The sequence below is a fragment of the Magnolia sinica genome, chromosome 18 (assembly GCF_029962835.1).
Source record: "Magnolia sinica isolate HGM2019 chromosome 18, MsV1, whole genome shotgun sequence".
Taxonomy (NCBI): Eukaryota; Viridiplantae; Streptophyta; class Magnoliopsida; order Magnoliales; family Magnoliaceae; genus Magnolia; species Magnolia sinica.
In genome coordinates this window covers 51,704,698-51,776,786 of record NC_080590.1, presented here as the reverse complement: position 1 = coordinate 51,776,786, position 72,089 = coordinate 51,704,698, and the positions used below count along the sequence as shown (strand labels likewise).

The 72,089-nt window shown below is 39.9% G+C and overlaps 2 protein-coding genes across 2 annotated transcripts; one reads left to right on the top strand and one right to left on the bottom strand.

Annotated features, from left to right (window-relative positions):
* Positions 1-31,971: 31,971 nt before the first annotated feature.
* Positions 31,972-32,484, bottom strand: LOC131232397 (uncharacterized). The gene has a single exon (XM_058228622.1). The coding sequence runs from the start codon at positions 32,482-32,484 to the stop codon at positions 31,972-31,974; it is 513 nt and encodes a 170-aa protein (XP_058084605.1).
* A 7,862-nt stretch (positions 32,485-40,346) lies between these two features.
* Positions 40,347-68,788, top strand: LOC131234040 (sucrose-phosphatase 2-like). The gene is made up of 9 exons (XM_058231003.1): positions 40,347-40,835; positions 61,474-61,559; positions 61,648-61,947; positions 62,508-62,609; positions 62,803-62,997; positions 63,475-63,765; positions 64,700-64,886; positions 68,333-68,379; positions 68,472-68,788. Exons 2-9 carry the CDS (start codon positions 61,500-61,502, stop codon positions 68,562-68,564), a joined length of 1,275 nt encoding a protein of 424 aa, XP_058086986.1. The 5' UTR covers positions 40,347-40,835; positions 61,474-61,499; the 3' UTR covers positions 68,565-68,788.
* Positions 68,789-72,089: the final 3,301 nt, after the last annotated feature.

Sequence of the window (72,089 nt, the reverse complement as noted above, 5' to 3'; positions counted from 1 at the left end):
CAGTGGGAGACACAGCCTCCTGGTATTCGGCTCTCATGCGCTCATGTATCCACTTGGTCTGACGTTGGAGCATCTTCTGATACCGTCAGGTTTAGGGATTTTCACTCAGGAACATTTATGACGCCCCGATGCTAATAACAGTATTTTCAGTGTCCAATCCTGCCATCCAGGATATGCCTGTGGAGGTTACGATCCTGATGTCGCTAGGGCGTATAGTAATTATAACACACAATGCAAGATGCATGAGTCATACAATCTAATCATGCATCAATCCTGCGCATATCGTGCGCTCATGTGAGACAATCTCCGCCTATTAGGGAGTCCCATAACAACCTGCCCAATGGCATATGCAATGGTCAACCACATCTCATATCAAGCATACAGATGATGCATATGGCATGTATCATGATGATATGCTAAGCATACTCGATAACCGGCATCGATAATCAGCCTATATGCAAGGAGGGGTCCATAGATGAACAGCCGATCTAAACCATAATATGAAGATTGACCCTCGGCCGTGGGTACATCAATTCTCGTAGCACAGAGTCTACGACGATGATGAACCATGCAACATCAATGGGGTCCAATAATTTAGGTTAACCCACTAAAAGAATGGTGAGAATGGCCCTATCAAGGCCTAAAGGAAGGTCACAATGTGGACATTTAACCATCATTGCCCATCAATGTGGACATTTAACCAACATTGCTCCCAAGGAGTGGCACTCATAGAGCCACACATATAGTGGGCCCATGGCCTCATACACATATAGTGGGCCCTAATATACATCGCCATGAGCCTCACTCATGGGCCTAATACACATCACGATGGGCTTCACTCATGGGCCACATATGCATCACATTGGGCCTCATCATATTGGGCCACAATACATGAGCCTCATATACATTAAATAAGCCACAATACATGGGCCCCGAATACAGCACAATGGGCCTCTCATACAGGTCCAATATGCATCACATCAAGATAGGCCTTAATGGATGGGCCATAAATACGTCAAAGTGGGCCTCATGGATGGGCCGCACCATTTATACCATTCATCTATTTAACAGATCATTTTAGAGCATTACCCAAAAAATGAATCATATCGGAAGATCATTTGGACAATACCACAAATGACAGCAGAAATGATGATTGAACGATCATCTGGACCATACCACAAATGATAGTGGTGATAATGATTTTCACTGTCAAACTTCACAGGCCCACCATCACGTTTACTTTCCATCTAATCTGTTCATACAGTCAAAAAGACCTGAATCGAGAGGAAAAATAAATATCATATTGATCCAGAATTCCTGTGATCCCTAAAGGATTTCAATGGTATCCATTAAATCTTCCACCGCTTTCTACAGTGTGGTCCAACTAATATACGAATCTGCCTCATTTTTTTGTCTCAAGCCTTAAGTCAAGCTCATCATTTGGATGGACAGTTTGGATGTAACACACACACCAAGGTGGCCCATGCAGCGCCGTCCAGTGAAGGACAGTGTTGATATACAATACTCACATTAAGGTGGGCTCCCACCGTGGATGGACGGTGTGCAGATACAACCCATACATCTAATGGGGTCCACAAATAGATGGTGCAGATGAAGCACTACATCATGGTGGGCCAGTGCACGACCAGTGCAGATATAACACTGCATCATGGTGGGCCACGACACTTGCTGATGTTACTGCAATAGCAGCAGCAACTGCTGGTCCCAGCAGATGAATGACTTGGATTCAAGGGACCCATGCTAACATTGCAGTAGCTAAATAGCTGGGTCCCACAGGACCTACTGACGTCAATACACAGCTATATGGCTGGTGAGGTGGCCAGGCCCATCGTCCAGATGGACAGTCTGGACTACACCAGAGGTGGGTCTCACCAGATGGATGGACGGTGTGGATTTACCCCACCTATGGCCACCATATAGCTGACATGCAGTATGCCAGCCAATCTACTTTCTACAAAGGTGGGTCCCACGTGGGGCCCACCATAATATATTATATATATATATATTATTTTATTTGTTTTCTTTCTTTCTTTTTTTTTTTGAATCATGCCAGCATCCAAGCCCTGGACGGCCTGGACAGCGTACACAGATGGACGGCTTGGATAGAAATCCATCCGTCTGGTGGGTCCACACATGTGGCCCACCTCAACTCCAAAATGAGGCTGATATTTGTATTTTCCCTTCATCAGGGGGGGGGGGGGGGGTGTCCAAAATGGACGGCCACTGGACGTTGGCAAGGTGGGTCGCACGAGTGGCCAGCATGGATATAGAAGACACACATCACGTGGTGTCCACAACACAAGGGAAAGAGAGAGAAAGAGAGAAAAACGGCGTAGTGGAGGGACCCCGCCACTATGGGCCCCTCTTAGATCACAACACATACATCAAAGTGGGTCCCATCATAAGTGGCCCTTAATTGGAAATCAACAGTGGATCACCCACCTATTGGCCTTCTTCTTTAGCTCCAAGGAATGCTAATCTCCTAAGCTTCTTCTTCGATGGAGGATGATGAAGTTTGGATGGTTGGATGGTGAGATGTGGAGGGGTAAGAAGTGGGCCACACCTAACTCTTAAAATAGTTTGGACATTGGTCTCTCTTGGGTTGTTTGAGAAATGGTTTGAGAAAGAGAGAGAAAGATGGTGTAAGAGTAAGTGATGGGTGAAAAGGTGGAGTGATGGGTGATAGATGTAAGGAAGGGATGGGTGGAGAGAGAGAGAGAGAGTTGACTTTGGGAATGGGAGAGATATGGGTAGGGTATGGGTGTTGTAAGGGGAGTGATGGGATGTGTACTTGACTTGAGGTAATTGATTGATGTGATGGGTTGTAGAGATTCTCTCAAAATTCACAACGCGCAACGTTTTCTTTGAAATAAATGCGGGCCCACAACTACTAGCCAGGGTATCGCATCGGTGCATGAGACGCGGCATTGGAACTCTAGCGATGGCGCGGTCGCTAGGGTACAAGTTTCGAGTCGAGCCGAGTCAGATATTCAGGATGTGACTTAGGGTCACACGCAAAAGCTGATTATAGGTCGCGGGTTGCCGGAATTCGACCGGGAGGACCGCGGAAGCATACGAAATGGTACAATATAGGGTACAGGTCTAACAACCGCCATAGGGAAGATCCCTGTAGATGAGATAACTTTTCCAGGCGAGAAGCATTCGAGATATTGTTTGTTCATCATTTTTTTCAAAATCACCTGTAAACCAAGCTAGACCAAATTCCTTGAGGATGAAATGGGTAAAAGTTCGGTAATGTTTACCTTTATTGAGATAAAAGAATAAGGATTCCATATATACAGAGAATGTATGGTTCACATGAGGAAGATGAATAGTGTGGTAACCATAAGGATTATAGATGATATCAGAAGGGATATGAGAATGTATAAGAGTAAAGCGGAAATATTCGTATATTCACATCTAAAGAATCCATAGTGGGCCTCCATTATGGAATAAACCTTTAGTGGTTACTTCATAAATGACTCTATATAGGTGAACGAGTATGAAAGGTGCAAGAATAAGTTTTCAACCTTGTGGGAGCGCCTCAGCCAATTGGACATACTCGTTAGTGATCTAGAGAGCATTCATACAGAGTAAATGATGCCAGATCCAGAGTAATAAGAAGGTTGTGTGTTCTTCTTACTTTACTCGGCCCTCATATTTATGGTACGTTTGCATGAAGTGGGAATAGGCTTTGCCAGCCTTATTGGTAAAATATCTTCGTACCTTCTAAGCGAACCATGGGAAGATTGCCTTGTCGAAAGGAAGAAGTTGAGTAAGAGAAGAGATGTCCAAGATTGTTGGACTCATAAGACCACATCCGAAGAAGAATATATTGGTGGATGGGCTCCAAAATGTCAACGCTCAGATAAGTAGAGGAGGATTCGATGCATAGTCAAATAGTGACAATTTAATGCATTCATAGATGCCGGATTCTCTTAAAGAAGTTTCATGCTGGGCAACGATGCGGTTTAACCAATTGTTCCATCCTAGTAGGGGTTTCGACCAGGATCATGATTTTTTTGAGTGTTGGAAGGTTCTGGAACTGATTCAAATTGGATTAGCATTGTTTCACCAAGACAATTTGGGAAGAACAAATCCAATGAACGAATTTCATTAGATTCGACTTTAGGAAGGAAGGCTGGCCCCACGCAGTGGTAGTCTCCAACTGGTGATTCAAATATAATTTTGTCAATAAAATTTTTGGAAAGGTCATCTAAAACGTTTATCAGATAGTCTTTTTGGAAGATTAGATAAATAGAAGATAAGGAAACGGCCATTGCAAAAATGAGAGGGTTAACTTGGGTTTTGGAGATGAAGTAGGGAAAAAGGCATGAGAAGTAGAAGAATGTGTTGAAATGAGGTATATATTGACTGAAATCTAGCGCATTAATTAAGGCATCATTATTTTCTCATTTGGTATGATGCTTGTACATGCATTGCCATAGGAATAACTCTTTATTCTAAAAAGGAAAATTAAAATCGTCATTCGAAATTACTTGGTCGGAAATGGCCACATGTGTGAAGAGGGACCACATTTATAAGGAGTCACACGTCACTTTCACCTTGTCCCAAAGACGAAGTGACGTAGGGGCAATGTTCACCCATATTTCTGTCAATTCCTACAAAAGCCAATTAGGAAAGGTTGTGTGTAATCAGGAGGGAGTTACGTAGTGTATTTGAAGATTTTTAGAGATATTCGGAGAGGCTTTTACGGTAAAAGAACTGGTGTGTAAGTAGTGCCACGTCATCCACTAAGAGAAAGTGGTCAAGTGCAAAGTAGTTGTGTTAAAGCGATTATCAGGACAGATGAGAAGTTTAGAAGCAACAAAAGTAAGTAGTGCTGAAGCGGTTATAGCAATCGTCAGAACATGGGAAGATTCTAGATGTTTGATCTAATTCTATAAATAATGAAGGAAGAACGTAGAAAAATTCGTCTCATATTAAGCCAAACCAAATATATCTTTTAACTATCATTTCAATTATCTATATTCCTTAGTGTAATCCTTATATTTATCAATCATTTACATTCCTTAGAGCAATCTTTACCTTTACCTGCCATTTATATTCATTAGTGTAATAAATAGCCATATTTAAGTAGTTGTTAACTTTAGCTATAATTCGAATCTATGCTCATACGCTAAATTTAGTTTGAGTATCAAGCGAAATTCTCTATTCAAATGGGCGTTTTGCAACTGTTCTATATATCCAAGTGTAAAAATTTCATTTTGTTTTGTTTGTACTTAAGAGAAAAAGTTCTTTTATAGGAAAGACATAGGTGTTACTAGATGTGTACACGAGTCAATTCGAGTCAAGCTTTGCCCAATTCGGCTCGACTCGGCCAACAAGATACCCCAGCTCGAACTCGACTCGGCTCGATTCGGTAAGCAACTCGGTCCAGTGCTAGCTGAGTTCGAGTTTGAGTTTTCGAGCCGAGTTCGAGTTTGAGTTTGAGTTCGAGTTATATATTGAGTTTGATTCGATTTCATATTCGAGTTTGAAGTTGAACAAAATAATAAAATATATAAAATGCATAAATTACAATTATAAACTTTCGATAATTACATTGTTCTCAAATTACAACTAATAACCTCCGTATGAGGAGTGCCTTCCTGTTCCTGGCACATAATTATAAGTTCCTGCATCGTCATCCAATCCATCCGAACTACTATCTAATTCTTCATATACATATTGGTTCACTTCTTCTGAGTCAAAAGATGAAGAGATGTTTCTTTCATGCTCTTTTATAGTTTGAACTAAAATTTTTAAACTTTCTTTATGTGAAGATTTGTACGTAGTACCCAACGCCTTATAAAATTCACCCAGACGGGTAAGGAACTTGAATTTATTACTCTTCTTCTTTTTGTTGCCCATGCTCGATCCTGCTTCAATATCATGTTGTCTTGGAGGATATCGTTGAAGTCTAGAAACCTCTTCCATACTACATTTTAAGGCGAGTTGGAGTTGTTCTTCCTCCAAAGCTTTTAATCTGGCTTCCTCATTTGCCTCTTCCGTAAAAGTTATTCGTGTACCAAAACTATAAGGTTTGGATGGAGTGGAAGGTTTCCTATTTGAATCTAAAATGACCTGAAAAAAAATTTGAACATCTTTTGGGGTATTGGGGTGCGGTTTTGCATCACCACCTCGACATGACAAGTGTAACCGAAACCGATTAGTATTGTTCACAAACTTTGCCCCACATAAACCACACATAATCTTTGTTCTTTCGAACCTTAGTGGCAATTCGACTAGGGAAGCGTAGTCCCAAATGTTGGTCGATGGATCAATTGACAATATATCTACACTCAATTTTTTATATAAAAATAATTAGAATATTGATGAATAATTTGAACTTGATATAAGAAATAAATGTAATATGAATATATAAAAAAACAAAACAAAATAAAAAATAATGAGTAAATAAATATCACAAAGTCTCACAAACTCACATTGCACTACTTTCAAGTTTCAAGTTAAGTAATATTACATACCATTCAAGTTTCAACAAAAAAGAAAATAATTGATAAACACATTCATGTAGTTGTCGTTGCAGGTAAAGTCTCATCATGAATCTTGATCTTTTTGTCTTCCTCATCATTAATATCATCTCCTCCCCATATCGGATACAGCCAATCTTTTATATAAATTAATGCTTCAACTGTTTTTTTATGAAAGTGAGTTTCAATACTTGCTCACAACCCTACTCCCCATGCTAAATGCGGATTCTGATGCCACTATTGAAATTGATATTGATAATATGTCTCGTGGCATCATAGATAATGTAGGGTATTTTGATTCACTGACCCTCATTTTCCACAATTCCAAAACATCAAAGTCGGATCGCTTTACGATTGGCTCTTTTAGGTACAATTCTAGCTTTGATTCATTAGTCTGAACTCCTATTTGTTCTTGTGTTAAGTAAAACATGTATTCATTTAGTACATCGTCATCATCAATTATAGAAATATCTGTATCTCTACATTCTTTAACACCTGCTGCAGGTAAAATAGTAGCATACGAACTGTATAAATCTTCCAGTGCTTGACGAACCTTGAAAGTTCCGTTATCGCTCTTTCAGTAGAATAAATCTTTATAAAAATAAACATGATTAAGCCCATATTACAATGAGGATCAAGAGAAATTGCTAAGGACATCAACAAATGACATTTGTCCCATTATTTTTCAAAATTCATCTGCATACCAATTATCATCTGTCATATAAAATCTGGACCCTCATTGACATTTTTTTCATAGAGCATCCTTAATCTTCCAAAGAGATGGAAGAAACAGATTCGTAGTTGGATACTTATTTCCAGAAAAAATCTTCGTGCAGTCGTAAAAAACTTTGAGAAAGTTATGAACTTGTTTTGCTTTGGTCCAATTATCTGCACTCGGCAACCAAGAATACATTCTGTCATGCACCGCGTATTCAGAAAATGCAAGCTGTAATTCCATTGTCGTATCTAATATTTTATAAGTTGAGTTCCAACGTGTACACATATTTAACTTCAACATTTTTTAGATGGCACATTCAAACGTTGGATGATGTCGTTCTCTACACTCAGTCTCGACGGTGACCCCCTTATATATTTTATACTTTCTCTTATGTTCTCTACAGTGTGGTCAATTATTTTTAATCCTTCTTATACAATCAAATTTAGAATATTGGCACAATATTTGACCTATAATATTTTTTCATCAAAAAATAAATTTTCGGTTGTCCTGAACTGGTTATGTAAACATGAAATTACACTGTCATTTGTTAAAGCATTATCTAACGTTACTGTTAAAATTTTCTTCTCAATGCCCCAGTCTTGTAAATAACTGTAGATGCAATATGAAATTAGTAACGCAATATGAAGAGGAGAAAGATGGCGGAAGTTCAAAATTCTCTTGCATAGTTTTCAATCTTTATCTACATAGTATGCGGTTAATGAAATGTATCTTTTTCTTTAATTGGACGTCGTCCATAAATCAAACGTCAAACTCATTCTAGATACCGAAGCCAAAACTTCTTTCAATTTCATCTTCTCATTTATGTTCATCTTCATGCACTCTCTCTATACAGTGATGCGAGAGACATTCTTAGCTCGAGGGTTAAAGAATTGACAGAAAGACTTAAACGCTTTACTTTCTATCATTCTGAAAGGTTTTTCTTCGAGGATCACTAATCTAGAATACCACTCTTTCAGCTTTTCTTTATCAAACTTATGAGTGGATACTACACCTTGTAAGTAGTCTCCTTCTGACTTGGTAAATGACAACAACTGTTGGTTTATAGGTGGAAGTCTTGGTCTCTTAGAATAATTTTGCTTATATCTGTTAAAATGTGTTGTTGATCCCCCTGAATTCTTATTGTATAGTGATTAGCAATGAATACACTTGATCTTCAACACACCATTAACTGTGACTTCTTCAAAGTCATCCCATACTGCTGATATTTTTATTCCTTTGCCTACAGTTGAAGACATGTCTCCCTCTACGAGAAGAGGAGATGTGGTTGATGCATCCACACCGAGGATATTCGGGGCTTCCTCTTTACTAGTTATCTATAAAACAAAGTTCTTAATATGTTATAATATTCACTACATCGCTCTATAGAATTGTACAATGTAATGCTTACCTATGCCTAAACTAGATGGGCAAACTTGCCTAACTATCTAAATCAGTCACCCATTCAAAGTTAGATAGATTGTAATGCTTTCATTTTCTAATTTAAATGTCACACCAAAATTTTGGCAGCATCTCTCATTATCTCTCCAGAATATATTCATCTTGTATTTAATTCCCATGTCAAGCATCAACACAAAGTATAGACATTTGACAATAGAAATAAATGCAGGAAATATACCCAGAAAGAAAAAGGAGAGACGAAATCAGAACATGCATATACATTCAAATTGAATAAATGAAGACATTATAATCTATCTAACCCTGAACTATCTAAAAATGGGACAATTTGAGAGTTTATATCTCAAAAAACAAACTATATCTATGTCTGGCAACATAGAAATCCTCATATGTGTAATTGATTATCTATCTTTATTCCTTACAATATTTTTAAAAGAAATACAACAAAACCAATCTTGTAATAGCAATCTAACAATAACAGATAAAAAATAACTTAACTAATTAACAAATCAACACTTATATCTATCTAACAAAAATAATATCACAATTCTCACAATTTAATAAATTAAAAATAATTTAACTAAAAAACAACTTAACAATTATAAATTAACAAATTAACACTTACAGTTTCATAAACTATGACCTATCTAACAAACAAAATCTCATAATTTAACAAATTAAAAATAATGTAACTAAAAAACAACTTAACTAATTAACAAATTAACACTTACATCTATCTAACAAAAACAATATTACAATTCTCACAATTTAACAAATTAAAAACAATCTAACTAAAAATAACTTAGCAATTATAAATTAACACTTACATCTAACCATCTAACCTCCAAACCAAATTTTTCACACACCATACTACATGATACATCCATCCATAAATCCAACCATCTAACTTCCCAATCATCCCATACATCCATCCATTAAATATATATATATATATATATCGTGTAGGCCGCAGGACTTTCTCGTTATTGTACTGGAGTTACATAATATTTGAATTTCTCATACATTCTACGTTCCCGAAACGGATCCTATCAAATATTTCACATTTTCGATGATCATCTCTATTTCAGGTATTCAGGGAATCCTCCTTAATAGACGAAATATTCATATTATGTCAATGCCAATTAAATCAATGTTTCTCCTCGTCTGTATTAGGTCTCTCCTCATCTGTATTAGGTATCTTCTCGTTTGTCTGAGTTTTCTCGTCTAATGTAGGGTTAGTCACTGGTTCTTCTTCTTCTTTATCTAATAGCGTTCTGTCTTCAGTCAGACGAGTCTGTATCTCTGTAGTGGATTGAGTGTGCATCCTTTTCTCTATATTCTTCTGAGCATTATCTATATATATATATATAATATACTGTCTGACTCAGTCCGACCATTCGAGTGGGCCACAACCATCGGGCTAGTGGTCGGGTCACGGGTAGCGTTCGACCGTCTGAGTGGACCAAAGCCACATAGCTAGCGATTGGGTGAGGTCTGACTGTCCGATTGGGCCATAGCCATTGGGCCAATGGTCGGGTGGGGTCTGCCAATCGGATGGACACTACTCGCCACTCGCCACATCCTAGCCAGAGGCAATGTTATGAGATGAAGAGAGGAGTAGAGGAGAGTACCTTTCAGTTGCCGGTCGTCCGGACGATGCTGGAGAATGGAGAGAGAGAAGAGGAGAGGAGAGGAAAGTAGTCGCCGGTCAGGCGTTGGAGAACGGCGAGAAAGAGAGGAGAGTGGTCATCGGTTGCCGTTCAGGCGCGGGAGAACAACGAGAGAGAGATGAGAGGAGAGAGATGAATAGATGATAAGGTTGGGCGCTGGAGAGGCTGAGAGTGGGTTAGGGTTTTTAGGGTCGGGCGCTAGAGAACGTCCGAGAGTGGGTTAGGGTTTTTAGGGTCGGGTGCTGGAGAATGGCCAAGAGTGGGTTAAGATTTTTTTTTAAAACATGTTTTAGGCAAATGGGTATATTATATATACCCAGTCAAAATATCTATTTGAGCCGAACCGAGTCAATTTTAAGCTCGAGACTGAGTCGAGCTCGGACTCGACTCAAATTTTTTCGAGCTAAAAAAAACAGCTCAACTCGAATCGAACATAGTTTTGATTTGAGTTGAGTCAAGCTTTTTCGAGTCGAGTTGATCAAGCTAACCGACCTAACTCAGTTCTATACAGCTCTATGTGTTACCCATTTTAAGAAGACATGTCGTACCCTCTCACTACAAATTGATCATTGTAAGTAATGTTGCGTTCTTAGCTGAATACGAGACTGATATTATTAGAATACGTGAATTTTTGATATATCTGCCTATTTTGAGAAATTTACCACTGTAGACGCCACCTTTTATCCAGTGTTTTTTTAAAGCATACAAAACTTAACTTACCAACTTAGACCTTGCACGTACGGATAACGAATTTGAGGATGAAAATACCCCTCCTTTTCACTGCCATTCTCTTCCTTTCCCTTTAACGAAAAACACATGCGCGCATTTTCAAAACACATGCCTTTCATTTCATTGCAACGAAAAATCGATGCACGCACGTTTTTCTTATCATTTTCATTTTCCTTAATAAAATTTGAACTTTATCATCTACATATTATCATTCTACATTTGCCATTTTCCATCTTGGTTAGGGTTATGTGGAATCCTCCAAACTGGTTGCATCTGCAATCTTTGAAAAGGTTCAAATTATTCCCTCAGTCTAAAGCACCCTTCCTCAACTTGCATTTGACCAGTACTATGGTTGCTGGAGGTTAAGATATTTAAAAAAACCCCAGTGTGGTTTATAGTTACTTTCCTTTCTAGTATTGAACCAAAATTAACTGACTACACCGAGGGTGCTTGGTCAAACTTAGCCATTGCACGCTTGTGTTTGAAGAAGAACTCACGGAAATTGAGATGAGCCCAAGTCGATGACAATTGATCGACTACTTGTTCAATTTCATGTGAAGTTTGGTCAATTCTATGTTAGGAATGGTGAATTTAATGTCAGTCTCTTACAATTTCATTTGTTAGGCTTAGTCAATTTTATGCGTTGATCGTTCAAATTCATGTGAAACTCATTCAATTCCATTTGAAGCTCACTCAATTTCATGTTAAGGCTCACTCAATTTCATGATAGGCTCACTCAATTTAATGTTTGCCCAACTTAATTTCATGCTAAGCTCGCTCAATTTAATGTTTGCATCGACAAATTTCATGTTTGCCTCGATAATTTTCATTTTTGTCGCACTCAATTTCATGTTTGAGTTGCTCAATTTCTAGCTTGCCATGCTCAATTTCAACTTTCCTCGCTTAATTTTCAGTTTGCCTCACTCAATTTCTAGTTTGCCTCGCTCAGTTTCTAGTTTGCCTCCCTCAATATTCGCTCTTCTCTCGCTGAATTTCTAGTTTGCCTTGTTCAATTTCTAGGTTGTGTCGCTGAATTTTCATGCTTCCCTCGCTCGATTTCATTTTTCCCTCGCTCAATTTCTAGTTTGCCTCGCCTAATTTCTAGTTTGCCTCATTAAATTTTTGCTCTTCCTTCACTGACTTTTTAGTTTGCCTCGTTCAATTTATAGGTTGCATCGCTAAATTTTTACACTTCCCTCGCTCGATTATTTATTTTCTCTCACTCAAATTCGAACTTCCCTCGCTCGATTTCATGTTTCCCTCGCTCAATTTCTAGTTTGCCTCGTTGAAGTGCATGTTTGCCTCATTGAATTGGATGTTCGCCTTAATCAATTTCATGTTTGCCTCACTTAATTTTAGTTAAGGTTTATTCCATTTTATCTAAAGCTCGATCAAATTTATCAAGTGCTTGATTGTTTACGGTTTATGTGTTTATGTCTTATTTCATCTGAATTTTGTGTTTGCCTCGCTCAATTTCATGTTTGCCTAGCTTATTTTCATATTTGCCTTGCTCATTTTCATGTTTGCCTAGCTCATTTTCATGCTTGCCTCCCTGAATTTCATGTTTGCCTCGCTCAATTTCCTGTTTGCTTGCATAGCCAAATTTCATGTTTGCCTTGTCGAATTTCCAATTTGCCTCGCTGAATTTCTATTTTTCCTCGCTCAATTTCTAGTTTACCTTGCTCAATTTCTAGTTTGCGTTGCTGAATTTTCATGCTTCCCTTGCTCCTTTTCATGAGTTCCTCGCTCAATTTCTAGTTTGCCTCGCTCAATTTTAAACATTACTTCGCTCAATTCCATGATAGATAGCGTCGCTGAATTTAACGAGCACCACATGAAATCATTCATATCTCTGAAGCCATAATCCATACAAACTCTAGTTGTTTATTTAAAAATTTAATGCATTACTTACTCTTTATTTCCTTAAGCTCTGTATCATCCTCATCTATTATGGAACGTGAGTACTCAGTCCTCTATTATTTAATTGAGTTTTGTCTTATGGCAAGCTTCCATTGCTTAACGATTCACTAATATAATGTCATTGTATCAGTTTTCAGATAATGTCTACGAGAATCATCTGCTGTTATGGCGGAGAGGTGGAATGTGAAAATAAGTGATACTCGTACACTAGTAGAAATTTGAAAACTTTTACGCTACGTGTCGAGACTACGTACGAGGAGCTTTTATCTAGAATTTACAGGATTATTAAGAGTCAACTAATAGATTGTGATATTAGGATGAAAGTAATGTATCCTTGCACAAACAAATTAATCCCTCCAACCTTCTTGAAGACGACGATGATGTGAGAGAGTTCCTAGCAACATAGTTGGAACATTTGGATAAATTCATCCCTTTAGTTATTGAGACAACGCAACATATTAATAGGACAACACGTATGGACAGTGTGCCTGAGGAGCATGATGTGGAATTTGAATATATGGCATCGCCATTACAAGTGGGAGTAAGCAACGATCAACTGCCTGAGTCGGCTCAAATATCAAACTTTGTGACTAGCCAAGTCAACGGGGCATGTGACCTTAACCTCATTTATGAATACATGACACCACTTTCAGCAACAACAATAGATCTGCCATCATCGTCCACCACCCGAGTTGTACGTGTAAGTAACATTCTGCTTCCAGACCTTGCCGAAACATCAAACTTCATCACTCATCAAGTTCTCAGGCCATTTGATGATGCTACATTCACCAATGTAGAACTGCTAGAATATATGGATTCGTTGGGTGAACCGATCGATATAGCCATTGGGCATACGTTTAAGGACAAGAGTCGGTGCCAGTATGTTTTGAGCCAATTTGCAATTCCTAATAAATTCCAGTATAGGGTATTGTACTCAAGTTCTAGGAGATTTATCGTGTGGTGTGCTTCGAAGATACATGCGAATTAAGGGTTCATGCATCTCAGGTGAATGATATGGGGATATTCAAGATACGGAATTATATGTCAAAACACACGTGCGGCATGTCATGGATGAAGATCGATCACCGGCAAGTAAGCATTAAGTTAGCGTGTGATCTGATTGTTAGCCGCATTGAGTAAGCCTAGGTTTGAGGCCACGTGATATTATCTTCGCTATGCAAGAGAAATATAATATTCTTATCAGTTATAGGAAGGCATGGAAAGTTAAGGAGCTTGCAATTAATCACGTGATGGGGTCTTATGAAGACTCTTACACTCAACTCCCCTTGTATTTGCATGAGTTAAGGATGGTCAACCCGGGGACGGTGACTGTTGTGGTCGTTAGCCAAGAGACTTTCAGGTTAGAGAGGTGTTTTGTAGCGCTCGGATAATGCGTTCGATGTTTTCAGAATTCTATGTGGAGGGTATTGGCCATTGACGGGACACACTTAAAGGGCAAATATAAGGGTGTTCTATTCATTGCCACGGCCTTAGATGGGGACAATCATATTTTTCCAGTTGCTCATATTTTTCCAGTTGCGTTTGACATCGGGGAATCAGAGAACAACAACAGTTGGAATTGGTTCCTTACATACCTTAACGATGCGTTAGGGTCTCTTTCGGGTCTTATGATTATATCCGATTGACATAAAGGTTTAATGAAAGAGGTTCCCCAAGTCTTCCCACATGCAATCCATGGCTACTATGCATACCATATATATAGAAACTTGGTGGACACTTTTAAAGATAAGTCCTTGGAGATGTACTACTGGTGGGCTGTAAAGACATGCAGGAAGGCTGAATTCAAAAAGTTAATGCATGATATCGAAATGGCCAACCCTCTAGTGCATGCATGGGTGAGAGAAATCTGGTACTAAAGATGAGCATCTTCATACTTTCCCGGAAGAAGATTCAACTTGGTCACTACAAACATATCCGAGTGTGTTAATGCCCTCTTCAAAGAAGCACGTGAATACCCTGTTACTAAATTGATAGAGGCGGTAAGATTTAAGATACAAGAATTTATTTACAAGAGAAGAGAATCTGCAGCATCATTTGTAGGTCCGTTAACACCATGAGCGGAGGAACAGTTAAAAGATCTTGTATAGAAGGCGCGAGATGTTCGCTGTCATACAATTTCTCGAGATGAGTACTATGTTATGGGAGATTATAATGATACAATTAAGCTCAGCTCGCTTTGGTGTACATGTCGCGAGTTTGACGTGAAGGAGTACCCTTGTACGCATGTCCTGTCAACATGTATAAACTACAATCTTCCTCATTACTCATACTGCTCCCCATTCTACACTGCGCAAACTTACTTGATTACGTATAACGAATCAGTATACCTAGTACGTGATAAGAGCGAATGGAAAATTACAAATGACTTCAAGGAGTATTGTGTGAATATTAAACCTCCAGGACAAAAGAGGTCATCTGGAAGACCAAAAAAGCTAAGAATTCTCTCGTGTGGAGAAGAACCGAAAACAGTAAAGTGTGGGCGATGCAAACAAATAGAGCATAATCGCCGGAAGTGCAAGTTTCTTATACCTGATGTTTCACATACTTTGTAATTTATTTAGAGTTTTGTAAGATATATGTTGTAGTATATTTTATGTATTGATGTCGCTGCTCAATTTCCTCTCATGCAATAATCTTTTGGTTGCCTCGCTCGATTTCTACTTAACCGATGTACTAGTAGAAATCAATAGTCTAATGATGCGTGGGAAACACACGGAAGTGCAACTGACGGTTCTAAAACTTCTTATGAACAAGGAGACTCATAAGATTACATGAAAAAGAACTGTTTATGAGATGTTAGATAGCTCCTATTACTCAGGAATCAGGATGATATTACATAGGCCCTGCGTGGGCATTGTAACATGAAATAATCAGTTGTTTGGGACGACAAACAATGTAGTGCGCAGTACTTAGATGACATCCTAGTTCATAGTTGCAGTTATGATTCTTCAAGAGTTGGCACAATCAGTTTGTCGAAACTGGTTAGCCAAATCGACCGTCTAGTAGTTCAAATTCTCATCCATTTTTTATGGATTATTTACGATTTGCATGACTCGAACATTGTATGGATTTATAGTTTTCCTCACTGGATTCCTAGTTTGCCTCACTCAATTTCAGTTTCTTTGCTAAATTTCCAGTTTGCTGAATTTCAAGGTTGCCTCGTTGAATTTCATGTTTGCTCCGCTCAATTTCATGTTTGCCCCCCTCCCCGCTGAATTTTATGTTTGTCCCGATGAATTTCTAGTTTGCCTCACTGAATTCGAGTTTGCCCCGCTGAATTTCTATTTTGACCCGCTCAATTTCATGTTTGCCCTACTCAATTTCCAGTTTGCCCCACTGAATTTATAGTTTTCCTTGCTCAATTTCCAGTTTGCCCTGCTAAATTATTGAAGAGAGCCCAAAACTAAGGAATGCACTTTGTTATACTAGCATGCCTGATAGGTCGTTTTAGTAAGGGCAACAACTATATAACCAGAAGTAGCCCATTACAATTGAGATGGACTTGCCACAGTTCAATGAACAAAACCTATCCTTCCATCCATGGAGATATAGGAGCCAATCTTTTATGCAATTTTTGACCTATCATTCCTTCGTGGAACCAGGACATTTGTTACACCATTTGTGTTAAATGGTTGGACATCTTTAACATCATGAGAATTCTGTCGGGTCTTGATCATATTACAACATTCCTTGGATGTCAAGAATACTGAGGAGTGACTTCAATAAGAATCATTGGTCAGGTCCTCTGGTCAGGTCTGGGTTGGAGAATGCCAACCCGATTGGGTTCCAGTTTGAGCAAATGCAGGTCAGGTTAGGTCAAGTTGGTACAATCACATGTACTTAAGTCAGGTTGGATTAATGTTATTTGTTTGGATTGCAACAACATGAATTCCTACATTATAACCATTAAGTTGATTCAAGTAGCATTTTTCTAATGCAAGATGAAAAGTGGCAGTTGTGACTTGAATAGCATTTTTCTAATGCAAGATGAAAATAAGATGAATTCCCACATCTTTTCTTTCAAAAATCATGTAGTCCGGTGCATTCTTCTTGCATTTGGGCATCAAATACAATGGGGCAAATTTCACATGCACCATTTATCGAATAACCTATGAATCTAAACATGTATTGAACAATCATTCCTGGAGAAGAAATAAATTAGAGAGAGTAAGAGCAAGAAGCAATAAATTTCTTAGAGAAGAAAATAAAAAATGATCCAACATTCTCGTATGAAGAGACAGTACATGTAAATCCAATTTCTTGTAAATGGATATTGGTCTTCTTCTTCTTCTTCTTCTTCTTTCGAAAGCCAAAAAAAAGCTTGCATAAGGTTGGACATCTAGATCAACCATCTATATTAAGTCCAGGCTAGAGTACCTTGTGCATTGGCTACAACTCGCCTGGTTGCAGCTACTCATCCATTGTATACATGGCGTAAATGCATGTTGATCTGAATTTAGAACCTGCTCAACATTGGACCCACTGTGAACAGAACATAGTTGAATCAAATTGATGGATCAAAAGGGGAAAGAACTTCAGAGGATTTTGACTCCTCTAGGATTGTGTGATTGGCTAACTTGTGATAGAACCCATAAATCATCCCCAGAGACCTATGCATGAAAATTTTGGGTTGTTTTTGGATTCCAACTCCTTCATTGATTGGTTTTCAAATCCTGTATCATCGACTTAAGCCATAAGAATATAAAAGAAAAGTTCACAATCTGATAAACATGTTGTAAATTAGGAAGTGGTGGGAAGAAATGCATAAGATGAATGACCAATAGAGAATAGTGATAAAACTTATGTCTGAGAACAAACAACTCTAAGAAATGAGATCCATAAAAAAAATAAAAATGAAAAGAAAATATCGTAGGGCCAAGTGAACTTACATCATGAAACTCCCAAGATGGAGAATTGTTTCCTAAACAAAACCACATTCACCGGTAGGAGAAAAGCTGAAGAGAGAAAACCTATATGGTTAGAGAAAGGCTTTACAAGGTGTCATTTGGATGTACAATGCCAATATTTGTCGAAATGCATATTGCTAATATCAATGCAAAAGTAAATAAATTCTAGAGGTTACATTGGCATGAACCTTCATTATAAATTTCAAAATTGAATAATCTCCTAATGCTTACAATTTTTTCAAATTTAAAGGTTGGGACTGTTAAGAACATCACAAACTGTAATACCATTTCATGACACCATGTGAAACTTCTAGGATCAAGGCAACTGTTACAAACAAATTTTTATCAAAGTTTCTTTAAATATGTTTTGTTTCTTAAGTTTCTCAAATTAGATTTATTTTTCTGTGCTTATAAAATTGCAAACCAGAAAACTCTTGCCTAACTCACATAGGTACCTAATGTGGGTAACTTTCTCCAACATGGTTGAATGATTTAACATGCATAAAATCCATCCCATCACTCAGGTAGGCCATTCCTTGTTTGGCCTTGATCCAAAAATCAACTTATTCAACAATCGCCCTATTTAAAATTATACAGAAAGTCAGAAACCACTAAATTCTCATGGCATGGCCAATACTGGGAATCAAAAAAGAATATGAAGAAGAAGAAGAAGAAGAAGAGACTTCTTTATCCATAACACTCTCATTCTATGAACTCAGATTCCATGGAACTTAAGTAGGGAGTTCCACACAGCCAAACAACCCCTAAGGCACTTCCTCGAAACCAACTAACCATGTGAGACACCGAAGAAAGGAATTGATGGCAGGCCAGGCATACTCATTCAACTAAACAAATAGAATAAGAAAACCCAGCTGATCATGGATATAGATTTTTAAAATGAAAATTAAAGCATAAGGAAACATAAGATTTACTAATAATGACAACAACAACATGCAAAGTATGTATTTTAGTACTAGTTAAAGTATGTATTTTAATTAGTGCTAGTTAAAAGCCATGTCTCTGCCTAAAGTTAGAATAACCAGTAGTTGGGCATAAGCAACCATCCACCTGTGAGATAACTCAGATTCCAAGATAACCAGCTAAAAGTCGGTGCAACCAGAACCAGCATGGTGGAAGCAGCCTTCCAACAAAAGGTTAGCTTCAAATTGGCGGGGCAACTTAACCCATTCGATTAGTTTGCAATAGCCTTAAAAATTTACTAAAATAACAATACTCCAAGCATGTTAGAATGCCAAAATGCCATGTGGCATATTGACTATTATCTTAAAGCTTAAAAAGTCCAAAAGGGTCATATCCCAGCTAAAGGTGCATATAAAATTTGATCCAAATTGAATGTATGATTACAACAATTTGAAAATGAATAAATGATTCAGAATGGGTCAAATCCAAAATAGACCCAGATTGAATATAGAATCAAAAGTTCTAAGTTTTTATCTGGTTGCATCTAATGTACTCAACATTCCAAATTGAAATCGCATTACTAACTAGCTGGTCCAGATATAACTGTAACAGCAATTTGAGGATGAAACTTCAAGATTGATTTAAACTAAAATTTTGCAATTCAGCTCAATTGAAGTGCACATCATATACTAAAAGGAACATTGTCACTAGTCAAAATGGAAATTGAAACATGGGTGGTTACAATACTTTCATATGAAATGCTGGGGTTACTAGTCACTTACAGTCAAGCTCAGTGAGCTTTTGTGTACTAGGCACTTACCAATGCGAAAACTACAACCTAATCAAAGATGAAACTGGTCTTTACGTGCCAAAATGGAAAGCAAATCCTAACTACTTGAATATCAAGTTAGTAACTGTCACTGTTACTAACTACTGGTCATCTGAGTCAGGCGAAGGAGGGGGCGCTCCCTCCTTCTGGACACAACACAATATTGTTTTGATGGCGCAATACATCTTCTTACCCCTCCCTTCCAATTTCCTTTGATTTTCTTCTATCTTGTCTGTAAGACCCGTATCCTAGCCCGTACTGTTTCGTCGACTGCCGCGATCCTTCTCGTCGAATTTCGGCAACCTGCGACGTATAATTAATGTTTGCGCGTGACTCTAAGCCGTATCCTGTAGAATTGAGTCGGCTTAATCCGAGACTTGTACCATTGCGACCGCACCGTCGCCACGGTTCTAATGCCACGTCTTGCATACCGATCCGATACCCTGGCAAGGAAATGTGGGCAGACATTTATTTCGAAGAAAACGTCGCGCATTTGCAATCCCAAGAGAATCTCTACAATATGTCCCATCAATCAATCAATCACTTCATGTCAAGTACACATCACCTTTCACCCCATCCCCAGGCAACCACCAAGTCAACTCTTTCTCACCCTCTCTCTTAAACAACCATACATGTCAAGTACACATCGCACATCACTCACCCTTTCACCCATCACACCCATCCCTCACTTCTCTTACAACCCTTTCTCTCTCTCTCATTTCTCAATACAACTCCCAAGCTAGCAAAAAATGCACATCCATGCATTCCAAGAGAGAAAAATGACTTTGTGTGGCCCGCCTTTTCCATCCCCAAAACCTTCATCCTAGCCATTCAACTTTCATCACCCTCCATCAAAGTGAAGCACAAGGAGACCGGTGTTCTAACAGACCGAAAGGATCGAACAGTGGGTGCTTCTATAGGTTAGATTGTCATGTTCTTATGATGGGCCAAGTGAGGCATACCGATCGATGGTATGGATCTCTCTTGGGACCCTAGATGTGGCGGATGGCCCACCTTGATTTTATTATCATTCCATGATGGGGCCATTCTCCATTAACCCCATCATGATGTTTACTTTCTAGTCTAAAAAGGGATCATCTAGACCTTACATCTTGATGGAGGAGGGATCTCCCCTATTGATCTTTGATTTGGTGGGCCCACATGCAATGGGACCCACTTGATGTATGATTAGATGCTTGAAACGGAGGGCCCATAGTGTCGGGGTCCCTCCATCACTCGTGTCCCTCTATCTTTCTCTCTCTCTCCCTCTCTTTTTATTTATTTATTTATTTTTGTGTGTGATGAGGTGGCCGTGTGGCCCACTTGAATGGACCCCACTATAAAGCATGTATTTTATCCAAGCCATCTAGAGGTGGGGCCCACTTTATATGTGTTGTTCCACACCACCCAGTCATGTGGTGGCCCACCTAAGCAGGGCCCACCTTACATGCATTTATGAATCCCAGAACCGTCAAGCGTTTGGACGTTAACTGGGGAAAACAAAAATATTAACTTAGTTCTCAAGCCTTGGAGAGGGTGGTCCATGTTGGCACCACCTTGATGTATGTTTTTAATCCAAGCCATCCATTCCATTCCTTATATCATTTTAGGCGTTGAGCCAAAAAATGGGGCCAATCCGACTTTCTGGCGGGCCATAGCATAGAAAATAGTGGTTTCTACCGTTGAAAAACCATCCTTCCATTTTTATACACCAAAAAATATCAGATATTGGGCTTGTTTGGCTTGTCTCGAGCTATGGGAATCAGTGGGTGGGGTGGATTCGCCTGATGCCGGCCCCACACGTGAAAAACCTCAGAAAAACCGGTTTTAAAAAAAACAAATATATATATATATATATACATGCAGCAGCTGACGCTGTTGCTGTCAGAGGCACAGGCAGCGCCTGCTGCGTTGGCAGGAGGACGGACAGGGACCCATGGTCCTAGCCATGGGCCCCACTATGATGTGTGTTTATGATCCACACCGTCCATTTTGTGGGCCCCTTAGGGCTGAGGGCCATCCCCAAAAATCAGCCACATCCAAACCTTAGGTGGCCCACGTCGTAGGAAACAGTGGGGTTGAGCCGTCTGCCATTGAAACCCATTTTTGGGTTCACAGAAGTTTTAAATCAATATGAAATTTGTTTTTCCTATTCAGTCAGGTCCGTGCGACCTTATCAACGGGTTGGATTGCAAATAAGCATTATGGTGGGCCCCACGTGGGATCCACAGTGATGTATGTGTTTCATTCACACCGTCCACTGACTGTGGACGGTGGAACCCACCATGATTTATGTGTTTTATCCACAACGTCCACACTGGACAGTGGGACCCACCTCACGTGTGGGATTGCTTTGTGTGTGTGTGTATATATATATTATATTATATATATATTATATATATATATATTATATTATATATAATATATACATGATGATGGGCCTTCATGTGGACCCCCACCATGATGCATGTGTTGCATCCAATCTATTCATCCATTTTGAAAGCTTGTCTTAGGGCTTGAGGCTAAAAATAAGACGGATCTATAGTTCAAGTGGACCCCACCTTGATATACACATATGGCCTATGTGATGTGGCCCACTTGTCATATTTATGGCCCGTTGTTGAGGCCCACCTTGTTATGAATATAATGCCCATGTGATTAGGCCCACTTTGATGTATTATAAGGCCCATGGGTTATGGCCCATTGCAATGTACATAAGGCCCATTGGTGCGGCCCATTGATGTGGCCCACTTGATGAATATAAGGCCCATGTGATATGGCCCATTTGATGTATTTAAGGCCCAATGGGGCGTACCTAAGGTCCATTGCAATGTGTGATTCCACCTTGGTTTATGTAATAATATTTATGGCGGGTCGTGCCTAGGGAATAATGATGGTTTGACGCCCACATTATGAGTACAATGCTGGTTAAATGTCCGCATTGTAATTCTCCTTAAGGCCCATTGATAGGCCCATACTTGTTGATAATTCATCACTTTATAACATGCTTAGTATAACTCCATGATTTATGCCCATACGCATCATATATATGCTTGATATGAGGAATGTTTGATCATAGCATAAGCCGTTGGGCTGAAACATTTACGGGACTCCTTATGAGACGGAGTGCCTCACATGATCGCGTGGTATGCACAGGATTGCTGCATGATTGTACAGTATGACTCATGCATCTCGCATATGTGTGATTTGATCACTGCACGCCCTAGCGACATCAAGGTTGTGACCTCCACAGACACATCGTGGATGGTCGTATCGGATACCGAAAATATTGGCTCTAGCATTGTGGACACTTAGGATGTCCTTGGGTGAAAATCTCAGAACCTTTTTGGTACGAGGATATGCTCCAACGTCTAGACCAAGTGGATACACGAGTGCCCAAGTGCCGAATACCAGTACGCCGCGTCTCCCACTGTGTCGTGGTCGGTTGGAAGGGGGTGTGGCCTTATCCGCCCGAGTGAGGGGGCTATAAGCTACGCTGAGTTTGACTAGCTTGCAAATGAGTCCGCTATCTATAAGCTGGGTAGGTATTGGCAGACTACTGGTTAGGCGGATAGTGTGGTCTCTTCCACTTGTTTAACTGTGCAATTAGGGAGGAGGCAGTCAGTGTGAGGTGTATTAGACTCCAGTGATATCCAGAGAGGAACTATACTCTATGTGTACTTGATAAGGACTGGTATGCTTGCTTTGCATCTCGCATATGACATTTGGCTATTAGGCCTCGCATCGCATAGCCTCGGTATGACCGATAGCATTCATGCCTTACATCACATAGCTTTGGTACAATTGATAGCATTCATGGACTTACCGCGTATTTCTGCATTACTCTGATATTGTATACTTGGCACTTGCCTTGTGCACACACTTACACCACCCTCTAAGCTTTTGTAAGCTTATGAACGACCGTTGCGTGCAGGTGTCGTTGGATAGCAGCAGCGTTGAGGTAGGAGCGCGTATCTGATCATTTTGGAGCTTTTTGATCACCTTGTATTTCCCTTTCCGCATTGTACTTAAGGTTTTTGATATAGTGGATATGTGGTGATATTGTTTTGTGACTTGGTTATGCTTGTGGTTATGCTCCATTACAAAAAAAAAATTATACTAAAAATCCTCCTTGTATGATCCTAGGATCGGAATCAGGCACGTGAGTGCCGGGATCCAAGAATGGGGCACTACAGAGGCTGTCGACACCAGATTCGGCGATCGAGAATTTTGTGAGCCCATTTTTTGAGTTTGGGGCGTGACATTGTCCATCCTAGCATTGAGTGCGACCAGGCCCTCATGCACACTTGTAGTGGTGAATGGCTCCTCACCAGTCTCTTGGATCTCTTCCTCGGCTCCTTGTTCATTCCGTTCTTCTTCATCCTCTTCTTCTTCTTCTTCTTCATCTTCCTCTTCTTCTTCATCCCCAGATTCTTCAATACGAGCCCGGGGCTGTTTAGAGCTTATTTCCATACGATTTATGGTATCCTAGTTGATCACCTTAATCGGGTATGGGACCGCGTCCCGATGGTTGAATCTGTATTGACATGCCAACTTACAAATTAGACAGCCAAAAGGAAGTGATAAATTTTCACAGTGTCCTAGTGTGGCCTTCACAATTTGTCTCAGCACAAGAGTAGGGATACACACCTTTTCTCCTTGCCCCACCTAGTAGAGGAATTCTACCATAAACCAAGAACACTCAGAACGGATGCTGGATCTCAGGTACACGTTATACGTGCATATGTAGTGGAGTAGGCGGTAGTCATGTGTCAATTTCATGGATTTGATGCTGCTACCCCTTCTCCATTTGATGAGTTTGCCGCATAACTCGCGTGCACGCTCATCCCGTGCCCCCTTATCCCTTAGGCTACCTTCCTTAATGTGCACATTGCCGAGCTCCATACCGAGTAGGGTAGCGATGGATTTCACATTAACGTGGGTCATTTGTCTGCGAAGGCTAACTTCAAATCCAAGAGGTTTGACCTTGGCATCTCGAATTTGTGCGCAGAATGCTCGCTCTAGATTCTCACTCGTGATATGGGTTGCTTCAAACATCAGTCCCCAACCATTGTCTAGGAGGCGGTCGAGCAAATCATACGTGCCGAACATTTTATTATCCACATTTGCCTTGAACACGACCTTTTGATGCTTGAATCTCCCATATTCAATGCCGGGTGACACGACTCGCTCGGGGGAAGCTAAAGGGTCGAAATCACTCTTCGACCTCTTCTCGAGGATCAGTCCCACATGATCATCGTCGTATCTCGTCAACCTTGTTTCACGGCTTGGCCTCGCTTGCTCGCTATGTTTTCCCTTCGATCTTCTCCCATGGCTTGGCCCTGCTTGATCGGGGGCCACTCTTTTCTTTCCCATAAAGGAAAGCACCAAGGAAACGACGAAAAAGGAAGAGAGGGTTGCAAGGAGGCTCATCCTTCTTCCTTAGTAGGTGGTGGTTTAAGAAGAAAGTATGGGTGTAGGTAGGATGGGTTTTAGGTGTGCAAGGGAGGGATATTTGAGAAAATCCGAATTTGGGGGAGAATTGGGAGAAATAGGGGTTGGAAGAGCTTAAAAGGGCTATCAAATGGGGCCCCACACGTGTTAGAGGGCCCCACAGTCGTTTGGCCCTAACGTGGGCTCACCAAATTGGCGGGCAGCCCGCCACTTGTTGGACTGGTCGGCGGGGGCGCGCCGATCTGGCGGCCCCCCACGACTCTCTATACTGACCGGCGCAGTTGCACCGGACTGGTGCCCCCCCCCCCCCCCCCAAACAGTGCTGCCTCCCTTGGCATGGGCTCACCAAAACAACCCACCCCCCGCCACTCCCTGTATTGTCCGGAGGGCGCACGCCAATCTAATGGGGGCCCACCACTTGTTTTGTGTTTTTTTTTCTTTTTTATTTTTATTTTTTACACACACTCACCCGCACGCACTCACGCCTTGATCATTTGGTGTTACCCCTTCTCCAGTCCTCTTGTTTTTTTTGGTGCCCCCCCCTAAGGATTCATTAGAGGATAATTATAAGAAGAAAAATGGATCTTAAGACTAGGTAGAATGATCAAAAGAGTTCTAACCCCAGCCCATAAAAATAAGAAAAATGGATCTTGTGAGAGTACAATTTTAACTTGGAATAAGATGGTGGAAACTCAGATTCCAAGGTAAGCATGATATAATTATAAGATTCAGTTGTTTGATACTATAACAGATCATCAATTCCTTCTAGTTGCAAGGTAGACCTAAACAAGCATGTAAACGAGTTTTGATTTACTTCGAGGCTGGGCTGATTTACGTTTCCATGGCTGGCGGGTTTGCTTCTATGGCAACCGGGTTGTTGAGCTCCTTCTCAGTCTCCACTCTCTTCTCTCTCATCAAGCCTTGTAGAAATTTCGTATAGATGCAAAGGGGAGAGTTTTTATCCATTTGGCCTCAGGGAGACTTTTTCTACATATATAGCCCTATTTGGATTGAACAGCTTAGTTTCTTTACATCGTACGTTCTTTATCTATGATAAGGGGCCACTTTATGATTGCACTGACCAGGCCAAGTTTTGGTGCCTAAGGTGGGCCATGACCTGAATGTGGGGCCCACCATGATGTATGTGTTTTACATCCAGCATGTCCATTTATTTTGATGGCTCATTTTAAGGCATTAAGATCGAAAAATAAAGTAGACCCAAACCTTAGGTGGACCACACCACAGAAAGACCTGGATGGAAAGACAACATAAATAATACCTTATGGGTGGACTTTTTTAATTTTTTTTAGAAGGATTTCTTTGAAGGATTTGTTTTGTTTTCTTTGAACTTACCCAAAATCCAACCTTGCTTGACCAGAATTTTCTCAACCCAATTGAAACTCGATTAGAAATAGGGTTGGATTTTTTCCAACCCTAACCCAACCCAAGGACCATGATCACCCGACTTACAACGAACCCAGACTTGGTTGGATGAGTTGGGTTGGGGTTGAACCCAGGTTGTAACCCTATACAAAAATGGTTGTTGCCTATTATTTTCTATGTGGTTGCATGATCCTTGCTTGAAAAAAATGGGATGCATTTGGATGCCCTCACAAGGATGATAGCATAAGAATACCATAGGTTTGTCCTAAAACCAACTAGGCAGCCATGGATGAACAAGTACAACAGAAACTCCTATTGCAGAAGCTATTGTATCACTCAATTGAACGGGGTAAAGCAAACATGCAAACTTCCCTCAAATAAGTCGCATATCTACTTATGTAAATAGAAAAAGTAACTCATTTGGTGGCATACAAACTTGTCCTAAGGGATTGTCTTTGCCAGGGGATTTGTAGCACCCCGAAATTCAAGGACCGAGTAGCTCCTTGACTCCCGAATTCCCGAGTGCCACGTGTGCAATAAAGAGTCACAAATGCATATAGTTAATCCGGTATTAGCAAGCAATGATGAATTAATCTAAGCATATTCAATTTCTAATCAGATAGTTTAGAATTCAAATGCCACTAACCAACAGAGTACCATAGAAGGTTCGTATCCACCACATTGACTTAATAAAATTAGTTTAACAGTTATCCATAGTTTTACTCTCAACATTCATCAATCCTCAAAATGACCTGGGCTCTGGCCCAGTCTCGCCGACATCCATCTTGCTAATATGCTCCGCCAAACTCCTGGTAGTACGCTCGTCCTTGTCGTCATCGGCACCGACATCGTCCAATGCGTGTTGCTCCAGGGTACCTGCATATATATCGGGTTCTGGCTAGTGTTTTAGAACACCATCCCAAAGTGGGAGTAAGTGATCAACTCAGTGGTACCATTAGCAATAAGCATCGAATTATTATGCATAAGGTAATCGGCCCATCCATAAGGGTTTATGCAATAATACATAACATGTATTGTCAAACTCAGAGATAGTTCACTCATGGCAAGCATAAATCAGCAATTTAAGTACATAGACAACAATATATCAAGTTCTGCTAACCCATGCGAGTCATGTTCACCAGGTTCCAACATATACAACTATAAGGGCAGCCATGAATCAATATACAACAACTAGCCTTCCATGAGTTAACATAATTCACATAATTTAGTTATAAATCGAGGAAATCAAGCAAGTAGTTTAGAAAATCAGTAATGTGACAACATTTCATGCCTTTACTCCTAGCACAATTTGACATGCAGCAACATCTCAACCGAAAATCAACAATTTACAGCAATACATGTCATTGTTAAGGCATAGTTAGCACTAAATCAAGAAATCAACAATCAACTAGCATAGGTTTTGGGGAAAGTTAGCTATTTGTACCCTACATGAGCATGTAAATGCATAAGTCACAGATTTGGGGTATTAAGGTCTAATCCCCTTCATTAATTTCAGCAATTTCTAGTTCATTAATCTAATTATGCAGCTCAAATGAACATTCAGCAACATGTACTAACAATGCACCACACACATTCACTAAACCTATATTGGGTGCGATAATCGACTACCTAAAGGTAATGGTCCTCACCTAAACTTAGCTGGAGATTGCTGAGATGATTTTAGCGACGCCGGGTCCATAAGCTCCAGGTGCCGGGGCCCTAATTGCATTGGATGGACATGGATCACATGCATGTTGCAGAAATTATAAAAATAGTGTGAGAATCCCTATATCACCTTAGATGGGTTAGAATTTCTTTTCCAACGGCGGAGAACAACGAAGTTCGTCAGTAGAGGAGAGGTGAGGGTGCCGAGATCTTCGAATTTCAAGCACCAAGCTCACATGCACATCAAAGTGTGCAAAGTGGGGCTTTCTTTCTCTCCTCTCTCTCTCTCTCAGCTGAGAAATGGGATTTTGAGAGAGGGGAGGCTGGACTTTTATATGTCTAGATTTATTTCATTTGACCCTTAGGTTTAAGGAAATTCCCCAAATAGCCATTTGGGGCCCATTTCAGGTTATTAGAGCTGCTCTAATGGACCCCTAGCCCATCAGACATGTGGGATAGATGCACCATGGCCCGATGAAGGGTTGGGCAAAGTTTGATTACAAATAGATGTGGGGTTTTGCCATAGCGGCCCGATTTACGATCAATAGTCACCGTTCCACGATCAACGACTAGATTTTGTAGTTGTGAGTATGAACTTGTTTCCAACTTTCAGTGTGAATTTAGAAAAGATCCGATGGCTAGAACTCCCAGATTTGCATACTCAAGCAGCAGGGTTATAAGGGAAAATTTCAGAATTTTATTTCTTTAGGCCAGGCGACTTGCAATTTGTAAGTGCCAACAGGGCAACGCTGCTTGATGGTTTCTGGGTATTTTCAGGGCCTGGCATCCGTGTGGGACCATGAGCCCAACGAGCCCAAAGGTCTAACAAAGTTTCGAGATTTTTGAATCTTCCTCGGGCGATACACGGCCCGTACGGACAGTCGCCAAATATAAAGGGACTACCTAGCTCTACGACCTGAGCACGACTTGATTTGATCTCATTAGTGGTTAAGCTTGACATTAATTAGTCCATAGCAGGCCCACACTTGCGACCGAATTATCTGATCCTGCGTTAGTTTGCATGTGTGCCTCAGGACACTGTTCCCTTTTTAGATGGGGCGTTACAATCTACCCCCTTACAAAAAAAATTTCATTCTCAAAATTTGTACCTACTCGTATTGTTTAAGAGGTTGGGGTAGTGTTTGTGAACTTTGGCTCCCGTTTTCCAAGTAGCTTCTTCTTCTCTGTGGTGCGTCCATAATACCTTCACTAATAGAATCACCTTGTTTCGCAAAACTTGTTCTTTTTTGTTCAAAATCCTGGTGGGCTTAAGGACATACGTGGCATTGTCCTTAAGTTCTACATGTTCCCACCAAATAATATGTGAAGGATCTGGAGCGTACTTCTTGAGCATGGAGACGTGAAACACATTATGCACACCAGCGAGGGGAGTAGGCAAAGTCACACAATACGCAACCGGTCCTATCCAATCCAAGATCTGAAAATGGCCAATATATTGTGGGGTAAGTTTCCCTTTCTTACCAAAATGTAGAACTCCCTTCATTGGTGAAATTTTTAGAAATACATGGTCTCCTGCTTTGAACTCTAAATCTCTTTGCCATGTGTCTGCGTAACTTTTCTGCCTGCTCTAGGTCATTAATAATCGTCGCCTGATAATTTCGATCTTTTCAGTAGTCGTCTGTACTATTTCAGGTCCTAACAAACTTTTCTCACCAACTTCAGCCCAACATTGTGGAGCTCGGCACGGCCGCCCGTATAAGGCTTTGTAGGGTGCCATGCCGATGCTAGCTTGGAAATTGTTATTGTAGGCGAACTGAACTTAAGGGAGACACTCATCCCAACTGTCCAAGAAGTCCAATGTACACGCTCTCAACATATCTTCTAGTATTCGATTCACCCGTTCTGTTCGTCCATCAGTCTGAGGGTGGAAAGCGATGCTGAACCTCAACTTGACTCCCATGGCGTCTTGCATTTGGGTCCAGAGCATTGAAGTGAACCATGTGTCTCGATCCGACACAATTTCTAAAGGAACACCATGAAGTCAAACTATCTCTTTAATATATAATTCGGCTAAGTCGTCCGTAGAGTAAGAAGTTCGAATAGGGAGGAAGTGAGCTGATTTAGTTAACCGGTCCACAATCACCTAAATTAAATCATGCCCTTTCTTCGTTCTGGGAAAACCCGAAATCAAATCCATGGAAATGTAATCCCATTTCCATTCAGCAAGTGGCATGGGCTGCAGAAGACTTGGTGGTCGATGATGTTCTGCCTTGACTTGTTGACATGTAAGGCACTAAGATACAAAACCAGCTATCTCTCTCTTCATGTTGTCCCACCAATAATTGCGTTTGAGGTCCTGGTACATCTTGGTGCTTTCGAGGTGCATGGCTAACTTGGAGTTATGGGCCTCAACTAGCAGTGTTTCCTTTAGCTTAGGATGATCTGGGACACAGAGACAGCCTTGAAAGTGTAGGCCTCCATTAATGCCGATTCTCTATTCGGAATCACTTCGAACGGCCGCAAGTTCTCTCATTTTTAATAACAATTCATCATCCTTTTGGGCCTTAATGATCTGACTGTCGATCATAGGATGGGCGTGAACATGTGCAACGACTTCATATGATTCTTCTATTCTTAGTTTTAGCTCAAAGTCTTGCACAAACTCTACCATATTCTACTCTTCTATCATTAGTGGAGCCACAAATTCGATAGTCTTCTTTTGGCTCAAGGTGTCTGCCACTAGATTGGCTTTACCAGGATGGTAGAAAACTTTGAATTTGAAGTCTTTTAAGGTCTCCATCCATCGTCGTTGCCTCATATTTAAATCTCTCTGGGTGAAAATGTACTTGAGGCTCTTGTGGTCACAAAAGAGTTCAAATTCTTCCCCATATAGATAGTGTCGCCATATCTTTAGGGCAAATATGACCGCGGCTAGTTCGAGGTCATGAGTGGGGTAGTTTTCTTCATGTTTCCTCAATTGTCGAGAAGCATAAACAATAACTCTATCCTTCTGCATAAGGACGCAGCCTAGACGCACGCGAGATGCATCGGTAAAAATGATGTACTTAACCCCTTGTTCAGGCAAAAGGAGAACTGGGGCCGAAGTTAACCTTTCCTTCAACTCCTTGAAGGCCGCTTCCGCCTTTTCATTCCAAGCAAACTTGAGGTCCTTTCGGGTAAGCTGGGATAACGGTCGGGCGATCTTTGAAAAATCTTTGATGAATCGGTGGTAGTATCCCGCCAATCCCAAGAAGCTTCTAACTTTTGTAACTGAGTTCGGCCGCTTCCAGTCTTGTATTGCTGCCACTTTAGCTAAATCCACAAAGATGTGTTCTTTAGACACCACGTGGCCCAAAAATTTCACTTCTTCTTTCTAAAAGTTGCATTTTTGAAACTGGGCCTACAACTTGTTCCACTTGAGCATTTTTAGGACCACTCGCAGATGTTCTTCATGTTCCTTACAACTCTTGGAATAAATTAAAATGTCATTTATGAACACGATGACAAACCAATATAGGAATGACCTGAAGACTCTGTTCATTAAGTCCATGAATACAGCCGGCGCATTTGTGACTCCAAAAGGCATAACCAAGTAATCATAGTGCCCAAATCTGGTCCTGAATGCCGTATTTGGCACATCTTCAGGTCTAATCCATAATTGATGGTATCTAGATTGCAGGTCGATCTTTGAGAAGTATTGAGCACCTCTCAATTGGTCGAACAGATCATCAATTCAAGGCAATGGGTATTTATTCTTTATGGTGACCTAATTCAACCTTCGGTGGTCAATATATAAACGCAGAGAGCCATCTTTCTTTCTCACGAATGCAACTGAGGCTCCCCATGGAGACACATTGGGTCAGATAAAACCTACTTCTAACAACCCATCAATTTGAAGTCGAAGCTCCTCCATTTCATACGGAGGCATCTGATAAGTTGGGAGAGAAATGGGCGCAGTGCACGACACCAAATTAATGGTGAAGTCGATCTCCCGCCGGGGAGGAAGTCCCGGAATGTTCTTGAATACATCAACGAAGTTGCTCACTATGGGGGTGCAAGTTAACGAACTATCTTTGCGACCTTCTTCTAGCGAAGCATAACAGAGGACTCGTTGTGGGTAGCTAACCCGTACTGTGAACGTGAAGGGAGAGCTACCATCTTCATATATGGTCACCGTTCGGTCCTCGCAATCAATCTCAGCTCTTATTGAGGAGAGCCAATTCATTCCCAGGATTATATCATAGTGGAAGACCTTCGTGACTATGAGATCCACATGTATCCTTTTTCTCCCAAAGTCTACTGGACAACCTCGACAGACGGATGTAGCTTCGGTGAATGTCTCGGCTACCACTATAATTGTTACCCCCGACATGGGAGTAGTTGGTAGACTTAGACTCTTGATAGTTGTGGATGATATAAGTGAAGTTGTGGACCCAGTGTCTACAAGAAGAAATACGGGAGTACCTTGAACATGGGTCGTGACCTCAAATGCTGCAGGAGTAGTCATGGCCACATCAATGCCCTCTGCTGTCAAAGTATGAACTCGTGCTTGCTGAGGTCGATTGGGCTGATATGTAGGTAGAGACGGTGGCCTAATCTAAGGGACCGACTGCCTACGTGGTTGTTGAGATGGGCCTGCAGCACATTGAGGAGGTGCAGGTGATGCTAGCTGCAGCGGACGGCTCACTCGCAGAGGGGGTACATACTTGTGATCTCTTATTCTTGAAAAACAGTAGACTTCTGAATGGCTCACCTTCTAACAATACCCATATACCCGGTCAGGACGAGTGTGCGCGGGTGGTAGAGGCATGTGTTGGGGAGGTGGATTGGGTGGCACTCTTCTTCTTGATGAGGACATGGATTGTCCTCCAGTTCTTCCTTTGGACTCAGCTTGTATACGTTCCTGAGAAACCCTTTCGCCATCCTGCTTTGACCGCAGGGACATCTCCACCAGTTCTACATAAGTCCGAATATTCGCACAACACATTTTCATGCAAGTCTCGGCTCTCAAACCCTCAACAAAACGCCTCATGCGTGTCTCTTCGTCAGCCACAATCTTCGGAGCATATCGAGATAATTCGGTGAACTGGTTTTCATATCGGCCACCGACATACCTCCCTGCTGGAGGCACAAGAATTCATTCTCCTTTTCTATACGGTAGGTTCGTGGGAAGTATTTTCGGAAGAATCATGTCTCGAAGTCTTCCCATGTCCACACAAAATTTTCAGGGACTGTTCTCAACACACTGTCCCACCAAATGTCAGCTTCCTTCTCGAACAGGTAGGATATCAACTCCGCCTGCTCGGCTTTCGAGCAATGAAGAGGTCGGATCGCTTTTATAACCTGGTTTAGCCAACTCTCGGCCTCCTCGGGTCTGTGAGCACCGACAAAAGTAGGCGGTCTTAACCTTTGAAAGCGTTCAAAAAGATTGCATGGCGCAGTTGACGTTCCGACTTGGCCTGACAATGGTGCATTCATATGAGTGGTCATTTCTCCCACCAAGGTATGTAACGACCATTATTGTTGTTGCATCACGTGTAACATCTGCTCCATAGTGCCCCCAACTGGGGCGGTCCGGTGAGTAGAGTTCTCGCCTTGGCTTGGTGGTGCCCCAGGAAGTTGGTTCAGCATTTCATCGTCCATATCAACTTGACTGGCTCCGCCCTGACTAGGAGGCAGTTCATTTGGGGCGAGCCGCTCATGGTCGTCTCTCCCGCCTAAGGCCAGACGGGCAAGATGGCTGTCGCCTTGGGGCCTCATTGTCTTGAAAGATAGTTTCTTAATGTTTAGACACTAAACATCCATGAACATATTATATAGTATTTATGGAGTTAGAGCAATATCATTTGGGCACCACTAGTTCTCCAAACATTCCACACACTACTTAATAAAAGTAGTTTCATGCATTTCATTAAACAAAATTTGTCACTGTTACATATGCTATGGCATTATACATATAATGACATGGGATGCATGATTACTAGCCAAACAGAAAAGCTCCAACATTCACAACCTAAACAACTAACTAAGCCTATCCAAGGCTATTACAAAAAGAGAAAACAAACACATACTACGCTCATAATTCTCCGATTCCGGCGAAGGTGGAGGTGCTCCCTTATCCTACATGTAGCACAGGAGAGCCTTCAAAGTGCGAGACATCTTCTTGAATTTCTTCTTCAGTTACTCTTGGTTCTCCACCACCTTGGCCAAGGTTTCCCGCTAGCTACGGGTGGCAGGAGACTCCTAGTCGAAGTCCCAGGCTTCTATTTCCTCTTCTTGTTCTTCATCCTCACTCACTTCTTCCTCTTCAGCCTCTTCCTCTATCTCGTCCCCCAGCTCCTCCAGTTGGGCCATACGCTGCTTGGGGCCCATCTTCATATTGTTGAGGGTGTTTTCGTTTATGGAGCGAATAGGGGCGAGATGATTTATGTGCAGTCTGAACCCAAAACTACGGGCAATTTTGCAAATTAGTCGGCCAAATGGGAGGGATTGATCCTCCCGAATAGATTGTGCCACTTTCACGATCTAGGTTAAGATAAGAGTGGGCAGGCACACCTTATCTCCATGTCCTACCCGATATAGGAAGTCCACCATGAATTTAGTGCACTCCGTGCAATTGCTTGACCTGGGATACACGTTATACGTGCATATATGGTGGAGCAAGTGATAGTCAGGGGTCATGTGTCTCATTTTGAGGTTGTTCTCTCTCCTCCATTCAAAAGGTCGACTGCATAGGAAACATGTGCGGTGAACTCTCTCCCGCCTCTCAGTGAGATTGGTCTTACTGGCATGAACAATGTTGCGCTCCACTCCCATGATGCGGGCAATGACATCTACATCAACCCTGACTTCCTGTTTGCCCAAGGGGATGATAAACTAGGGAGGTTCAAGGTTGGTTCCTTCATGTGTGCGTAAAAGGTTAGCACAAAGCCCCCACTAGCATGAGAGTTTCCCTCAAATACAGGACCCCAACCATTTGCCAAAAGGTAGTCAATCACTAGATATTCTCCAAATAGCTTCTCATCCACATGAGCTTCAAAAACAACCTTGCATTGATGGAACTTACCGAGCTCAATGCCCACCGGTAGAGACCTCGCTATAGAGATTTAGGGATCAAGGTCCTGCTTCGACCTTCGCTCGGTGCTTGAACTCGCACCGATACTCATCTTCTTCTTAGATTCTCTCGGACAGCTAGGCCTGGCTTCATCCGGGGCGGCTCACTTCTTTCCCATTAGAGAAAGGAGCATGGAGATAAAGAAAATGGAGGTCACCACCTCGAAGAAAGCCATAGAGGTGAGAACACTTTGAGAATGGAATGGATTTGAATGAATGGGAGTTGTAAGACACAAAAAAGAGAGTTTTTGTGCTTAAATGAGTGAGAATAAGGGAGTGCAAGGGAGATTTAGGATGATTGGGGTTGAGAGTGGGTTAGGAAATGGTATCAGACAAGTAATAAAAGTTGTTGCATGCTCGGGTCCGGGAACCAAACCAGGGGTGGTTGTATCAAATGCATACATCCAATACATTACCCTTGCCAATACTATACGATTGCACATCCAACTCCCCATATCCAAGTTATTTCTCTTTAATATCATCTACTTCCCCTCTCTTCTTCAACTTCTCACCGTCCTTCTCCCTCATAAAATGTCCCCTCTGTGTACAACAATCTTCCTTCTCCTTATTGAACTTCTCTTTCTCCTTCGCTAACTTTTCCTTATCCTCAAAAAATAAATCCTTCTCCCTCTTCAATTGTGCTCTCTCATTCAACTCCTCTCACTCCATCTTCAATGCTTCTTTCTCTTTCAGTAATGCCTCCCTCTCATCAAACCTCGCTTCTTTCCTTCTCAACTCTTCGTTCTCTTTCCTTAATTCTTCCTTCTCCTCTTCAATTCCTCTCTCTCCTTCTTTAACTCTTCCCTCCCAACCCAGAATTCCTCCATAAAAAGAACATTCCTCATAATATCCCCCCCCCCTCCCCCCCAGTTCCTCTCCCTCCAAGCCTTTCTCATCATTTTCATCTGCTTCGTCATCCTCCTCATAATTATTCTCATTACCCTCCTCATCATCTTCCTATGTCGATATGACCTACAAAATGTATCAATGGATATGTAAGACTCAGGATACTTTTATAATGACAGAAAAAATATAGTTCATTTTTCATAACATCTTACCTAGAAACTGTCACAGACCAACAGAACGACGTCCGTTTCCCATTCTCGTAGGGTCGGTTCTAATTTCATTACTACCAATGTTTGCAAAAGAACAAAGAGTAATGTTAAATAAAAAAGCATATACATCAAATTAAGTAAAGTAAATGCCGGAGAAATATAATACTTATAACTTTACTATAAAAAATAGCATGTATTTTGTTGTACCTCAAACCCTTTAAGCCTTGATATTGAATGAAGCGTGGAATTTAATGGGGAACATACGAAATAACACACTCTCATAGGACTGGTAATCTCTCTACTGCCCATATCTGTTAGAGTGAAATTGCACCAGGTTAAAAATTCATAATTGACTGTAGACTATAATCATGTAGAAAATAAGAAGTGTTCTTACTTGTAGAGAAAGGATGCAACCACATATAGTGTAGCGAGGGGCACTTGATGTGGCAACGCCAGCTTCGATTCCCTACGACATTGTATGGTATCCCAAACTACCCCAGGGATAGCTACAGAAATCATCTAGCGAGTCGACAAGGTGAATATAATCCATGTTGCACATGGTTTTCGGTTCGGTTCCCCTAACAAAGCACTCCACAACTAGAAGTAGGACAACCTTCACGACATCCTCGTGCTTATTAGTGTCAACTAATCTTTCAAACACATCCATTAAGTGCTTCTTTAATACTAGATATTCTTTGAAGTATTTGTCTCTTAATGTACTCGTAGTGCGACGATTTTTTGGTACTATAAGCTATCTAGTCTTAAGGCCCGTAATAAGGGCGAAGTTCATCTCCATGAACTGCAATCGTCTCCCCCTAATCTCAAATACTAGATCACCTTTATATCTTAGAAAAGAAGGTGAAATAGAGCCCCTATAAATCTAAAGGATGTAACATGCAATAAAAATGAAAATGGAGATTGGCTAAACAAATTTAGCCTACTATCATGCTTCTCTACTCCACCCTTCACCTTGTCAAACCACCATTTCAGTGTACACTTAGAGGTTGGGTTTGAGATTACAACAAGATATTCGTTACCTGCAAAGATAAATTGAAAAACATATCAAACATAAAATTCACAAGATAATCATAGTGTACAAAATCATACGTAATTAAAAATAATTTAGCATTTCATAAATTTGAACAAGCTTCATATGAAATCAATATAGAAATTGAGAGAGGAAATACCGAAAATTAAGTGAGACAAACTATCAAAATAAGCGAGGCAAACTGCAAAAATAAGCGAGGCAAACTAAAAATTGAGCGGGGCAAACTGGATATTGAGCGGGGCAAACTAGAAATTGAGCGGGGCAAGCATGAAATTGAGCGGGACAAACATGAAATTCAGTGGGGCAAACATGAAATTTAGCGAGGAAAACATGAAATTTAGCGGGGTAAACTAGAAATTAAGCGGGAGAAACTAAAAAATCAGCAGGGCAAACTGGAAATTGAATGGGGCAAACATGAAATTGAGCGGAGCAAACTAGAAATTTAGTGGGGCAAACTGGAAATTGAGCAGGGCAAACCAGAAATTGAGTGGGGCAAACTGAAAATTGAGCGGGGCAAATATGAAATTCAGTGGGGCAAACTGAAAATTGAGCAATGTAAGCTTGCCATAATACAGAACTCGATTAAATAATAGAGGACCGAGTACTCATATTCGATAATAGATGAGAATGATACAGAACTTGAGGAGATAAAGAGTAAATAATGCGTTAATTTTTTAAATAAACAACTAGAGAGAGTAAGCTTATATGGATTAGGGCTTCAACGATATGAATGACTTCATGTGGTTCTAGCTAAATTCAGCGACGCTATCTATCATGGAATTGAGTGAGGCAAGCATGAAAATTTAGCGAGGCAAGCTAGAAATTGAGGGAGGGAACCTATAAATTGAGCGGGGCAAACATGAAATTGAGCGGGACAAACATGAAATTCAGTGCAACAAACTTGAATTTCAACGAGGCAAACATGAAATTAAGCGGGGCAAACTTGAATTTCAGTGGGGTAAACTGAAAATTGAGCGGGGTAAACATGAAATTCAGTGAGGCAAACTAGAAATTGAGCGGGGGAAACTAGAAAATCAGCGGGGCAAACATGAAATTGAGTGGGGCAAACATGAAATTGAGCGGGACAAACTGAAAATTGAGCGGGGCAAATTAGAAATTGAGTTGGGCAAACTAGAAATTGAGTGGGACAAACTGAAAATTCAGTGAGGGTAACATGAATTTCAATGAACTTGAAATGCAATTGAACTAGCCTAACACATAATTGAAATGTAACTGAACTAGCCTAACATGAATTTTAATGAACTTGAAATGCAATTGAACTAGCCTAGCATATAATTAAAATGTAACTGAAGTAGCCTAACATGAATTTCAATGAACTTGAAATGCGATTGAACTAGCCAAACATCAAATTCATGTGTTACTCGGGGAATTCAATCAATCATGAACCGGGAATGTCGACAACAACTCGAGCATATTGCCGAGAAGTAGGTCAAATAGACCAAGAGCTCTTAAAATTTGAAATCGTTTTAATCAGTATGCTTTTATTGTGCTGAGTTAACTGATTTGGGCCCACCTTGACTTGAATGTATGTGGACTATCCATGACATTCATCCGTTTTTCCATCTATATTAAGGGTTTGAGCCCAAAATCATAGCATATCCAAATATCTGGTGGATTATACGAAAGGAAATAGTGATTCAACTATAGAAAGCTTGCTACGGAAGCGGATTGCATAGTGAGTAACTCATTAAGCTTAGCGTACTAAGTAAACCCTGTGAGGTCCACCATCATTTATGTATTTTATCCGCTTCGTCCATCCATTTTAACAGATAATTTTATGGCTTGAGCCCAAAAATCTAAATATATCTAATGTTCAAATGGACCACACCACATGAAAATTTTGAATTGAACTTTAACTGTTGAAAATTTCTTAGGGGCCACAAAAGTTTTGGATCAAGCTTATAATTGTGTTTTCTATTCATCCATGTCTGTATGATCTTATGAATAGGTTTGATAAGAAACAAACATCATTGTTGGGCCTAGTATGGTTTGAATGATGGAAATCATTATCCCCCACTTTTTCCCGTGGTATGATCCACTTGATCTTTTGATATGCTTCAATTTTGGGCTCGACCCCTTAAATTAGATGGAAAAATGGATGGACGGCGTGGATAGACTGCATACATTCAAGGTGGGCCCAACTGAGTTTACTTAGTACGATAGGAGTGTACTGAGTATCTCAGTACGCAATCTGATTTCGCTTGCTACGCCCTACAATGATGTTTTATTTGTAATCCATCATGTTCATCGGATGATGTATGCATATGTTGACTAAAAGCCCAAATGCAAGCTTCTTCTAACAGACAATATATTAAAATATACCTGTGGTGCGTGCTTTCTTCAATGGACCAGCCATTTTCGGAAGATGAGAAAATGCTGATGTATAGAGAGGATGTAATCCAATGGGAGAATGGTGCGATCTAGTGGGGGGATTTTTGTGCAGGAGAAAATGAATTTTTTGTCTTTCCTAATGGAAATGGAGTGAGGAAAGGGAATGAAAGCAACGTGAGTGAAAGCAATAGCAGTGAAAAGAGGGATATTTTCGTCCTTAAAATTGCTGTCCATACATGCAAGGTCTAAGTTGGTAAGTTAAGTTTCATATGCTTCATAAAAAATGCTGGATAAAAGGTGGCGTCTACAGTGATAAATTTATCCCTATTTTGGTAATCAGGGTAATAGCTGTTTGGGCTTAAATTGAGCCGCACATGCGAGTGACCAAGATTGAAATATCAGCAACAAGTGGGTCCCACGTTCAGGGATCCCGGCCACCTCGGCGGATATGTAGATCCACCGAAGCAGCGTCCCTACACCTTTTATTTTCGGTGGGCCACAATGTACGTGTCCAACCATTGGGCGTCGTGTGCATGAGGCGGTTATATCCTTTGGACAAAACGACACTTACTTTGTACGTTTTCGGGCCCTTCGCTTTCACAAAAGACGCGCCAACGAAGTTGGATCGGATTCTCTCCTCATATCAACAGCGGGAGGTGGAAAATCTCTTTGCCCGTTTCTCCATCTTAAAGAATATCCCATGTTTGATCGAACATTTTCGCTTGTTCGGTTCACCTTCCAGATCTCGTGTGGTGGACCCCACAATAGATGGACCGTGCCCCAAAATATCTAATCCATTGGATAATTTCAACTGAGAGGATCCACCAAACGTCAGCCTAAAATTTCTGTACCGTAAATCCAGTATCCTTGACAAAACACCCAGGCTCTATGCACGAGTACGGTCTACCATACTCCGGCGACGCATGATATAATTCCTCATACCTATAAAGCGAGCTTTCCGTTACAAGTCCCCAGAATTTGTTCTCAGAAGCCTTTCACTGCTCGTGAGCTGAAGCAGAGAGAGGAAAGAGGAAATAAGGAAAAAAAGAAAAAAACAAGAAAAAACTGCAGAGAAGAAGATACTAGAAGATAGAAGAAACCCTAACCCTAATTTCTTCTTCGGATTCGTTGGATTCTTCTCTCGATCACTCTCTGGTAATCATTCCTTCGATATCTCTGCTAAATTGCCATTTACGATCCTTCGATTTGGTTGAAATTTTGTGGTTTTTTGGAATTTTATTTGTGTTAATTTCAAGCGTTTCTCGGAGAGGAATGCCACGATGATGCATGCAACTAAAATATCTCCACATAGACGTGGCGTTCTATGGAATGATCAGGAGCGTTAATTTGGTGGGCCTTGACGTGGTACGGAAGCCATCTGATCCTCTCCTGGAAATGGACATTTAGTGGTTGAGCGACAATTGAGCAACCACCAGCGTTTCAGGTGCAAAAAGTCCGATCATTTTGGATTTCGTGCTATGGCCCATCCTACCAATGGTCCTGATCACCAAACGTATTTCCCAATTCTGTGGCGGGGGATGCAACGGGAATATAGATCTGCCAAGCTATCTCAATAAATTAATCTCGGTAGAGAGATGCTCCAGTGCTCTTGGAGCACTAAAATTTATAGTGCTCCTAGTTGCATTGGGACACTTAGTCCAATCCATTAATCTAGACTGTTAATTAGGTTCAGTGCTCATATCATGGGCTACCTTGCAAACATCATGGCAATCTGACAAATATAAACCATTCGATTGGTTCATCTTTAATCTGGATGGTCAAGATCGTTTACACAAAAATAGGTCCAACCAATAATTTGATCCATCTATTTGTTACCACCCATGGTGGGCTGCTTATGATTCTAAAGAATCACTTCTATTAGGCAATTGTATACATCCCATCCATGCCTTTGGAAATGGATGGCTATAGAAATTAAGGTCAAATCAAAGATGTATCATATCATATGATCAGTACAATTTTATATGATATCCCTTAAAATGTGTTCTGGATGTAATGGGCAATTCAGATCCATCAAGTGGAATGTCCAAGTGCACTGACTCAACTAGGAGCATCATTGCTTATAGTGCTCCAAAAGCATTGGAGCATTTCTCATCTTAGAACCAACAACCCCCCCTGTCAATTTTGAGGCCCAAAACTATCATTTCCTGCAAAAGATTAGAAAAATGGGCTTTTCTAAGTTCACACTCATCTGCAAGCAATGCACACACCACCATATAAGCCGATGTGGCAAACAGGTGCAATATCCAAGTAATCTACTAGAAAGGTACCACTATGCAGATTGCCCATCCCAAGAATCAGGTCAATCTACTAGTGAGGGGGGCCACAATTAACTGAACAAATGTGGTTGTGAAAAAATTGGCCCAAGTTTCTAACCCATCCACCTATTTCTACTATCATGGAACACCTACTGAGTGGACCACCCTTATCTTTTGGCAGTAACATCTACACAGTGAGGTCCACATGATGGATGGCTTGGATATTTCACCTGTGTGCCACACTAGCTTGCCTGTGGCGTGTGCATTAACTGACTTGTATGTGCTTATGGGCTAGGTTGGCTGTTAAAAAATAGCTCGTATAAATCTTGAAGAGATGGTCACAAGTGACCATATCTCCAAATATATAAATATGCATTGATTTATGTCTCATGGAAGCATTGTTGGATATGCGCATTCATCAGATATATCCACACTCTTTCAACTCTGAACTTTGTACTCTTCAATGACCTCCATCATCTTCACTTCCAACCCTTCATCAGCACTGAAATGTTGTTGACCACAGTGTGACTAGAAGTTGACCAGTCTCATTTTAGCTCCGTAAAATGAGTTCGACCTGTCTTTGACCACTTTGACTAGTCCGACTAGGTCAGAGAAAAGGAGAACAAAGCGATTCCCGTAGCAGTGGCGAATGAAATGGGAGCAGCCTAAATCGTGAAAATGGGGTTCTGGAGGAGGCTTTTGCAATTTATCCTCATGTGGATTGCGCATCATGGACCACACATCATAATATTATTTACCTTCTAGTAAATCTATCAATGTTTTTGAGAAATTCAGCTCATTTGGTCTCTAACTAAAATTCTGTTCGGGACAAGTATTCCCTGCAAGGTAAAACTTTTTTGTTTGTTTTCAATTAGAAATGGAACAGGATATAAATAAGGGAGCTGATCCTTGCTTCTGATGGCATGGGTGCCTCCATGTCATTGGTGCACATGTGGAATACAAGGGTGAGATCGGACTGTTCGTTCAGTCGGTCCAATAGTAAATGGCCAATAAACTTGAAATCACACAATTTGGATGATCCTAACCCTTCAATTTAGGCACAAAATTGGACACTAAATGACAAAAATCCGCAATGTTTCATGCAATGAGAAAAAAGTTCATCAATTAGATGGCTAGGGTAGTCCTAATTGAGGCAATTTTGGTTAGCGGCCATTTAGTGGTGGAGCATGACAGATGCGTGGTTTGGAATCATGGACCTCATGCATGTGTTAGATTGTGTTTCAAGTAGTGTGCACTACATAGTGTGTAGCCTGTAGTGTATGCTCTGTAGCATATCAAAATGGCACTTTTCCCGTCGCATGCACCACTTGCTGCATAGTAAGCGCCATTTGCTGAGTAGTGTAGGTTGCTATTAGTGTTTGTAGGTGCATGCTACGTGATGTTATCGATTTTAAGCTTAAAAAACCAAGGCCATGTTTGGTAACCATGGATTCCTTGCCAAACAATGGAAAAGGAAAAAGGTTTTACTTTGTGACGATTTGTGTTATTTAGATACCAAAGAAAAGGGTGGATTCTACCAAGCAATTATTATACTTTTCCATAATCTGGATTCTTGACACAATAAACTAGGTGAGTGTTGTGAGAGGAATATGAGATTTCCACTGGTTATCCAAACAAGAACTCAATATAGAATACATGTTTCAATAGTTCTCATGGAAATTATCATTAAATAATAATTGTGTTTTCCTTTCTTTTGCCCTGATTCCATGTATCGAAGCATGCACCAAAGTTTATAAGGCTGGACTTCTATGTTAGTTTGCAGTAATTTTAAAATTGTGGTGACTCATCCTTGTCAAACATAGCAATGATGTAGAGCTATCAAGACCATCCAAATTGTGGGTCCCATTATGGATGAAGCATATCTATAAATTCACATTGATCAAGCAATTGTTAGTCATATTAGTACAACTATGTCAAGCGTACAGTTGTAATAAAAAAAAGTGTAAAACTAGCACACGAGTCTATCCTTTATAAAAACATTCAAAGCCTTAAATATTCAACTTCGCCATCCTTGCCCTTGCAAAACTAGTGCGGCTCGATTCTCTTAACCAACAAGACATTTTAAGACAATTTCCGACGCTGAATCAGATGTGGATGGAGATCACATGGCTAAATTTTCAGGGGCATTGGAGCGAAAACAAAGGAGATACTAAGTTTCCCCCTTTTCACGTTTGTACAACTGTGTATTTTTGTTTTGTTTTGTTTGTTTGTTTGTTTGTTTATTTATTTATTTAAGTTTTTAGTTTTTAGGGGTTTTGATTGAATCTCTTCTAAAGATCAAAAGAGGTATATCTTATCCTTAATCCCACCTTAATGCTTTTCTCTAAAAAAAAAAAGAAATCGGATGAAGATTTAAGGTGTGTTTAGTTGCAACAAATATCATGTTTTTTTTTTTTTTTTTTTTTTTTTTTGTGGTTAATTAGTCTATTTTTGGTCCAAAATTTCATGAAATTTCATGATATTTGGTGCAACTATATGCACCCTTACCCACCCGAGGTTTGGGTGAATGGCCAGCGTTGTGGGTTTGCTCCCCACAGACACGAGTTCGATTCCCCTTGTCGTGTTTTACCTGATGCACATGGTTTGTGGGTGATCGCGTGCATCCATAGGGATTAGTCTCTCCTAAAAAAGGTGTGGGAACACCTTGTCGTCATATAAAAAAAAAAAAACTATACACGCCCTTAGTTTTGCTTTTTGGAGTCTAGTTCCTTTGCAGCATTGTAGAATAAGTTTGCTCTACAACATTTATTGGTGTGGGGCTTGTTGTTGTGTGTGTATGGTATCTAACTTGTCTAGGCTGTTGACTATTTTTTTAATGGTGTGGCCCATAGTGAGAAATCTCGTTCTCGGCAATTTCTCGGCCCATAAATATCTTAGGAGATTTTCAAAATTTTAAGGGTTTTCTTTGGATATCATTGGGAAAATCTCGCAAAAAATAAAATATCTAAAAATATTTGTTGTAAGTTAATAAATAATAAATATATTTACAATTTAAATATATGTTTATACAAATTCTTGAAGGTTTTTACTATTTTTTGCTTTGAAAATCTCACAATAATAGTGTCAATATATATATATATATTTTGCCATATTATTGCGAGATTTTCAAAATCTCGGCAAGAATTGTCACAGGTGTGATTCACTTGATGATTGGGTAGGTCCGATGCTTGTGGTATACCATCATCATGGTGAGTCTCAATTTTTGTGCATGTTGGATGGCATATCCAGTTACACAACAGGGTGGGTTCCACACATACTGCCGCATAGCTTTACAAGCTTACTACTTTTGTGCTACTTCTTGGAGCTATGCTAAGTGTACATGCGTGTGCTAAAGCTCATGTACACACCACGTATGTGCCAGCATGGCATGATAGGTCCGAGATCCAATCCATCCATCAGAAAGACACCACTATATTGATGCCCTAGCCTAAGAATCAGGTTGATCCACTGGTCAGGTGGGCAGCATTTTGCAAAACAAATGAACGGCTGTGAAAAACTTGGCTGTAGTTTTCTATTTGATCCTCCTGATTCCAATATTGGGACCCACACGCTGATTGGATGAGATTTTATTTTTGTGGAAACACTGCAAGGTCAGATGACTCAGACCAACCTGATGGATGGATTAGATCTCGCACTTATGTGCCATGTTGGCACATGTTCGGTGCATACACTAGCTTTATTGCACATGTGTGTGGGCTTCTTGTAATCTTTTATGATGTGCACGCATGCGGGCGCGCGCACGCGTTTTGTCTCCTCTAAAACTTCAAAACCAACTATATATATATATATATATATTATATGGGAAAAGGTACTATGCGCTCGACCTCACGATTAGCTCCCGTGAGGTCGAGCTATGTGGACCCCACCGTGATGCGTGTCGACCATCAACACCGTGCATTTGATGGGTACCCTCTAAATTATGGGATATCCCAAAAATCAGCCGTATACGGAACTCAGGTGGGCCATACCATCTAAAATCATGTGAAACACTGTTAAAGCATATAAAAGCACTTGGTGGGGCCCACCTGAGTTTTGAATGCTGCTGAAACTTGGTCTGAACCCTCATGCAAGTGTGACACACATAATAGATGGGCTGGATTTGCAAACCACATCTCGGTGGGCCCAAAAAAACTGATTATGAATGTTTTAATGGTGCACGGCCCCTCCCCACTTCTGTATGTGGTGTGGCCCACACAAGTCACGGATTGACTTGATTTTTGAGACCTAGGCCAACGTTGGAATGGTGCATCTGACTGATGGGTTAGATGTTCGAAACGCATCACGGTGGGGCCCACACAGCTCGACCTCATGGGACGGACTCGTGAGGTCGAGCGCATAGTACCTTTTCCCTATATATATATATATATATTTGTTTACTGATTCTTCTTGTGATCGTTTATGATGATTCATGATATCTGATGTTAGATTTTGCTACGTTAGTTTAGTGATACTTGGCTTAGAAAATTGTTGATGTCATTGTTTTTGGCTTGAATATGAATGGGTTTGGTTTTTGATGCCAGCCTTGTTTTGGATGCGCTTTTACTTGAAAAATCAAGGATATTTTTCTATATCTTTCTTAATATTTTATTTTGCTCTTTTTTATCTTTATGTTACTATTTAGCACATTTTTCTATTATTTTAATTTAAAAATCTAGAAGTAGCATGTAGCTTATACTACATGCTTCAGAGGGCTGAATGCTATGCTATTTGCTATTTAAAACACTGGCTGAAACCTTGTTAGTTGGCCCCATGTAAAGCATATCTGTATCTATTGAAGGCGAAAGGGTTGCTCAGGATGACTCATATGACATTTCTTCCTCTAAATGAGATCTCAGAGCTTAGTCATCATCGTTTGACACTTGAAGGTGCCTCTTCTCCTTTGTGTTTTGCATTTGATCAGTTAGGTATATCTGCCTCTGCTCAGTCTCTACAACATCTATGAGTCCATTTTGGATCATAGATTTTGGTGCTTCAGCTTATATGACTGGCACCAACTCTCTGTTCTCTTCCTATTGCCTGTCATCTATACTAGTTGGGTGAAGATTGCTGATTGGTCCTATTTACTCATGTTGAGGTAATAGGTGCCATCAGTGAATCTCCATAATTTTCATTGCCTTCAGTTCTCCATGTTCAAAATGTGTCAGTTTTTCTGTAAGTATCACCAAATCTCTCTATACCAATAAATGTCAAACGCACACCGAAAAGATGGGTAAATTGGCACCATATTGCTTCAAACACTTTTACAATTAGGAAGCAGGTGGTCCATGGTTTCTTCATTGCTCCAATACAGAATACACATTATTATTATTATTATTTTTTTATTTTTTGAATGAGGACTGAAATTTTATTGTGAGCGCCAAAATATATAGAATGAGAAAAAATGGGAAGTGACCTTCTCTTCACCTCCTGAAACAGATCCACAACAAGACAGACACACAAAAAGTAAACCAAAGACCCAAAACAACCAAGACAAAACCAAAGGAAATTGGTAGGCCTGTTGAAATTGCCTCCCCTGTTACCTGAGAGGTTCTCAATCGTCCATCCTTTGAACTGACTGAGATGCAAGGGCCCAGCTCATAATCTTGGAAGAATACTCCTGGTTAGGACTGAGACCAAGGATTCTTTGCCTTTGAAAATCCTGTTTTTCCACTTCCTCCAAGGCCCCCAAAGAATCGCAAACCATATCCCCAGATTATTTCATTTTTTTTCTTCGTCCTTTCAATGGGCAATGAAGCCAGCTAGTAAAAAAGGATCTCCCATCGCACCATTGAACACCCAATTGATGCTGAACCTATTTAGGAAGAATGCCCACTCTGACTTAACCACCTTACAGTGAAGAAATAAATGATCCACTGATTCCAACCCTGCCTTGCACATAACGCATTGAATGGGCATTGCCATATTTCGCTTTCGAAGATTATCAACTGTAAGATTATTATTATTATTTTTTAAAAGCTTTTTGTTTTTTCTTTTTCTGAAAAGTGTGTGTAAGGATTTTGTTGCACACCACCATTCACACAAGATTAACTCTCGGAGGGGCTGAAGATTTCCAAGCCAAAATGCAAGGTGGAGAGGGAGGGTCATTTGGTCTTCCCACGAGTCTGGAAAACATGGATTTTGCCAAGAATTGCCCTTTATGAGTCCATTCTAGATCTTCCTATCTGCTAAGGAGATGTCAATGGGGATGGCTGAGAGTCTTGCCTAAAAGAGACCTAAACATTTAATGCCTCCTCATCAATGTTTGCAGTATCGATAATATTGGCCGATATTATCGGTATCGCATGTTAACGGTACGAAAACTATGTGGAGTAAAGAAAATCCTGCATATCGCATATTGTATCGCAATTTATCGCTAAGTATCATTGATTCATTATGTATTACTGATATCGCATTATATTGCAAAGTATTGGTAATTTCTCATTTGAAAAAGTCTTCGGTATCGACGATCCTGTTGACACTAACAACAACTCAGTTGTCTCTTGTGAAAAAATCTCCAAACTTCTTTTTTTTTTTTTTTGTCATTTTCCTTGATTCTTCTCTAATGTAAACATTTTGTGAGTGGATTTCGGTCCATCCTTTGAAATCTTTTGGAAGAAAAATAGAGATTTCAAACTGAAATTGAGATTTTGGTGGATTTGGGGCTGGTTTTCATTCGGTGAGTGATTTTGCATTTCCATCCATTTTGTTTTTGTTTTTGCTTTTGTTTTGTTTTGTGTTTTTTTTTTTTTTTTGAAATCATACAAAATCAGTGCCAAAATGTTAGAAATTCTTGATTCTACATGTTTTGCATGGAAAATCAAGGATTTCAACCTTCAATTTCGAGAATTGAGAATGGGTGATCTGATTAGGGGGGAATTGGGAAATTTCAAAATTTTCCCAATTTCTCCCAAATTGGTTGTACTCTTACACTCCAAATGCAAAATGAAACATGTATGAGGCTTGATCTATCGATTCATGAAAATTTTGGAAAAAAAAATTATTTTTAATTAAAAAATAATCAAAAATTATTAAAATATATAACTTTTTTCAAACTAGCAGCGGTCAATTGAGTCCAATTTCACAGTACGTAGGAGTGTTGGATGAAATCATCATCACATACACTCTAATTTCGAAATGTGAGGGTAGGTGGTCCTCGATTTGGGGGAAATTAGGGAAAGTTCGAAATTTTCTAATTTCTTCCATTGGTTGCAATCTTACACTCCAAACATGAAATTAAACATGTATGAGGCTTGATCTACTGATTCATTTATGTTTTTTTATTTTTTTTATTTTTTTTAAGAAAAAAATTATTTTTTAATTGAAAATAATAAAAAATATTAAAAATAAATTTTTTATATAAAAATTTGTACTTCTTCTTTTGCTTTTGAATGTATTAGTTGTGTTTCCATAAAATTTTTCTTACATTGATGAATGTTATGAATTCACTTTGAATATAGTTGCATTAGTTTAGTTAGACAATGCATAGCTTAGGACCCTATATAAAGGAAACCTATTATGTGCACTTCTTTTTTGTGATGTTATGATTTAAAAATGTGTATTAATGTCTTTATTAATAATCCCTGAAGTTTCATTGAAAAATTCAACCAATTTCCCAATGTTTCCCCCATGTTTCCCAAAAAGTGCGATACATTACCTGATACAAATGATATATCCCTTGCAATAACTGATATGTATCCGTATCCCAAGGGTGCGATACGTAACGCGATACTGATACGGTTAACACTGCTCTTCATTACTCAAATATCTCCTCAATTTGATAATCCATACCACAGATTTTTTTTGAAAGACGAAGATTTTATCTAGCCAAAGCAAAATAGAAAACAAGAAAACAAACACTAGGAAGAAAAGAAAGATAAAAGAAAAGACCGAAAAAAATACAACAATCAACCCCTTGGCCATGCAATCCCCAACAAGATCAAGGCACCCAATTCCCAAACAAACAAATGACTTGACTAAACACTCTAGTGGAGGAAGCTCTCAAGCTATGGAAGCAATGATTATTCCTTTCAAACCAAATAGCCCCGAGAACAACAAAAAAAATGATACACCATTTTTTCCTGCATAGAAGACCTCCATCTCCTGCAAGCCAAGAATAGAAGAGACTGCTGATTGAATCGTGCATCACCTAGCAAACCCTAGCCATCTGAAACTCCAAATCTTCGAGGAAAAACAACAATGGAGGAAGAGGTGGTTGACGAACTCTGCATCTTGGAGGCAAAGAAGATAAACATTGGGCAGGATTGGGTGTTTCTGAGGCAAAGAAGATAAATATTGTTGCCTTTGCCCATTGTGAAGTGAAAATCATGGCCAACTTGAGTCCTGTTCTTGCTGCCATGCACCTCTCCTTGTCCCTTGCTTGTTGTCCAATTTTACCAACATCTTTCCATATCACTACACCATTTAAGCTAACCCCTATCCCATGAAATCAGCCCCCATGCGTCACCCCATACTTTTCCCCTATCACTTTCCTTCACAATGCCTTTGATTCCTCCCCAACCTCCGTCACCATTTACTAAGGAGAGCCCAATTTGTTTCTTTGATGTTACCCATCTTTAGATCACCGAGTTTCATTCGTTTTTGCACCTCATTCCAATTAACCAAATGAAATTTATGGCTTTCCTTACTTCGATGATTTGGTCATGTGTAAAGGAGACCAAGAACTACGCTAGTTGGAGAACTTAGTTGGAACAAGTTGAAGGCTTTAAAAGGGCAAGGGCAAGGCCCACAATGATGTGGATGAAGGTAGTATAAAAATACTTGATGATGACCTATAGTCTTATTGAAGGTCTAGCCCTTGATAGAGTGGAATGACAGAACAAGATTGATGCAGTTGACCCTAATTAATTGGGACAAGGCTTAGATGATGGTGGTGATGATGAAATTTATGGCCTTCCTGGCACCCGTCCCATAAGAACTTCCTTTGGATCCAACCATTAAAAAGAAAAGATGAATCACTTTATTAGGGATAAAGGCCAAAAACTAAAAAAGAAAGAACAAATAAAATAAAAACAAAGCAATACAAAACCAAAAAAAAAAATAGAAAACTAGAAATTTAGACAAACCCTAACAAACCCCAGGCATCTAATCCTTAATAAACATAAAAACCCTACTAAGCACCCCCCTCCTTGGTGATTTCAGAAGCAACAACTATTTCTCCCTAGCCACATTGCCTAGAGGAAAGCAAGCAAAGCTAATCTCTATCTTGGCCGACGAAGAAAGCCACCACCATAAGGCATACCACACCCTAAAGAGGATATCGATCGAACAAGACATCACCCAAGGCACAAGAAATAATCGTTATCGTATCGTAAATCGTAAAGTGGTCTGAATCGCATCATAAATCGTAAGATTTTTTCAGATTTTCATAAAAATGTCATAAAAAATATAAAAATTGTAAAAAACTAATTAAAAACCCACATAAATAATCCATTTTGTCATGAATATGCCAAAAAAAAATTAAAATCTAAAATTGTGCTAAACTATATACTAAATGTATCATTGATTCATTGTCAATGTCTCATATCATTATGTCATAATCAAGTAAAAAAAATAACCCTTTTCCCATCCCATGTATATGTAAGTTTTCTATATGAATAAAAAATAACATTTTCCCCATTCCCATTTACATGTATAATGAATTCTCTATTCACTTATTTTTATAAGTAAAAAAATGATATAAAAAGGCCAAACAAATCTATTCTTTGTCGTCTGAGGTGGCGCCATCATCATCCTCTTCCTCCTCACCAATGAGGTCAACATTATCAACATCATCTTCATCTTCAGAATTTGATGTCGAAATAAACTCCTCTTCCTCTGCTTCTACCACTTTTGATATTCCTTTCACTTTACTTTGAATAACAAGTTTTCTAGGACCTACAAAATAGTTTTGCATAATGCATTAATATAAGACTATTAATTAATAATTATGAGACTACAACACTAAACGATAAGAATATGAGTCATACAACATGCAATTATATCACGTCACCCATCCGAGCTTGATGTGGATCCGCCTACACCCTGCACATTCTCTAATCCTTCGGCAAAGCATTCACCTATGTCCATCCGGGTGTTATCTATAGGAAGTGTAGGATCCCCTTTCTCTGTGATCCATTTATCATCAGATTTCATATCTGATAAGCATATCGGATCAAGCCCTTAATCCTTTTCTCTCTTTCATGACAGACTTTGAGCTGGAGATTATATTTTACGAAGACAAGTGCATTCGATCTCTGTTGCTCGAGTCTATTTTTCTTCTTTGAATGTATTTGCAAGCCAATGAATGTAAGAACATAAGGCTATTGGTCACTACATAGTGAATTCATAAGTTGATTAATGAATTCAATAATGTCTCACCTGCTTAAAAGTGCTCCAGTTGCACTCACAACCAGTAGCACTACATGTCAAACTTAAAATACGAATAACCAGCCTTTGCAATTCTAGACACTCGTCTCTGTAACTCTCTCACCATAAACCTAAAACACAATCATATATAATTAATTAATTATATAAATAAACTAATTCATAAACCAAATTCAAAGAAGCAAAATAATTGTAAGTAAAATTACCTGGTTGCTTTGTTGTTCTAGTAAATTTTGCCGTATCTCTTCCAAATAAACCATAGGCCCTTTTAAACTTATCCACCTACTCATCAATGATGACCCTTTGCCTTGAATCCGGGACCATTCCTTTAATACAATCATACAGGCCGGTTTTAGTATCTAAATGTGGATGGAAATTGCCATCATATTGAAATGTAGGATTTAAGAAATAAGCTGCCGCATGTAAGAGCATATGCAACTAAAGATTCCACCGTTGGTCTATGATTTCCCATATGGCCGAATATTGCTTCTTTCACCACTCCCAAGTTTTTTGCTATAGCCTCTTTTGCCCGATTCATTGCTTGATAAATATATCCCATGGCCAGCCTCTCATATGAATTAACTAGTCGTAGCACCTTAGCCAATGGGAGAGTGATCTTCAAGCAAAACTTGATAGATGACAAAAAATCTACATCGGCTAAAACCATGTCTTGAACATGCTTCCCTTTTACGGTCTTGAAGTAGTTTATACCTTCCGATTCTTTTTAGGTAAACATCGACCTCAAGCCAATTCTATTTTCATGGATGCTTTTCAAAGTCAAGTAACTTGTAGCAAACCATGTTACGGCTGGTTGAGTCAACTCTTTTGCGTGCTTCCTCGTTAAATTCAAGACCCAACAATGTTTGTAAATATAGACTGTTATAGCCCTTGATTTTGCCAGTCTCTAAATGAACTTGCAACTTTCTAATGTCTACAAGCATTAAGTCTATGCAATGAGCCACACATGGAGACCAAGACAATATCTTCCTCTTTTCTATAAACATTTGACCTGCCTTCACATAGGCGGATGCGCCATCCATAACCACCTATACGATGTTCTCTTCGCCCACTTCATCAATAACTGACCCAAGTAAGCCAACAAATTGTCCGCATTGTTTTAAATATCGGACGTATCAATAGATCTCAAAAATATTGAATCAACTAGCTGTAACACCTTGACCAATGGGAGAGTGGTCTTCAAGCAAAACTTGATATATGACAAAAAATCTACATCGGCCAAAACTATGTCTTGAACATGCTTCCCCTTTGCGATCTTGGAGAAGTTGCTACATTTCCATTCATTTAAGCTAAACATCGACCTCAAGCCAATTCTATTTTTATGGATGTTTTTCAAAGTCAAGTAACACGTAGCAAACCGTGTTATGACTGGTTGAATCAATTCCTTGTTTGTGTGCTTCCTCATTAAATTCAAGATCCAACAGTGTTTGTAAATATAGATTGTTATGGCTCTTGCTTTCACCAGTCTCTGAATGATCTTACAACTTTTCAATGCCTGCAAGCATTAAGTCTATGCAATGAGCCACACATGGAGACCAAAACAATATCTTCCTCTTTTCCTTTAACATCTAACCCGTCTTCACATAGGCAATGCGTTATCCATAACTACCTATATGATGTTCTCTTCTCTCACTTCATCAATAACTAACTCAAGTAAGCCCAACAAATTGTCCGCATTTTTTTGAAATATCGGATGTATCAACAGATCCTAAAAATATTGTACCACTTGGACTATTAACCAAAAAATTTGTAGTCGATCGATTCACTCCATTGGTCTACCCATCTGACATAATCGTGCATCCGATCTTCCCCCATTCATTCTTATTAACATCAATAGATTTTTCTATCGGCTTAATCTCCATCTTCAAAAATTTATTCCTTACTTCGTGATACGATGGAAGTTTCAATCTCGACCCAAATGTAGCAACCACTTCCATCATAGGTGCGAAGAATGGGCTCTTTACAAGATTAAATGGTAGAGCATTCACATATAAGAAATGAGAAATAGATAGGCACACACTGTCTCAATCTCCATTCTTCCATATTTTGTTTAGAGTGGTTTGTTTTTCTTTTGGCCCACTATTTCTTTCCATAAAATCATCCATTGTTCTTTTTCTTTTTTCTCCGCCCATTTCATCCACATCATCAATAATAGGAACCCTTCCAACATCATATGCCATTTCTTCTTGTTGCTTCTTCTCACTAACATTACTATCCAACAAATTCTTGAATTTTTCTGCTGTATCATCACCGACTTGGGGACATGCCACTACATTTTTCTTCATTTGGGTTAGGTGATGTTCATTCGAAACATTTCCTCAATATGCACTGCTACAAAAAATACATCATAGGTGGGGATTATTGTTCTTATTCATCTTTGAACAATATTCCCACGTAAGATTAGTCTTCTATTTCTTTCCCATCTCCAATGCCCAACAAGAACCAACACACAAGTGACAAGCTTACCTATAAAGGAAAAAACTATTTAGACCCCACACAAACATAGAAGATAATAAATGATTAAAAAAATGAGAAAGCTATTGAAAATTTGAAATAAATGAAAAAGCTCTTGAAAAAAAACTATTTAGGCCCACATAAACTCCAAAACTCACTACTTTCTCTCAAAAGAAAGAAAAGAAGTGATATTATGATGTATTTGGGGTCTACATAGCTTTTAAACACAAAAGCCTTCAAAAAAATGCAAAAAATTGAAAAAAATGAAAAAAAAATTGAAATATACTATTTTTCCCCCCAAAAATGCATATTTTCACCTAAATATGAAAGAAATGAAATAGAAAAGAATAAATGTATATTTTATATATATTCTTACATATTTTAACGTAGAACTTCAATGCAATAAGCGACATTCGATTCCATTGAGCGACAAGAAAGAGAAAGATATGTTGATTTTTTTCTCTAGGTTTCCTATAGTCCACAAGCTCCAAAAGTCCCCAAAATCTTTCAAAATTGGCAAAATAAGTGTTATTCTAATGAGTGTGGGGCCTAAATACCTTTTAAAACAAAAATCCCTAAAAAATTGCAAAAAAAGGAAGAAAGAAAATATCGATTTTTATACCGGAAACTACCAGTTTTTTGAAGATATTATCGAATCATACAATTCGATCTGAATAATATGATTCACAATTAATCGTATGATTCAGATATGAATCGTACGATTCTTCCCAGATTGCGATTCACATGTATGATTTGTATCGCATGATTGTATGATACGATTTAAATCGTACGATTTGAATCGTAAATTGTACGATTTTGACAACATTGGGCCATACTGCTATGGAAAAGTAGTGCAAAAACAAATGGTAGACAGACTATTCGTCACTCATGCATAGAAGGCAGACATTAGGAAGGATCATCGAATGCTTTTGAAGATTGTCGATGGTGACAATCCTATTCCTCCTAATAACCAGGCAAACACAAAACTCTTAGGAGGAGCCCCATATGACCATATATGTGTAGTGTGATGATGGTCACTCTTTTGCTTTGACTGAGAAAGAAGCAAGTAGAGCGATTGAGTCGAGAATCTGCTAGAGCTACCATGGGGCTAGACTAGAGAATCTTCCACTCCTAGAGAGATCGATAACCCCTGCAAGTGAGAAAGAAGGCAAGCTTGTTCAAATCCCTCCAACGAGGGGGAACTCAAACATCCCCAGAATCTATTGAAAAGCTGCTAGCGATAGAAATATTAGCCATATGGCAAGGACTAGCCAGGGCTGGGAAGGGCGATCTCAACATAGAAACCCCACACCATATATTACCCCAAAATCTCACCTCAGAACCATCCCCCACCACATAGCTGAAGCCTCCAAGCACTGTAGGAGTCACCCGTGCCACATGTTTCCACAAAAGGAAACTCGGTAAAGAGAGGTACTTCTGATCCACCAACTTGTGGGGGAGGTACCATATTTAGCAACAACGATATTGCTCCATACAATGGTGTGCTGTAAAGTTCGTTACGTAAAGATAATGGTAGCAACCGTTATACATTACGGGGTTGTAAAGGCTGTAATGGTCATTACAAAAAAAAAAGACTCGTAAAGGCTGTTACGATCCCCATAATGGCCTGTTACGCATCCTGTAAAGGCCATAATGCCCCCATAATGGACCATTACGGGGGTGATACATGTTTTTCAGATTCTTTTTCAATAAAGAAAAGAGGCCGTAATAGCCCGTTACACCCCATATCATAAAGGTAACAGTGGTGGTCGTTATGGCCACTGTTACCTACCGTTATGGAATACCTTACTCTATAGGCTTGATACCTCAACCCCAAAGCACCAAACCCATTTACCTAGAAGGGCCGAGTTGGCCACCTCCAAGCTTCTAATCCCAGCACCCTCCTCTTTATAGGGCCAGCAATCCTCATTCCAATCAAGGAGATAGAATTTACCTCTAGATCCACCTACCTGCCATAGACTCTCCTCAACTTATCAATACGCTCAATAACAAACTTTAGGAGGTGGAATAAAGATGTAAAATGTAAGAGGAGGTTGGAGAGAGAAGATTTAATCAAGGTAAGTCTCCTGCTAAGGTAGAGCAACTTGCTCTTTCAGGGGCTAAGCTTTCTTTCCATACACTCACTCACCTTATCCCAGAGATGAGAAGCCAACTTACCCAAACATAGAGGGAGGCCGAGTTAAGAAGAATGGAAGGACCCAACTCAACAACAAAAAAATCACCAAGGCGAGAAACCTCCTCTACCGGAATATTAATGCTAAGAAACTTGTAGAGAAGTTAATAGTCAAAACCCAACACCACCTCAAACCATTTGTCTTCAAATTGGACACTATCAACTCATTAGCCTCACAAAACAGGATGGTGTTGTCCTCGAATTGAAGATGACTGATCGGATGGGGAAAATTTTGAACTCTAAAGCCCCTAAACAGCCCTATGGATTGCCCCCTAGATAACATTTGGTTGAGAGCTTCCACACCAATCACAAAGAGGAGAGGGAAGAGGGGATCCCCTTACCCGAGGCCATGGGAAGCCTTAAAAAAACTGAAGGGGGACCTATTGACCAGGATAGAGAAGGAAGCAGAGGAAGCACAACGACAAATCCAGGTTCGCCACTTGTCCCCAAAACTGATCCGCCCCAACAGATAATAAAAAAAAAATCCCAGTTAACATGATTTTAAGCTTTTTAGGGATCTAGCTTACACACCACCCCCAGTTGCCCATACGATAGCATGAATCGACATGCTCATGGGCGATCAGAGCACTATCAATTATCTACCTACTAGAAACAAAAACACTCTAATAAGGCAGGGTGATTTTGGGGAGAATGGCTCTGATTCGCTGGCTAAGAACCTTGGCGATGATTTTCTACAGACCGCCAAGGAGACTAATAGGCCTAAAGTTCCTCAAACAACTTGCACCATTGAGCTTAGGAATGAGCACCAAAAAGGTACAACCTAACTCTTTCGGTAGATGGACTGATTTAAAAAATCCTCGAGTCCCAAAAAGACTAGGAGAAAGCCATCGGGAACCCATTAGGTCCTGGGGCTTTGTCCCTGCCTAAAGCCCACACTGCCTCCTTTAATTCTTCTAAAAGAATAGGCCTTCCAGACTGACTGCCTCCTCCAAAGAGAGGGAGACAAAATCAAGATTATCAATTTTTGAGGCCAGCGCTGCAGGAATCTTGAAAAAGACAAGAAAATAGACCGAGAGATTAGCTAATGCCACCTTCCGCAAGGGAGAGATTTCCATTTTCTTAGCAAGCTTTGCTCCAATCCCCTCGATAATGGGGTCCCAAAATGAGCCAGATCTTGAATTTCCTCCAAGCAGGAGGCCCAACTAAACACATGGAAGTGTTATAGCCATGCAGCCCATGCAAACAGCCAGCACCTGCACCCTGTCGAAATCGATTGCCACCCCTGCCATGACCTTTTGTTAAGGTTCACCCACAACCCAGAGACAGCTTCATAACGTCTTAGAATACCTTTGATATTAGCCACTTGAGACATCGATGCATCGCATAAAAGAATGTTGTCTATGAATTGAAGATGAGTGAACAACAGTCCCGGAGAATCAATCTGAAAGCCCTTAACAAGACCCATTCAGATGCTTTCTCCATGAGATTGAGGAGGCAAGGCCTTCTGCCACTATTGACAAAGAAAAGGGAAAAGAAGATTGTCCTGATGAATACCTCTGGAGCTTGAGAAATAAACTGCCAGCGAGCCATCAACGAGAACTGAAAAAGAGACCGTTGATATACATTCGCCCTTGCTATTAGCCCCAAGCCCATATGAGTCAAGGAGTAAAGCCAGAACCCCCAATCCACATGATTGTATGCTTTCTTCATATCTATCTTGCATATTAACATCAAGAATATGTCTATCTTTAATGAACCTTGAGACGGAAATATAATAAAACTCAAAGCTTTTGTCTGTCTTACCGATAGCACCTTTGCAAGGATCTTATATAGGCTGCCCACTAAGATTATGGGTCTGAAGTCTTGGATTTCTGCCACGTCCTTCACTTTCGGAATTAAAGAAATAAATGTCACATTCAGCCCTTCACTAAGCTTCAATCCTGAATGGAATTCAGATAAGCAGCACATAACATCTTCCTTGATGATGTTCCAACATTTTTGGCCATCAGAAAACCATTTGGACCTGACGCCTTTTTAGGATCCATCAGCTGAATAACTTTGCTGACCTCAGTCTTCAAATTAAAAATAAAATAAAATTTGCTGACCTCCTCGTCACAATTTCTTTCTAGCCACCCTGCCATTCCTTTAAGAATATATTTAAATGAGAGCCCATCAGGACGAAGTCTCCTAAACCCCTCTTTAGAATAAAGTTCTGAATAGAACTTCACTATCACTTCCCTGACGTGGACAGGATCCTCTATGAGAAAGTTCCCATGGACAGCTTGTGGATGAGATTGGATCTGCGTCTTTTGTTGGCCATAGCATGGAAAAATGCTGTGTTCCTGTCCCCTTATTTGAGCCATAATGCTCTTTGATGTTTTTCTCCGTGCATCCTTCTCCTTGAGAATCGCTGTGTATCCAGATTTTTAAGATCTTTCCCTCTCTGCTAAGATGTCATCAACGATAAGTCCTTCCTCTTCTCTGTTGATATCTGCAATATTACTCTAAGCATTTGTCTTTCCTACGCTTGAGTGATGCAATTCTGGACTTGCTACAAATCTTCAACCTTGTTTTGAGGAACTGCAACTTCTTCAAACACTTGAAACCAGCCCATTTCTGCACCGGACATTCGTCCCATGATCTGGCGTTCAGCTCCCGACACTCTTGTTTCCCCAGCCACCACATCTGAAATTTGAAAGGAACTGGCCCCACCGAGATTCCAGCTGATTCCAGACATATGGGGACAGAATTACACATATTAAGGAGCATTGCACTTGTGTAAGTTAAATTTGGGCTGTTGTAATTTATTTAAATAATCCATTCTTATCATGTAGGCGTGGCCCGCCTGATGAGTGGACCTGAATGAAATTTTCATGTGGTCATTTTTTCACAGTGGGTGCCATCTCATGCACTTAGCTGTGCAATACACTCTCTAGTTAGGCACCTGTGCTGTGCATAAAGGTCTTTGTTGAGAGGGTGCACGTGGGACTAGAAAACCTCATGAAGCCTGATGCAGGACATGAAATTCAGATATGATGTGTAAGATTTCAGGCTTAAGATCACGTTAGTTCAGAAACAATTACACAAATTCCATATCCCACACAAAAGTCCAAACATTCAATTAAGGGGAATCTATGTGGGTCCAGGCCTACACATGTTAGGGTTGGATCAATAAAATTATGGACCAAACAATGCTCAAAGGGAAATAGAAATCAACCATACACGCATATCAATCAGTCCATAATCTAAGGAATTTACCAATTTCAAATCAAGGAACCCTAGGGTGAGAGAGGGGGTAAAAATTGGGGATTTAGAACAATATAGGGTTAAGGTTAGGGAAATCAGATGAGAGAGGAGTGAAAGAGAGGAGAAAAGAACCTGGAACCAACTCGCGTGCGTGGACAACAAGGGGGGGCCTGACGCACATGCGCTGATGGCTGGCCGCACATGCGTGGGGCCCACAAACCCCAAAAAAAGCTCCCTTGGGTTTGGTCGACCAGACCTGGGCTTCAAAACCCCAAAATCTCACGTCGATCCGACAAATGGCCTGGGCATGGTGCTCCGCTGAAGTTCTAGCCCTCCTGCAGGGCCAGATTCTGGAAATTGGCTGTAGGGAGAAGATCTGCTGCAAAAACTGATGAATTTGAAGTAAGGATGGTTGTAGAAAGTGAGAGATATGGATGGATGAAGGTAGAGGCTGATGGGGATAGATGTGGCTTCACACCACGGTAGTTAGCCTTTCTAAAAGGGAGGGTTTCGCACCCACTTGAATTTTTCCAGAACTCAGAAACTCAGAGAGTAGAAAAAAACTTGCAGGAATTTTCATTAAACTTCAAGGAATCATAAGAACTACAAGGGTTGCCTATTTCTAAGAAAAACCTATACCTCAAAACTCGCGCCATGTGCGCAACTTATTACTTGGCGATGAAGTTAACCAAAATAAAAACTAATCAAAGAAATCTAAAGCGTTCATGATATTTTAAATAACATAAATAATCAAAACCTAAAATATGAAATCAATTTGACTAGTGGGCCCTGATCATGAGATCCCATGATGGGCTTTACTTGATTACCGGGCCCACTCTCTTGAACCAAAACTCTATCTTTTAACTAGAAGGCTCTCCCTGGACGTTGTTATCGATCTAGATCAATGGTGGGCGTCCTCCTCTATGCGTACGGCGTAAGGGGGGGGGGGGGGGGGGGGCATGTGCATGAGATGTCCCCATCAAAGCCCATGCAGGCGAAGAAATAAATGATATGATTCTGCTTCCCTTTTCTTGTTATATCATTGGATTAAAGATACATTATTTAATGGAGATAAGTGCATCCAAATTCCAAAGATATGACTGTATGTGGTTATATTATATATAATAAAATTAAAGAAAAAGTTGGATAACAGTGAATTGAGATTTTATCATTTCCTTGCTGAATGTGCTTTGTGGCTATTTGTGTTTGATGTCAGAACTTCTTTCAAAATGTAAGGTTCCTTAACATACAAAGTTTGCAGGGTTTAGGGTTGGTGACATCACAATCATGGATAGATTTGATGGTCCTGCGCGTCTCATGATTGTTTCAGATCTCGACCATACAATGGTAGGTTTGTATACTATCTCTGGTCAATAGTTCCTGAAAAACACTCATGCTTCAATGATACGAAGACAAAATGGTTACTTATTTGCAGGTGGATCATCATGATCCAGAGAACCTCTCGCTGCTTAGGTTCAATGCCCTGTGGGAAGCGAATTACCGTCATGATTCTCTGCTAGTGTTTTCAACTGGAAGGTCACCTACACTTTACAAACAGTTGAGGAAAGAGAAACCCATGTTAACCCCAGATATAACTATAATGTCTGTGGGAACTGAAATAACCTATGGTGAATCGATGGTGCCGGATGATGGGTGGGAGAACTTTCTGAATCACAAATGGGATAGAAACATTGTCACTGAGGAAACAGCCAAGTTTCCACACCTTAAATTTCAGGTAACTTTTTTAAGCCATCAATCAGGATGTGTTTAGTTGCCCCAAATATTATGAAAATTCATGATTAATCAGTCTAATTTGGTGCAATATCATGAAATCTCATGATGTGTGCTGCAATCAAATGCACCCTCTGTTATTAGTAATTACCTTGATTTGAAAACAAGTGCTGAACTTCTAATAATTTATTTGTTTCTTGATAAAATTTCACCATATGAGGGGAAAAAATGCTCGATTGATCTTTAATTGGCCTGACTACATGTGGCTCCACATTCTGGTGGTGCAGATTGTTCATTCCCATGGTAGTATTTGACATGCTGCCAAAATCTTCCCTATTAGATCAGCCAAAAAGTCTAATTTGGCTGGCTCATCCACCAGTTCAATGGCTTAGGTTACTGAAGGGTGGGTCCCACTTGTACCATTGCTGCATCAAACAGAAAATAACTGTTTCTCTTGATTGAGAGCATCATATGATGCCTCTTGCAAGAAGCAAGCATGATAGAAGACTAAGCTGAGCGTGCAGTGGGAATCTGATTTATGTCGGATGTACGGTTTTCATGCAGTCAGAGACAGAACAGCGGTCACACAAGATTAGCTTTTATGTTGAGAAGGAGCATGCCCAGGAAGTGATAAAAGCTCTTTCGGAACGTCTGGAGAAACGTGGGGTGAGATTATTATGAGAATTCACATCATCACCACTGTACTGATGAAGAGTTCGTGTATCCTGTGTTAACATCATCATATATATATGTCATGAAAAAGAGTTTCATTATCTATATGGTTTAAAAAAAAAACTATACTAACTTGGAAGCTATGGTTTCCCTTTTCCCTGTTTCCTTTCGCTTCGTTGTTTGTCAGTTAGATGTAAAAATAATTTACAGTGGAGGAATGGATCTGGACATCTTACCACAAGGTGCTGGCAAAGGACAGGCTCTTGCATATTTGCTGAAAAAATTCAAATCCGATGGAAAACCACCTGCAAACACTCTTGTTTGTGGTGACTCTGGCAATGACGCGGAACTTTTCAGCATTCCAGAAGTTCATGGTGTTATGGTCAGTTGCTACAAAAGCATTTATTAACTTGTGAAATGCATATATATTTTTTTATATTGTAGTTATAAATGCCCAGTTAGGAGATTCATATCAAAGAGAATTGCGGAATCCTATTTGTGGCACACATGAGCATCACGTGTCCAGTCTGTTCATCAGGTGAACTACTATATGCCCTGGCTAAAAAATTGTGCCAGTCCACCTGTCAGGCGGGCGAAATATCCAAGCACAAATAATTACAATCAATCGATCCATGGTTCGCATTCAGCATACACGTGTGGAAATGAACTGATTGCCCTGAATGTAGGCCCAGGGGATATGCATGGCAGGGTGCTTCTGAAGAGGGCCCAATTTTGCTCGTGTGCCACGTGCGGGCGTGCTGCAGAAAGGAGTCTCAAATTCCCTCCTGCAACTCATTCATATGCCTCATCATTAACTGCTTGTTGTAACTTTTACGTCATTCTTATACTAAATGTGCAGGTCAGCAATGCCCAGGAAGAATTATTGCAGTGGCATGCAGAGAATGCCAAAGACAACCCTAATATAGTTCACGCGTCTGAAAAGTGTGCAGCTGGTATTATACAAGCTATTGGTCATTTTAGGCTTGGTACGAATACATCTCCAAGAGATGTTATAGACTTCTCAAGGCTCCAGCCAGAGAGCCCCACTCCTGGACATGAAGTAGTAAAGTTTTACATGCTGTATGAGAGATGGTGCCGTGCAGAAATTGCAAACTCTGAGCAGCATATCCAACACTTGAAAAATATCTGTGTATGTCTGCTGCTGGCCTTTGTTCCCATTCTAAATACTGTCTCTTTGGCTTGTTAGTTGGGGGAGGAGTTTTATGTCCTCGACCCGAGGACATGTTTGGTATCCTCAGGTTTCGTATTTGCACTTGTGGGTTGCATGGTATGGTGATCCAGGCTGCTGATCTGATAGGTACAGCTGTGGATGGGCCATGCCACAAAGATCTCCTGGATGGGACAATTGTAGCCTTTCCAATGGTGGCCTGCAGATAGACAATTAAGAGAAGAAGTACAGCAGTGGTCCATTTTCCACTGAAGAAAGGCTAAAGATTGGATGTCTAAGATCTTCTCATCTGGGAGATTGGGCTTTCTCCATACTTGATGGGGCACATTAGAAAAATGTTCGGAATTGCTGGTCTATGGGGCTGACATGTACAAACTGAGACTGCTAGGATGCTGTGCTTGTGCTCAACTCAAGGTCCATATAGTCAATGGATGCTTCCCATGAAGCATCATTTCTCTATAGGTTTTTTTTTTTTTTTTTCCCCCTTTTTGAAAGGTACTCGATATCAAGGTTAAAATACAAAACATGACTAGGACTAATGAGGGCCCGAGTTCAAGTCAACTTGAAACACATTAAGATACTTCTTTTTCAATTTTTATAGGACGTGGTCTTCTGGTTTCTGGTTTTCCAGTGGTCTTGAGGTTTCTGGTTTTCCAGTTTCCAATTACTTATTCAAGTATTTCTCCGTACCCAGTTGGGTTTTATCAAGTACTTGATATATATATATAACATCCCTCAGCTTCACCCAAGTCTTGAAATGAGTCTAGTGATGAACTTCTTAATTGGCATCCGTGTTCTTTGACTTCGCTCAGTTGTGACCATTTTCTTGATTTGGTTAATTGGTTAAATTGCAGCTAGTTACATGACTCCTAATTGCTTAACTTGTGATTTACAGCATCCATCTGGAGTCATTGTCCATCCTTCAGGAACCGAGCGCTCTCTTTATAGTTGCATAGATGCATTGGGTTCATTTTATGGTGACAAACAAGGAAAGCAGTTCCGGATATGGGTGGATAGAGTTTCATCAGCACAGATTGGGTCAAATGTGTGGCTAGTGAAGTTTGATAAGTGGGAATTATCTGGTAAGATACAATTGAACTGATAAATTAGTATTACTGTATGGATACTGGATCTGTGGACACCCCAAGTTCCAACCCTGTTTATCTGGATCCAGATTTTGGGCTGATTAATAATCAGGTCAGCTTCAGGTCCAAATTATCAGGTTGGGTACTCCCTTTTTCTAATTTCATCATTAATTTATATGTATTTACCATTTAAAAACCATACAAAAGGTGTTCTAGTATATACATGATTTCGGATCCGGACTGGAACATGAATCCAAACCTGAAATTAGACCTGCCTCTGGATCTAAACTCCATTTAGAATTCTAATTCATGACCAAAACTAGACCAGAGAGTACTGGTTTGATCGGAATTCAGTATCTCATATATGGTATCTGTATCTGAGCCCAACAGGACCCAAATCCGATTCCCTTAGTCAGATCTGTATACGGGTATGCCAGTGATTTTTATTTTTATTTTTCACCCAATGTTTGAATACTGGCAATTAGTATGGAAATTAACCTTTTTGATTAATCATTTCAACACGACTGATTTGAGCTGGATCGGTCCAACTTGACTTGGCCAAGTCCTGAGTCGAAATGATTTTTTTTTTTTTTTTTTTTTTTAATCATTGTTTCAATTCATTCATAAAGACTTCATTCATTGATAATTTGATTTGCTTCCACTCGCTAATGTTTATGTAAATTCATGAAAGCGTTGTCATCCACCCAATGTTTGAATACTGGGAATTAGTATGGAAATTAACCTTTTTGATTTATCATTTCAACATGACTGATTTGAGCTGGATCGGTCCAACTTGACTTGGCCAAGTCCTGAGTTGAAATGATTTTTTTTTTTTTAATCATTGTTTCAATTCATTCATAAAGACTTCATTCATTGATAATTTGATTTGCTTCCACTCGCTAATGTTTCATGTAAATTCATGAAAGTGTTATCATCCATGTATATACATGAGTTTGATCATATCTCTTTTTAATCTTATATCCTGGATGATATGATTCAGTAACATTTTCTTGCAACCATGAATTTACTCGTAGATGTTGTATTTCTAAAGGCAGATGTGTTCAGCTATATTTTTCATAAAATATAGATTAACATGAGCTCATGGTTCAACTTTGAACACTATCCGGTTTATAATTTGGATGAATACATATATCTGGGATGAATATGGATTTCCAAGTTCTTGGGTGTCTGTGTTAAATATTTGAGACATGATTTGAAATTCGGCCATGTGCTAGCCAATGCAAGCCTGGGTGAAGGAGTACGGTTGTTGTCAGGTGTGCAGCCGATCATAGACTGTTTTACCATGCAATCATGAGAATTTGTGTTGGTAATAGTGACAGTAAAACCAACCCAAATAGCTGGCACAAGGCTACAATGAGAATGAGCTGTGATGGAACTTAGCTCCTGAGAAAACCGAATCTCAAGAGAAATGGTAAAAAACACAACGAAGATCTTTATATTACACAATATAACTTGTATCCAGAAAAATATCGCCCCTATCAAATGCAGGTGGCTGGCCTAATGATTGCCTCTATCACTATTCTTTGGAGAACCCAACTTTTTACAGCTCGGCTGGTCAATAGTACTCAGGAGAGTGGTCAAGGTTCACTTAATGCGTCACAAAGTTTCAAACTTTTAAACAGTTCCATATTCTACCTAAGCACCATAGTTCAAATCCACATTCCAGTTGAATCTAAGCAGAGTCAAACCATTAAGAAAGAAAAGAGGATTAAAAAAATTACAAGGGAACCTGAGAAAAGATCTGAAACCTCCAATGTATTTTTTGGCCATTTTATGGGTTTTGCATCTCTGATTTGCAAAATTCCGCGAGCGTGCGTGCGCACACACAAAGGGACACATCTGGACTGTCAATTAGGTGCAGCCTACACTTTATTGGTCACCATGAAAAAGTTTGACACATCAATCTGGACCATCAATTAGGGCAGCCTACAATTTCTTGGTCACCATGAAAAAGTGCACTCCGATCAAATGACCGCATCCAAAAAAAAAAAAAACTTTATTTCTCATTTTTAAAGCTATGGTGAATGGTAGTGATTCTTTAGAGCCGTAGGGAACAAGTGATAAGCCCCACCAAAGGGACAGTTAAAATTGCTGGCTGGACCTGTTTCTCATTGACAATGTCGACCATCCACTTCATCGACCATAATTGGATAGCTAGAATCATCCGATCAGTGTGATTTGTACATTATTCCCCATGAAGTGTTGTCCGGACCTGAAGGACTGTCCAGATCAATTGATTGGGCTGTCCAAGCATCCCTTTACAACTAGGAGCACTATGCTTATAGTGTTCTATGAGCATCAGCTCATTTCTCTTTTTTGAATTGAATTCTCCTAGTTAGAGATCCGACAAGTAGAACTCCATTAGAATTTAGAACATGAATTATAAAGACTCAAAACTTATCGACACAGTTAGTTTCTCAAATAGGTAAAACTTTACAATATGAAAGTACATGGGAAGGATTTTGTAGGCAAAAGAAAGGGTGTTTAAGTAATTTACAAGGTGAACGGTCAGTTGCCAAGCGCATGTCTCCACGAAAGGAACCTATTTTTAAGAAATCACTTCCCCTCCCCAAGACGTACAAAACTCATTTTCATTTCCTCACATGTGGCACTCATGTATGGTGATCCACACCACTCAATTTGTGGGGTGCGTATGGATAGAGTGTATCTCTAAAATCTCACTGATCAAGCAATCCTAACAATCCATATGATGGTTATCTGATAGACTGTTAGAAGTACAATTGTGAGTGGACAGGAAATTCCAAGGGAAAACTCAGATGGTAGATATCATGTTCGTAGTGTAGTTTTGAGGCTATGTTCCATCCACAATCAGATTGATTTGGAGACTACAACTACGTCATGTATATGGCTGAAGAGTTGCCACCATTTTAGGTGAATTATCATCTGAGTGCAGCGCACCAAAAGAAACCTACTTATAACAAATGTTTCCCCAACCACATTTGTAAATCAACTACTACCTCCACGTGCATGGCACATGTCGGTTTTATGGTACAGAAGCTACAGATATGCAAAAGTCTTCGTCGTCGTCATCATCATCATCTAATCTTATCCCAACTAATTGGGGTTGGCTTCACAAATCAAAATCTCAGATTGTCAGGATTCGTGTGAAAAAAGTTCTGGTGGAAGTCTAAAGCCAGCTGCCTACCTGACTCAACCCTCTATCTTGGCTTGGACCAGCAATGAGAATGTAAAACTCCCACTAGCGGAGTTAGATAATATGCAAAGGTACCTTCCAAAAAAAAATGCAGAAGTAAGATGAAAAGATAAACAGTTCAGTTTGAAACACTGCCACATTGTCCAATAATGACAGCCATGTCGAGGTAATTTGTCGAAAATATTTCTTGGTTTCTGAAGTTGCTTTTCGTCTATTTCTAACCTCTCTCAATGAATTCTACTTGCAGATGAAGGACGTCAATGTTGTCTTACTACCATTTTACTAGATTCGAAGGTAACAAACTCCATGCATCAGTGCTACTTTCAGTTTATTTTTTATTTTTATAGACTTTTTTTTATTAAGATGGATAAATCATATTTTCTCAGCCTGAGGCATCGAAGGGGTTTGCTTGGGTACACATACATCAGACATGGTTGGACGGATATCAAGCAAGAGTTCCAACATCATGGCTTTTCTAGATGCTGTCGATTTCTGGGCAACAAATATCTGGTAAAACCATGGATAAAATAAATCGGTATCCTATGCTAATTTTGAACTGATCAATTGATTAATATGTTGAGAGTGAAAAATACCTTCAGAGGATTGTGTTTTTATGTTAATTTTGTTCAATCTATTTTCGAGGATCATATATCGTGTTGGAGACATTACAAGCAATGGATAAGAGAAATGATCTGATCCTCAATCTGAATGCGTAGCATCCTTGGGTCCCACTTTGTACAACTCAGGCCTCTTTGGTGATCCATCCTCCAAAAATATCCAATTTCCCCCAATCGGAGTCCATTTGTAACCTAATGCCCCTAGACATCCTGTCTTATAATTTTTTCCTTCTTAACTGCTATCTTTTTTATATATTCATAATTATTTATCATAAATTCTGGTCAATCAATCATAGCAGCCAATATCTCCACATATATAATGAATTCTAAAGCCCAGTTTGATTGACAGTCCTAAAATGATTTTCTGAAGAAACCATTTCTGTGGAACTGGTATTCTGGGGTATTCCTTCATTAGATTATTAAAGGGTGCATTTTGTTGCCCCAGAATCATGAAGTTTTATGACTAATCGGTCTAATTTGGTGCAACCAAACACACCTAAAAGGAATTTATATAAACTGTTGAAGGTATCTGATGATATTGCGGATCTCAAGTCATATCAGATTTGGCCCCTGGCTGTTGCAATCATAGTTCTAAAACTCAGCCCAGTCAACTTGATTCGCTGAGATTTTGAGCTGAGCCACTGTGAAACTCAATTGTGAGAATGATTCAGTCTCCACTTGGCATGACTCGATGACTTGATGCAATTTGCAATTACTCAATTCGAGTCACTGGCTTGAAAAGCATGTCTTCATAAAAGAAAGACCTCTCCTATATGGACTCTGTAGCCAACAGGCCAAGCACATCTTCACTTAAAAAAAGAAGTTATTTTATATTCATACAACTATTAAAATTTTTACAAGTACTATTAAATTAATTATTAGATATTGAAGTTTTTGAGTTTTTGAACTATGGTTATGACTGGAGTTTAAACCCTGTCAAACTAACTGTCGTAAACTCATAATCAAAGTGATATTTTAATAGTGGGATGGATGGTCCAAACCGAAGCAAGTGTTTTTTTTTTCCCCTTCTGCCTTTCCCTAACAATCAAGGTTTGCAATTAGTTTTGCTGTAATGTAACAGTCACCAAGGATATGGGGTCGTATTGCGCTGTTTTGTGCCGATATGGCCCAATATAGCCATATCATTCATGGATGACACCAATGCATGTCGGGCATTGAGTACCGGTTTCTGACGATACGTCAAACAATGCTAACAATTGATTCTCAAAGGACAGTAGGAAATCTTCAGGATGTTCTTTTCCATAGGTTGCATACTCTACTGATTCCACAATGAGTTGGCCAATTCACTGCAGAGTGACTAGACTGAGTATTTGGTTTTGAACTGATTCTACCAAGAACAGCATTATGTGAACATGCAGATTGTGTGGTTGCTCACTGAAACTAGGTCTGTTCCTTCCATCTCCTAGAGGCCCCTGCCTCTCCTGAGGGAGAAAACAAGTGATTAGAAATTAGAATCCCCTAATTGTTGGTCAGACCATTTGATAAAGTTTTAGCTCTGAAAATATTGTTAATGAGAATCAATTTGTGTAAGACGAGCAATTTAACAAACACTGAGTAATTCTATTCTTGTATGTTAATGATATTCTACTCCCAAAAATGATATCGGATTACTGGCTATAAACGTAGAGCTAACTTTTCTCATATCTTGAGGTGAAAGGTGTGGGAGAGACGTTCCAAGTTGGAGTTTATCCAGAACACCCACAAGTAATTCTTAGGTCACTCATGGGCCACAAATATCTAAGAGTTTTCTAAAATATTTTAAGTTAGAAAACTTCAAACCAATGGAGATTTCTACAGGGGGAGTTCATTTCTGAGCAAGTTAAAGCGTTCTTAGGTTGATGTTGAATATGTGATCTCTTGATTGTCATTTTCTACACTGTATCAAGGCAATCTCATGCAGTTCTCAAATCACATGGGATAATCCCAAAACCCTTTGAATCTTCCTCTCCATATCCTCTCATTTTTCAAATCCCTTAATTGTAAATCCTACAGCTGTGACATCTCCATAAATTCCATCCCAATCTTGTAATCTACACACAAGAAATCTGAGTAAACGTTCAATCAAATATTAACTTACGTTTTTATGGTATCAGAGCACACCTTGACTAATGTGTGTGATACTGCTGGAAATCGCCAGATCAGTCAATGAGATTTAATTTCGTCTTGAGTGGTTGTAGGTTAAGGTAGGTGTAATAGTGCTTGGGAGGTTATGTGCTAGAAGGATAATAGAGTGGTACACTCGGGCTTGTGTTAGAGACAATGTAGTAGTGACTGGTCCCATGGATCAGATTCATTATACGTAGGACTGGCTTTGATCTTTATACTCTACAGAGTCAAGTGGGAGGTATTGTGTGGGCTATTGGGTGGATTTGAGAACGTGTATGACTATGTTGAGTGGGATTCCTGGACTATAAGTTGGGACTGCATAGGGTTTGCGGAGAGAGGGGCTGGATTCAGGAATGTATCAGATCGACTAGGTTTTTAGTGTTAGTCGCCGGGTCTCCCAAGGGGTTCTTTAAATCCTCTAGAGGCCTAAGGCAACGTATCTGCTGTCATCCTTTCTGTTCGTGGTGGTGGTGGTGGTGGTGGATGCGCTGATCATAATGCTGGACAAGGGGCTTGAGGTAGGTCTGATAAGTGGGTTCAAAGTAGATTTTTGCTATGCTGAAGTGGATAACTTACGGGAAATCATTTACTGCTTTGAGGTGGTGTCAGGTATGAGGTAAATGCTGTAAAGAGGAAGATGTTGAGCATAGGGACCTCGAAGGAGGAGATTGAAGTGCTTGTGGAGGTGTTTGGGTATAGGGTAGGGTCTTTCTCAACGTCATAACTGAGTCTCCCTTTATGCATAGGCAAGCCAATGAAGCATCTGTGGAACTGGGTCATTGAGAAAAGTGGAAAGAAAATTGTTATCTTCGTGGAAGCGTTGGCATCTCTAGTTAGGTGGGAGGTTGAAGCTAATCAAAGTGGTGTCAACAAATCTCCTGATGTATGTGTACATTTCTATATATATATACACACATTTCTCTCTTTAGATGTCCTAAGGAGGTTTGGGTCAAGTTAGAGAGGCTTTGTTGGACTTCTTATGGCTAGGGAGATAAAAGAGCAAGTTCAACCTGATAAGGTGGGAGGTGTGGCATTGCTAGGCAAGTGGCTTTGGAAGTTTGGAGTGGAGGGAGGTCTATGGAAAGAGGTAATTGTGAGAAAGTATGGTGTAATGGAAAGGGGATGGTGGGTGAAAGATTCGACCTTACACAGAGCCACGTCAATATGGAGAGCAATCTCCAGTGTGGGTAGAAGATTCAAAGAGGGGATTGGCTACTCATTGAGCGATGGTAGAAGAATCAAGTTTTGGGACGATGTGTG

What these genes read in the sequence shown, in the direction of transcription:
- LOC131232397 (XM_058228622.1), bottom strand. Translation starts at nt 32,484, where the DNA reads ATGTCGGGGGTAACAATTATAGTGGTAGCCGAGACATTCACCGAAGCT.
- LOC131234040 (XM_058231003.1), top strand. Translation starts at nt 61,500, where the DNA reads ATGGATAGATTTGATGGTCCTGCGCGTCTCATGATTGTTTCAGATCTC. An exon ending in TTCCACACCTTAAATTTCAG is followed by an intron (nt 61,948 to 62,507) that starts GTAACTTTTTTA and finishes GTTTTCATGCAG; the next exon opens with TCAGAGACAGAACAGCGGTC. An exon ending in TGATAAGTGGGAATTATCTG is followed by an intron (nt 64,887 to 68,332) that starts GTAAGATACAAT and finishes TTCTACTTGCAG; the next exon opens with ATGAAGGACGTCAATGTTGT.